Genomic DNA, 65,318 nt, shown 5'->3' on the forward strand with positions numbered 1-65,318 from the left:
CACACAAAGCATGCACGCACTAGTTCGAGCTATATATCCAGTTTATTTTGGCTGTAGCTAATAATTCAAATAAACAAACCCCAATTTTTTGTTTTGCCCGCGAGGAAACAAACCCCAACTATTTCTCATCTAATAACTGTCCAGCTAGTTGCCTCATACCCAACTATAGAAAAAAGTGTTAATCTGTAGGACCGTCTAGGAGAAGATCAGAAGGAATTTTTCATTATCTCACATACCTTTCCACCACGGTTGTTCACCTCACTGGTTCTGTCGATGGAGGCTGCGCACTGGCAGCGACGAGCGGTGCAGAAGTGGCGACGCGGTGATGACGGCGCTCCGATGATGGCATGGTGGCGCTTCCCGCCGCTGCAGCCTCCCTCTCTGATCGGGTTAGGGTTTTGAGGTGGGGAATAGTGGCGGCAGTCGAACCTCGTGACTTGAGCCGTCAGTCCCCACCTCCTTTTTATAGGCTGCGCGACGGGGGCCCACCAGCCTCGTCTTGGGCTGGGCCCCCGATCAGGGCGCGAGGTCAAGGGACCAGTTGGCCGTTGGGCCAACTGGTGGAGATCAATTCCAACATTCTCCCCCTTGATCTCCTCTTATACTTTCACCTTCATATCTTTTACTCCTTTTATATTTCATCACAGATTAATGCATAGAACAGTTTCATCGTCACAGTCGGTTGCCGATAGATTCAACAGCTACAATACATGTCTCTGTTCTGAAATAGATACTTTAACTTTGGGGCCCTTTATTGTCTGGAAAATATAGGCTATACCATAAACCCATGTCGACTGTGTGTTCTCTGTACACACTGGGCGGCAAGCCTTTAATAAGTGGATCCACAAACACATGTCTGTCATTCTTTTACTCAATGCATTTCAACATAATTCCGGACTTTCTCCTTTACAACGTATAACTTTGTGTCAATGTGTTTGGCACCACACTTGACTCGTTGTCATAGGAGCAAACTACTTAAATGGTTATCGCTGTTGTCAACCATTATCAAAACTCCGGGTACAGATTCATTTAACCATTTTGCCTGTCCCTCGGCCTCGTATCATGCTATACCATGTCTTTGCATCACATTGATGTTAATTGTTTTATTTTGGAGATTTTTCCACACAAAAACTCCAAGTGTGAAAATTAGCGACAATTGTGGATTTCGCTATATATTTCACAAACTCTACTTTCATACTCACAACCCTTTGAGAGCACTAGTTATTTCTTTCTTAGCATGAGGCCGATATTCTCAATTTCATTCCAGTGATCTATATCTGGATTGAGCTTTTGTCAAAATAACCCGGATACATGAACTATGTCAGGGTAAATTCTTTTCTTGCGCGCTCATAAAGCTTCTATCAGCTAAAGCTTATGGAACCATTTCCATCTCTCATTGGTTCCTGGAACACTATCGTTTCCAAAACTATTACCCTTGACGATAGGAACAGGCGTAGGTTTACTCATATGCATACTTCATCTCTTTAGAATCTTTTCTAAGTATGCCTTTGTTGTAACCATAATACCCCTTTCTTTTTATCTCAATGAGTTTCAATTCTTAGAATGAAAACCAACCACCGAGATAAAAAATTTGAGGACAAGAATTCTTTATCTAAAATAGCATATTAACACCACCACTAGTGGGTAGGGTGTTATCTTTAAGTTGTGGAAATAAAATTTCCCATTCTTTAACTTTCTTTAAAACTTTATTTAAAAACTATTGTCCTCCTCAATCTCTTTAAACCCAAATTTTTCTTACTATTTCTATGAACTTTAGATACCACCATCTCAAGGTTTTAAATGGGTTTCTTCTTGTGGTATCTCATATATTCTTTTTTTCCATGACAAAACGTCAAGTAGTGTCATGTAAATATTTCTTCTCTTTGTGTGAAATTTTTTGTCACAAGTCTTGTGTTATATCTTTCACCATTCTCTCTAGAGTCACATTTCTCTTTGTAGGTCCATTACAACCTACTATGGTGACTCTTTTAGGAATTATTTTCCTTTCCATGGACTTAGCCGATAGAATTCTCGTGACTTCTTCAAATGAGGTGGAATCAACCTCCATTTCTTTTCTTGGTACATTGTTTTCTATATAGGGCTGTTGTTGCTCTTTGCCAAAAGGCAATAGACTCTATAGGCTCTTGCATAACAAGACCCTTCTTTACATTATTCATCTTCTTTGTAAAGCTAACAACAGGTGTTGTATACAACATCAACAAGTATGAGAAACTTATTGCTCCTGAATCATCAAAGTGGACACGCATTTCTACTTCTCTTCAAGGCTTAGGTCTCTACATACCATGCTCCCCCAGATTTTGCCATCTTTTGTAAATATGGCGTATCAGTAAATCTCTTTATTTGGGTTATCTGTTAAAAAAACTTTATATGTGCTCTGTAAGCACCATCTTAGCCATTTCTTTACATAGGGGTATCAATATAGTGACCGTTGTACTCCCCCTGACTGTCACATTCGTTCTTTAATAGATCATCTCTTGTTTTCAATGCACATTACATGGGAGTATCTGTCTTAACTGTCTCATATTTCTCCCCCTCGAAATGTGGCTTGAACTTTTCTGCCACAATTTCGAAAACTATTTACAACTTTTGTGAATGAGGAAAGTTTAATTACTTACTTCATCCATATGATTACGTCATGCAGAACAAAGTAATTCTTAGTTCGTATGGGAGTACTTTTTATTCATTTCACTTTAAGAACTCAACAGAGTCCTTTATTTCATATGACAATTTTTTTTCCTCGTTTCACTTTAAGACCTTTTGCAAGTTACGCTCGCATATCACTCTTATCTTGAGGTTCGTATGTAACTTTTCATTTTTTTAAAACTCATCGAGTGCTTAATCACTGTGACACAATAGAAGTGCCCAATCAATTCTAGAATAGCAAAGCTACTCCTAACTTTTCTTCTAGTATGAGATAAACCAACACATGAGTCATCACAACTTTCTCCTGCCATACAGGATTGGCACTATGCCAACTTTACCCCGTCATGCGGGTATTATTTCATACTTTTTCCAGACATAAATGTCAGAATTGGCTCATATCAAATTCAGAAATAAATCTGAATATTTCATAACACACATGCTTAATCCGACGTTGGTCAAATTAAACATGTATGACTTATCACAACTTTGAACGAACTCAAAATGAATTCTACTTGATGGAGAGTACATAAGAGACATTTCTCAAAACAATCTCTTATTGCTCTACCTTCTTTTCTTTGGATCAATATCCATAAGCACTTTTCTTTTCAAGACATTCTTTAAAGAGAATACACTTTCTCTTGTGATAACCTTCTTTCTTTATGAGTCGCAAGTACTCAGTTCTTTTTTTTTCTTTTGTCCCTTCAAGAAGGATTACATGCAAATCTTTGTCTGAAAAGACAACAACTAAAACTTTAAGTTCTATTCTATATCACCGTTGGGAAGAAATAGAATAATCTTTTACATTAATTCCATATCACCGTTGGGCAGAAATAGAATTAACGTATGGAAATCTCAATAAACTTTAAAACCATATATATGCTCCTCAAAATTAAATCCTCCCGTTGGTTCGAATTTAATTAAAGGATAATTAACTTTATTGCAGCGGAAACAAGAAAATACATTTCTTTACTTCATCAGTAGTTCTTTATGTATTCTCTCAAAAAAGTCACTTTGATGCAACATCTACAAAAGACTTTAAACTTTAAGCTTTGACTCATAAAATTATAATATTGTTATCATCAACGTTGGTCAGAAAATAACAATACTATAATTAACTTTAAATTTCTCTTCTTTGAGAATTTTCTTTATGATACCTGTTGTAAGGACAAACCAATGCTCAACCTTGAGACTTCAATTGGTGAAATGAAGCCAAAACTTTAACTTCAACTTTAACTTTGAATGTGTCTTTAACCCATAGGCAAAGACTCATTTAAGACTTTTATACTATTCTTCCAATTAAATCTTCTCGTTGGTTCCGATTTAATTGAAAGATAACATCATTGTAGCAGCGGAAAACCTTTTCTTTACAGATACAATACTTTGTACTCTTTAATTGTACTTTGTGCTCATTTTCTCTCTAAACAATTTATCTCGTTGGTTCAAAATAAATAGAGATCAAATTATAACCGAATCCCTTCAAAACTCTATTGAAAATGCTTCTAAAAAATAGAAAGAACAATAATAAAAAAACATCACTGTTTATCGGCCCAGGCACCAAAACGGCCCGGCCCGCTTGGCGCTCGGCGCGTTCACCCCCTCCTGGGCCGAATTCGGCCCACCATCCGCCCGGGCGCTCCTGGCCGTCCGATTTCATCCGACGGCCGCCCGTCGATTTCGCCAAGGCAAAACCCGGCGCCGGTCGCTCGCCCAGTAACCCTAGCTTTCATTCTTCTCTTCCCTTTCTCTCTCTTATTCTTTTCTCTTGGCGGCGGCAAGTGGGCGGCGGTGCCCGGCATGGCCCGCCGAGATGAGAGTCTGCGCCGCCGCAGGCCCTCTGGCCGCGACTCCCGCTCGCCCGATGCGCGCCGCCGCCGCAGGGCCTCTTTTCCCCTTGCCCTTTTCTGTTTGTCGGTCGTAGGCGCCGCCAGAGCGCCGCCGTGTGCGTCAGCTCGGTCCGGCGTCCGCCGGCGTCACGCCGCCGATCCTTACCGGCGCGCCTCCAGATCCATGGTCGGCGACTTGAGCCCCGTTCTTTCTTCTCTCCTACCCCTTTCCGTTCGCGGCGCACAGAGGCAAGGGAACGGTGTCCGCCCGTGGCGGCCAGAGGAAAAAACGTCAGCGCCACCGCGGTGCCTCTCGCCGGCGCGTGCGTTCGCCCGTGGGTGAGCGCACCGCCGTCGAGAGGCCGTGCGATGGTGCTTGAGCCGGAGCCCTTGTGGAGGCGGTGGTCGGCGACATCCAGGTGAGCGCCGCCACCTTTCTTTTCTTTTCTGTGGTTAGGGTTGCGTTAACTTCGATTCGAATCGAATCCATTCTTAGGGTTTGTCGAACCGAATCCTTCTTTTCTTTTCTTTTGATCCGAGTTCGGATCCATCCCAATATCGATCTACTCGCTAGAGATGGCTCTGATACCATTGTTAATCTGTAGGACCGTCTAGGAGAAGATCAGAAGGAATTTTTTCATTATCTCACATACCTTTCCACCACGGTTGTTCACCTCACTGGTTCTGTCGATGGAGGCTGCGCACTGGCAGCGACGAGCGGTGCAGAAGTGGCGACGCGGTGATGACGGCGCTCCGATGATGGCATGGTGGCGCTTCCCGCCGCTGCAGCCTCCCTCTCTGATCGGGTTAGGGTTTTGAGGTGGGGAATAGTGGCGGCAGTCGAACCTCGTGACTTGAGTCGTCAGTCCCCACCTCCTTTTTATAAGCTGCGCGACGGGGGCCCACCAGCCTCGTCTTGGGCTGGGCCCCCGATCAGGGCGCGAGGTCAAGGGACCAGTTGGCCGTTGGGCCAACTGGTGGAGATCAATTCCAACAAAAAGTAGCTAGATCTCTAGTTAGGGTAGTTCCAAACGGGTCCTTAATTAAGAGAAAGAACAATATTAGATATACAGTAGACTGATAAAGAAGTAAGTATATTTTGTTAATTAGCGACAAAAACCGCTAGCTGGACCATTTCTAGAGGAAGAGATTCTAAGGAGGAAGAGAGACTAAGGGCGTCCGCAGTAGTGGGCGATTTGCCCGGCGATTTGGTTTTTTAATCGATGAACAGTGGCGCACAGTGCCGAGCTAGCGACTCTCTCGGCGCTAGCGCGCACGGTTGCCGATGCCGTCCCCTCTCTCAGCACGCTCGCCCATGCCCCCGCCGGTACTGTGCCGAGCTCATTTGAGCCGGCGACCTCGCTAGCACTGGCTAGGACTGTTGCGGGTGCCCTAAAGGCGAGCAATGCAATGGTCCAGCTAGCTAGAGCGTTGTCGTCTTGTCATAGCCGGGAGAGGGTAGCCTTTTCCCCGTATCTTTGCATTGCATTGCCATAGTATATGGATGGAGGAGACTCCTATCCCCACCCCACACGATGCCTGCTGCTTTTGCAAAAGCGAGGGAATTATTGGAATCTTTGGCGCCGCGCCGTCAGTCATCTCTCCGGAACGTGCCCTGCAGTGAATGAATTGCAAGCACAGGATCGATGCGCTAGCTGAGCTAAGACCAGCAGCACGCTCAGCTCGAGGAATCTGTTCCTCGCGATAGGATTCTGGCCGGATTCGTGCGTGCCTCCCCGGCCGGTCGCTAGCTGAATAAACAATTGGCAACTGGCCAAGGAGGGAGGTGCAGGTAGGGCTGGATATCAAGCCAGCTCGGCTCATTAGTGGCTCGGCTCGTTATGGCTCGACTCGTTATACAAACGAATCAGAAAGCTAGCTCGGCTCGGCTCGTTAGTGGCTCGAGCTAGCTTGTTTGGCTCGCGAGACATAGTATAAAAATATTTACATAGAGATGATAACCGTAAATCTGTAAAAAAAAAACACATCACATGCATATTTAAAGCGAAATAAATAAAATAATGTGAATTTTACAATGAAAAATATAAGTATATTATCATCTATGATCATGATCAATCATTATTCGTTGATTGTTTCCACTCATTCATACAATATTTGTTATTTATCTTGGCTCGTTATGGCTCGCGAGCCAGCTCGAGCTGGTTTATTATAAAGCGAGCTGGCTTGTTATAAAACGAGCTGGCTCATTATAAAACGAGTCGAGCTCGAGCCGAGCTACTAATGAGCGAGTCGAGCGAGTTACGAGTTTTTCGTCCAACCTTAGGTGCAGGGATGCAGTCAAAGGATGGCTAAATCTGGAGAGCGCGAGGCCCGGCCTCCTCGAATTTTTCCTTCCTTCTTCCGCCGCGAGAGCGCGACTCGTCTTGTCGTCGTATAGCTCGATCTGTACCATCTCTAGCTAGTAGCTGGCTGATAGATCTGGTTGAGTGGTGGTCATCTCTGGTGGGTAGGGGCTAGCTGCTAGCACCTCTCGTCAAACTAAACTATACCACGAAGAGATGATAGCATGCATCAAACCGAGCAGGATGGACGAGCATGAACTGATCGCCAGGCAACGGTGGACAATATTTGTTGAGTTGGCTAAAGACAAACAAACAAGTTCAGCGCATGTGGTCGTAGAGACGATGCATCTCATGCATGCACCTAGCAAGCCTAGTGAATTCTGTCATGTTATGACTTGATTATTATCCCATTTACACATTCAAAGCTTAACTTTAGAACCTCTATTTTAGCACATCCAAACACCCCCTAAGCATCATTCGAGCCCTCATGTAAACCTAATTTACTCAGCTAGCTTGACTTGTCACGGGTGGTAAAGAGCCTTAAAATTTAGTTTAAACTAGTCTATCAACTCGTGCTCCCGCACGGATTAATTAGAATTAATATAAGAATAAGATCAATAATTATAATTATCTATCTGACACCCCTTTTCATCTATTAAATATTCTAACACATTCATTATTTAATTACATTAGATTTCATTTTGTGCACCTCCATATGTATTCAATATATGTTTAGTTGAACTATTTGTTTGAAAATTGTTATTCTTATCTCTTCCATCGTACATGAATATATGGTGACATATATCGTGGGTAGTATTTTTATATAAATAATAATATAAATAATATATAAATAATGATAGAAATAGTAATTTTAGAATCCTATATTGGTGCACTTTAATATATTATTATAATTATATAATTTAGATTCAGATTTATGAGTAATTTAACTTGTAATAATAATGACATGATTGGATAATTTATATGCAAATTTAGGGAGGTATATGTATTATATTTATAATGACAAAGGTGGGTATTTACACAAAGATTAGGGGGTTACTTTAGATTTTTTTTATAATGTCAGAGGTGGGTAATTTAGATACATATTTAGGGGGTTACTTTAGTCTATTAATGGCAGAGGCGGGTAATTTATTACCAAAGATAACAGATCCGATGGTTATTATAATTAGAGTTGTTGGATTGATAGTCGGATGTTTCTGCTTTTTGTGAGAATTTATAGAATTTCTTTATTTTTTCCAGAGTGTCCACCTAGGATCCTAACTGGCTTCACATGAAGGCTCCAAAGGAGCCTCTAATTAGTAATAGTAAGATAATTTAAGAGCCAAGCTCGCTCTAATTTTATATAATTTTAAGCTAAAAATATATAAGGACCAAGTTGGATTGTGAAGCGACTACTAGGGTCATGGTCCGTTACCACTCCTATTGTGGCTATACATGAGTGCACAAGTGGAATCAGCTAAGTGCGCACGCGGCAATATGATGTTTGCAACAAAATTGGATAGGGGGTTGTGTATTCACAACAAAACAGATTATGCTCGGCCCGGGGGTGGTGGTATGGGATGGTAGGCTAAGAAAACACAGAAATGTGGGTCCAAAAAATTGTCGGAAAACACTAGGTACAAGAAAACTTCAAAGGGGATATTTGGTAATGCGATCCATCTGATTATGATTCTCTATGGGAGCTAATTTCTAAGAGAAGTAATTTTGTAGCTGAAAGTGATTCTCTTTGATTCTCTAGCATAATCTTTTAAAATCAGGATGCAGAATCACTTCATAGAATCAGAAGGAGAAGCTACATTTTCCAGCTCCTAGCCTCTTTATTCATTTCACATAATCAGCAAAAAATCACTTCTCTCTGAAAAATTGTTCGCTCTTAGTTCATTTCGCAGAATTAGCCGAGAATCACTTCTCTCTAAATAATATTTGGCGAAGCTCCTGCTGAATTTAGTAGAGAATCAGCTCGAGAAGCTTTGCCAAACGCATCCCAAATCATAACAATATCGTTAACGACCTCCGTCATATAAAAATGCAACTCTGGCTTCTACAATTTTAAATTTGGTCAAATTTACATAAAATAGAATTAATATTTATATTACAAAATAAGTATAATTGGATTAGTCATATAATATATTTTTATATTAAATATATTTAAAGATATATTAGTATTTATTTATATAAATTTGATTAAATTTAAAATTATTCAACTTCTCGAGAGTTGCATTTTTTATCCGCAATTTTTTTTGATGGGGTGAGTAGACACCGACGACGGCCGCAAACGCTAAAGTCCGTGACGTCACCGAGCCCGGATCCGGTCGGGTCGCACACAGAGCACGGGCGGCATGCAGCGGGCCAAACCACGGGCCATACGGTCCCACCGTCGTTCGGTGCATGCACACGCACGCCTAACCTAGCTCGTGGATGCGCCCGCGCGCGCGTCACGGCTACTCGAACAATTTATATCCGCGGCGGCAGCGCGCTGTCGGTGCGGTTAAGGCCTTCTTTGTTGCATAAATTTTATGGTGTAAAATATTTAGTACTTTTATTTATATTTGATAATTATTATTCGATCATGGGTTAATTATGCTTAAAAATTTGTCTCGTAAATTACAGATAAATTGTGTAATTAGTTATTTTATTTAGTTATATTTAATACTTCATATATGCGTTCAAAAAATTTGATGTGATGGAAAATCTTGTAAAGTTTTAAAATTTTAAAGACAAGCGAAATCTCAAGCATCTATCGCCGCAAAAGCGGGCGCCGGCTGCGGCCTTAGTTGACGAAGCGGCGGGGCATGTCCGTGAACTGGACTCCAACGAGAACAGTGGACGACGACTGGCCGGACGCGCGCGGGCGCAGGCGGCGGCAAGGCCCGCGTACGTACGTCGGCACCAGCCCGCGGGATGACCGCGGGTTCGCCGCCTCGCCGGCCGGGTGACGGCGCAGCGTGGTCATCACCGCGGTTGGGAGCAGTCGGCCGGCCTCGCGGTGATCGACCGCGGATACGTCGTCGGCCGGCGCGGCTTGCGTGCGTGATTTCCACCGCCGCCGGGCAGGTTCGGGAGTTGTTTTAGTGGCACGTTCGGGAGTCGGGGACACGTACGGCGCCGACCTCGCGATTCCTCCGGAGCGACGTGTGCGGCGGGGAAGTCGCGAGCAATCCGTCGCACCAGCACCAGAGACATCTCACAGCGGCTGGCGTGGGCTAACATCTCATACGGCGCAGAAACATTTGAGCTCATGAGGTCATGGACAACTACCAGCCCAAAGCGGCCTGCCTGGAACAGAGGGCAAGGCCCATGAATAAAGACTAGCGATCCAATGAGGCCTTGGGCCGTATCCTATGAGCAAACGACAAATCGACGTTCTACGGCCCACGGGAACGACGACATGGGCCTTTTCCCTCCGCCTCTAGTCGTTCGTTCGTCTTCAGTCTCTGCGTAAACAAGCGGAGCTGGCAGTCGCACGGGCAGGGGGGCAGAAGCTCAGGAACCGCAGCGTATATGCAGTAACAGTGGCCTCTCACTGAGCTTAACTACGTTGTGTTAGAACATGACGATCCAACTAATCGATTGCTGGTGCCCGGTTGCGTGCCGATCAATTTCAGACTTTTCAGAACATCCGCTTGCCGCTGCCCCTCAACGGCCCTTTCCGCTTATCTGGACTTCGCTTTTTTGAGAAGCAAGATTATGTGAGGAGCTAGCTGTCTAGAGAATTAGATGTATGAATTCTGATTATTTTGAGTCGATTCTCTGATGTAAGTGTTAAAATGTCTGAAGTGGCTCTGAAGCTGAGGATCTCATTTTTTACTGAATAAAAGCAGAAATCAATAATTCTAATGTTTTTTTTGTGTATCTTGACCAGAAGCATAGCATCTAAAAAGAAGCGCTCCTGCAACTTGCAACGGAACAAACTCTAGCTTTTTTCAAGTTAATCGATATGCTTACTAGAGTCCTGATGGTTGCATACCTTCAAGCACAACTAAGGAAGCTGTCCCATCTCCAAGAACGGAGGCGGAAGCCTGCCGTGCGGCAGCGGCAGAGCAGATGAGCGAGAGGCCAGAGCCAACCCCATGTGGCACGCTAGGGGTGGGCATTCGGTCTATTCGGGTATTTCGGTTCGGTCTATTCGGGTTTTGCGAATTTCGGGTTTCAAAAAATGAGAACCGAAATTTTAAAGACAAAATTAGGAACCGAACCCGAATATACCGAATATTTCGGTTCGGTCTATTCGGTCCACCGAATTAACCGAATAATAAACACACTCTCATCTTCCATCAAAATATATGTAATGAATAGTTAAATAGAAGTACGAGTAATAGCGATAAGTAACTATGAAAAAATAGCATAATGAAATAGACATACAAATATTAAGATGAGATAACAACTATTAGCTAATAAGTTCAAAAATCACATAAGATATCATGGCATACCAAGAGTTTGAATGAATTTCGGGTTATTCGGTCTATTCGGGTTTTGGAGGCTAGGAACCGAACCCTAACCCGTACCCCGAATTAAACCATAAGTGTGGACCGAACCCGAACCCGAATAGACCGACATTTCGGTCTATTCGGTTTGGTTCGGTTTGGTTTTTTCGGGTTTTAAATGCCCACCCCTATGGCACGCCGGCCGGCCTGCCAGCCTCCTGTTGATGCAAATATGATCAACACAGGAAAGCGCTAGCACGTACAGATCGCAAACGATTCTCACTCGCGAGGTCCTGCGCAGACCGTCAGACCGGTCAGACCAGTTCTTTAGACCGGTCAGACCGCTTGAGGCAGAGACGCCGCAAAAACCTAAAACCACGAGCTCGGGAGGGACTCCGTCGGAGCTCGCAGATCCAGAGTTATCCTAGAGTCGGCAGGCCACCCAAAACACCCTCGAACGCCGTAGAGACGAGCGAAGAACAGCAAGGGGTTGGAAAAACTAGGATTTGGAGATAAAAAGTAAAGAATAAACGTGTTGATTTGATTGGGATTACCTCAATCGGCTGTAACCCTTCATATATATAGGGTGGGGAGGTATGTACCCGTTAGGAGTCGTAACCCTAACAAATCCCGTGTCAAAATACAACTCCTAACTCGGATTGGCTGTTTCGGACCGGTCTGGACCGGTCAGACCGATCAGACCGGGGTGCAGGTCTTTCGGGAGGCATAACTCCCTCATCCAGACTCCGAATTGGACGATTTATATATGCATTTCGATCGTCTCAACGAGATCTATGCAATGATGTAGTCCAATTGGCATTTTGACAATATTACTTAGACCGGTCTGACCAGTTTATTGGACCGGTCTGACCGGTTCGCCCAGATTGTCCAGCAAACTCGGTATTTGCCAATTTTGAATGTCAACATATGCCCACCTGTTTCTTGGTAAAACTTGCGTACCAAGAAACATCTCTCAAAGCCCAAAATTGCACTGAAACAATGAGAAGCACCTGCGCCAATCATGTCTTGTTTTCAAGGGCGATATTGTATATCGGCCACATCAATTGATTCTGCTCAATATCTTTACTTCAGTTCTACTCTATACCATTAATGCATCTTGTGTGAGTGAACCAAACCTGAGTATATATTACCTCGGCTGTCAACTCTTGAAACACTAATTAAAATCATTCTCACACTTGTAAGCTGTTGTAGACGTATAACATGACCGAATTGCTATAAAGTCGATCGGTCGTTGCAACATCTTGATTGGATGATGGCCAAATTATTCTTGAACCCTTCTGATTTGTTTTCACTTCTCTTCCAATATGTCTTGGATTATGTAAATGTCCAACAACAAGCTTTTTAACTACTAACTTCGTCCTCAATAAGTTATGAAACCCCAATATCCGAAGTAGCAGCCCAACCGGTCAGATTAGTGTCAATGGAATTTAGACCGGTTTGTTCATGATGTGCCTTCTTGCATTACTGAACATCGGTCTTTAGCATGAAATTATCTTTTGAACATGATGACCAGGTGCTCATTGTTTTAAAGTATCTCTACCTTTTTCCTCAGTGACAGTTTGCAAACTTTCTAGCTCGAATTGTAAAACTTCTAATTCGGCCTTATTTGCTAATATTAAATTCTTGAACTAGTTCAAGACTTCGAAACATAATCAAAGTCTTGAGAACCCTTTGCAAACTGATCTATTGAATAGAAACTTCATGAGGTAAATTACCATTTGTCGATTTTCTGCCCCCCGAGCACTAAAGTCTCGTTGAGCTCCATGTTGCTGCATTCTTGGCGTATTTTCATGATCCACTAGCTCCTCATCATCTTGTACCGAAGGCGCCAGTAATGTTTCTTCATTGCAAGGAGCCGAAACGGGCATTTCTGATTCGGCTTTCTGCTCAACTACAGGCTGGACCGGTCTGACCGGTTGATCAGAGCAGTCAGACCGATCGGCTGTACCGGTCAGACCGGTCGGTAAGGGCGGTCCGATCGATTCTGCTGGCTAGTCAGCTGATTTGACCCGTCACGCCTTGCTCTGAGGGATGATGGACTTGCATTTGTTAAATTGCCCAGCCTTCACCTTTTCGGCCTCCTGTCCCTTCTTCTCTTGACATCGTAGTCGCTGCAGCTTCCTCTTTTGAGTACGAGTCAACCTAGATGGACACCACCTTGATTGAAAGTACTTCGATGTTGTAGTGTTGCCGCTGCTGGCCTCATGATCATCAACCACGATCGGCCTCTGGACAGAAATATCAACCGATTTATGAAGAACCATCGGTCTTGTACCCGCCTCATTGACAACCACCTTGATATCGCCGATCTGCACAACAGCATCAGTTTTGATCTTCTCTAAATTAGAAGTGGACTGTACCTCTTTTTTATTCTCCTTGACACGGTACACCTGTCTTGGAGAACGAAATTGACCTGGTCCGTGCTGGTACCGGTCTGACCGGTCGGTGGTAACCGATCTGACCGGTGTAGGTTGTCGCCTCTGACCTAATCGGTGATATTCCGATTGGTCATGCACTGGTCGTGCTAACCTGTCAAACACAGGTCTTCTGAAGTTTCCTCCCCTCTGGTAAGATAGTGGATGCGGCATCGGATAGCATTGCATCCAAATCCCTTCGTGCTCCCACGTTGAGCAAGAAGAATCTGATGCCGACGGCACCCATGGCATAGTAGAATACACTTTCTGAGGAGGGAACAAGATGGTGACATCTCCTCTGCGCTTGCTGAATTCTCCTGTAGGATATGTAGGTTTGCCTTGATGCAGAGGTGACCTTGGTTTCTTTTTTAGCGACCGATCTTTTGGAACGGCCTTTGTGTACTTGTTGAAAAAGTGATCAAAGGTGAGCTTCTGTTTCACAACTTCTCCTTGCACCTTTGATTCATTCACGTTCCAAGTACCCACTTCCGAACGCTTGGGCTTGAATATTTTGGGTCGGCCCTGGGGATGACCGATCTGACCCGTTTAACAGGCCGGTCTGACCGGTCGCACCAGAGTGACAGGCCGACTCGAGTTCTGCGAGGAATTAGCTTGCCCCCCAGGTCTTGAAGCCCTCAAAGTAATTTTCAATGACTCATTGCCATCTGAAGTCTTTTCTAGCACCACTTCCTTGGCCAGAATCTTATCATTGACATTCTTCGGCCTTTCTTCACCAATGATCACATTCTTTCCTTTAGCTTCTTCGGCTTGTTCTGGCCGAATGAGTACCATGGCATTGTTCAGATCAATGGTGTAAAGAGGGAACGACACCTCGCCAAATTGCATCTCATGCAAAGCCAATGGTTCTTCATTAATGGCCGATTGTATCTGTCGACGGGAAACATTGCAATCATTGGTTGCGTGAGAAGAAGAATCATGCCACTTGCAATATGCACGCCGCTTTAACTGCTCAAGCGGCGGTATGACATGAGACAATTTGATGTTTCCGTTTCTATGCAATTCATCAAATATGCGATCACAATTAGAAACATCAAAAGTAAAATGAGCTTCTTCTTGCCGATTCTTTTGAATCGGCTTAAGTGATGAACAAGAATATGGTATAGCCTCTGAAGGCCATACAAGCTCAGCAACATAAACTCCCTTTTTCTCATCGTTCGAATTATCGGATTCACAATCAACATGTGTATTGGACTGATGAGATTCACAAATTTCTTTGGCCCATTTAAATTTGCACTCTTGGCCTAAAGCTGCAACTTGAAGTTGATTAATCGAAAAATAAGTATAACCCTCAAGCTTTTCTTTAAAGTGAGAGCATAAACCACCAAGAGCTAAACCAACCAAATCTTTTTCAGAAATTGACAAATTGAAACATCGGTTTTTACATCTTTAAATCTTGTAAAGTAATCATGGATAGACTCATCTCTACCCGTTTAACCGATGTCAAATCTATCAGTTTCGCTTCATTGACTCCACTATAAAAGTGATCATGGAATTTTTGTTCTAATTCGTTCCAAGAGCGGACCGAATTTGTAGGCAATGACAAAAACCAAGAGAAAGCAGTTCCATTCAAAGATAAAGAAAACAAGCAAACTCGCAAAGCTTCGCTAGAACTAGCCTTTCCAAGTTGAACCACATATTGACTAATGGGTTCCCAAATTGTTTTATTATCATCACCGCTAAATTTTATAAAATTAGGAACACACCAGCCAACGGGATAAGAAACCAAATCAAAGTCATCAGGATATGGTTTTTGATGTAAACGAGATCCACCCATACCCACTCCGAGTTTGGCTTTAAACATATTAGCCAGATCTTCTGCAAGATCGGCTTTGTAATTTCTACTTATAGATGCTTGTGCGTTAGAAGTCAGACGATGTGTGACAGGATCAATTTGTGACATCATCTGTACAGAACTAACGGGTGCACGCCTTAACAAATCAGTATGCACATCGTCCGGGATCGGCCAATGATGGACACCCGATCCTCGTGGAAAAATAGACGGCACACTGCATGTTACCGTAGTATATGAGGAATCAAAATTTAACAATTCGATCGTTCGGCTAGAGGCAGCCGAACAATGAATTGATGCAAACAGTGTTGGTGTTGCCAGGCTGGCCACCGTCACACCGGTCTGACCAGTCGGTAGGACCGGTCTGACAGGTTCGGCCATGTTTGGTAGGGCCGAACGTGGTGGCGGTGACTGCCCAGCGAAATAGTTCGGCGGCATACTATTTAACCGTAACACCCCAGTGTTACTGATGCGCTAATCATGAGCTTAGATTCGCTAATTAGGAGTTAATCTTGTCGTTAGCGTAAATCGTGTTCGTGCGGTAAACATCGATTTAGCAGTGTTCGATCGCATTTTTATCCCTGATCCGAGCTCCGAATTAACTTTCGCCCAAAACGAAAGTTGTAGATCTTCTTTTGCTCTACAACTTTTATTTTGGACAAATTTCAAGTTCTTATATCAAATTTCGAGTTTTGGATGGTCAAAGTCGGCTAAAAGTCACTCAATCTCGGTCAACTGGGACTCCCCTGTTTGTGCTCAGTTCACCGCCGGCCATCGACGTTTGCGTCGCCACGCGTCGGACGTCGGCGATCCTCGGCTTCCGCGTGGACACGTTCTTATCCTTTCCTGAGCCCTATCCATTTCGTCCCGTCCCCTTCTTCCTCGAGCGAGCAGAGCACCCGAGCAACCCTAGCTACACGCCGCCGCCGCCGACGTCCACGCCGGCCACCTCTCGCCGCCTCACCTCAATTCGGTGCACCCCGACCTCCCTCGCCTCGCTCCGCACCAGTTCCGCCCCTCCCTGAGCTTGGCCGTGCAGTACCCCACCCAAATCGGCACCCCCACCATCGTCGCCCGGCATTGCTGCTCACGGAGCTCCGCCGCGCTCGTCGAGCTTCCCTCTCCGGCCGTCCTCCGTCCAAATCGAGTCGCCGGTGAGCTTCCTTGCGACCCACTCAAGCTCTCCGAGCTTTTCCCCCTTCGGTTCCGGCCTTGACGCCGCCGGTTTGACGCCGCGCCGCCGCGGGCGCTCCGTGCGCCGCCGCCGCACGCCGCGTGCCGCCTCTGCGCGAGCTTGCTCGCCACCGCCGCACGCCCTAGCTCCGCCTGGGTCCCCTGGCCGCGACGCACACCGCCTCCGCCGCCGGCCGGCCATGGCCGGGCCGGAACACTGCGCCGCCGCAAGCCCCGCCATGCGCCGCCGCGGCCGCCATGCGAGCCCCCTCCCTGCGCCTCCCCGCGGCTACCCCCCTGCTCCGCCCTGCGCTAGCCCCGCCGCGGTGCCCTGGCTGCGGCCGGGCCAGCCCCCACCGCCGACGAGCCGTGGGCGGGCGGCAGCGTCGCCACAGCCGCGCCAGGCCATGCGCGGCCGAAGCAGAGGAGGGGGGCGGGCTGGGCTCCCTGACGTGTGGGGCCCAGTCGTCAGCCCCCTCTTTTAGTTTTTGTTTTTTTTTAATTTTCCTTTGTTTATTTTGGCTGAATGTTTGATAATTGGTAGAAAAATGCATAAAAATGCTAAAAATGCAAACCAAATTTTGTTAGTCTTCTTAAATCAAGATCTTCAGAGGAAAAATACTTGTGCTGGTGAAATGTCATTTTTACCCCTGCTAAAATTATGGTTTGAGTTTAAGCTAGTTTATTTTGTATGGGTTGTTCTTTTTGTCTAAAAATCCTGAAAATTTTATGGTAGCCTACTCTTTGCATGTGTACTCTACTGAAAAAGTTTCAGGTGCATAGCCTGTGTACATGTTTGTGGATCTATTGTTGTTTGATTTCCTTTTCTAGAGTTAAAGTAAATACTTGTATATATCAGTAATTGTTGGTAATTTATTTATGCACTCCTTATCAGTAGTTTTTCATGATAGAAAAGTTGTGCTACTAGATCGTTGCGGTTTGTTAAGTTTTAGTGTTTAGCTAGTTCCTAGATTTAGTCTTTCTTTATTTTCACCGTGGCTAAGCAATGCCTTATTGCTTCTTTTTGTTTGTGGTGCACCTAGCTTTCTTCATGCAAGTTTAGGAGTGTTGTTGAAAGGAAACACTTCAGGCTAAGCTCAGTCGGAAATTAACCTGCCAAGCAGCACCAAGTCGTTTCCTTTATCGCTAGTTTTTCATGGTTGTTCGTTAATTGATTGCCATTCATATCTTCTTTTACTCGCATTACATTGCCTCCTGAGTGCCTTGCACCGTTATAACTCCTGCATGGCATCTTTTCATACGTGTAGACGTCACGAATGAAGCGGTTTACGAGCTGGTTGATGAGCCGGTCCAGGAGCCGCAAGCAGGAGAACAGCAGGAGGACACAGTCGAGCACGCTCCCGAAGAAATCGCTAACCCCACTGACTTGCAAGGCAAGCCCCGGAGCATATCCCTTATTTTCATTACTCCATGTTATATTTAAAGTATTGTGCATTTACGTTCAAGGTATTGATTGGAACCATAGATGCATAATCTTGATAACCCAGTGTCCTTACTAGTGTAGTTATCGCTAGCACCGCTATGCTTAAGTAAACTCGGTAGAAGACGGGTGATTTCCTGTCACCCGCGAGATATAGGGTTGTTACTTCAGCCAGTGTTTTGAGTAATAATGCAATGAGAAGGAAATTGGAGACCGGGCGGAGGTAAAGTTGGACATGATTATTGATTAAGGAAAGTTGAGTCTCCGCCTGCGTCGATTGAGGACCGTTCCGTTGTTGGCTCTTTGACTGAGGATTGAACAGTACTAACCACATGCCGGAAGTAGGAGGTAGTCGAAACCGGTAAGCTAATTACCTTAATTGCGTCGGAATCTGGGTCTCGACCTGCGGTGCTGGGTAGGGTTGACGGATGGTGAAGTAGCCCACGGGTTCACTGGGTGTTCGCACGTGCGGGGCTCATCATCCGGGTGCTTGCGGGCTTGATTCAGACTTCGGGGTAATTATGGGAACAGTTGACGTGTGTGGCCCGACGGGGTTTTCACGTGTCGTGTGAGTTAGGTCCACCTTGCAAGGTTAAATCGGATCGATTCGCCGTGACTCGCGGATATGAGAGCCTTGGTCAATGCGTCGCATCGTAGTAAGAATTAAAAGGACAGAAAGAGAAAAGATGGATTTATGTTGATGTTCTTGAAAAGATAATATGATGAACCATGTGTGCTCTAGAGAACTAGGCAAACCTAGTTTCTAGCTATCAACACAATTGGAGCTAAAATATTGAAAGTAAGGATCCAGTATTAGTAGCTTTTCAGCAAAATAACTCCAGAGCCAAAGAGCTATGCATGTCTAGTTAATGGGATAAGTATACCCATCGACGGGTAAGTCTTGCTGAGTATTAGAGTACTCAGGGTTTGGTTGTAACCCTTCTGAGCAGGTTGTCTTTCGGAAGACTTCGAGGAAATCAGTGCGTCCTGGAGTGGTCAGCCTCTTCCTCCAGGTTGGACGGTCGAGTGGGTTCCGTCTTCTCCGTGAAGTGAAGGCAGGTGAGCCTCACATCAGTGGGCAAGATGTGAAGTTCGTCTTTTGGTCATTGACGTTATTTACCATACGGTATTTTGAAGCTTGTTTCAACTGGTTGTGCTTTCCGCTGCGTTTGAACTCTGTATTCGAAATGTAACCCCAGGCTTGTAAAACTTTATTGTAAATTAATTTGGAGACTTTTGTTTAACTCTGGTTGTAAGTTAAGTTTGAAAACCTTTGTTGCTTGTAATCACCTGTGCTCGTCTTTTGGCGAGAGTTCCTGTGCAATCGATCCTGGTTAAAGCAGGCAGTCTGAGTGTGCTGGTGAAGTGCAGTATCGGAGGATTAAGTTAAATGGTTAATAGTGCACTTGATCGGTATTATTTGGACTGTTCTGTGACAGCTGGCATCAGAGCTAATTGCACTGGGGGGTGATTACTTGAGTGCTTAACTGCAAAAAATTTTTTGGGTTTTTCGAAAAGTTGACGCTAGATGCGCTAAGGAATAGGATAGATAGTTCGTATGCCCTAATTATGTGTTATAAGTTAGGAGGCATCTAAGTATCTATTCATTCCAGCATTTACTTCTCATTAAACCTTACTTTTGTGCACAACTACTATTCTGTAACGACGCACCTACGCTGAGGTAAGCAAGGTAAGCATTCTGGTAGTCCTTAGAATAGCCCACGTGTTTCATACGTGCGCGGGTCCCGTATGATGAGCATACGAGGAGGCGATAAGGCTCAATTCAAATGAGTCTGTCGCTATCTGCCACCTGATATGGAGTGCGGATTTCTTACCGTGTGATTGTGAACACGGCCATCTCGTAAGTCAATATTACGAGATGTAAACCTGTCATGCGGTTGGCCATGACCGTGACCCTTGGGACACGTCTACCCTTGGATGTCCCGTAAGGCGAGTGTACGAGAAGTGAATACGTTGTTATGACGTATGCAGCGCTGCCCATTCAGCGTCGAACGTCTGGGTGCCATCTCTATAGTGGATGGTAATGTATGTGTGAATATGTGGGAAACTGCATATGCGTTACCCGTGTGGCGTAGGACACATGGGTCCGTTCGTGTGTGCTGGCACGAAGGGTCCAGAAATGGATAATTATATCTCTCTTGTTGTTTTGGTTTGTCTGCAGGAACACTAACTTCGTTAAGCGCGTTATGAAATCCTTGATCGTAGGAACGACTAGTATATGTAGGGAGAGTACGTAATTGTGCCACTAGTTGTCTTCGTATACCATATTTGGTACTTGCTTGGGTGAGAAACGATAGAACGTGCATGCATCTGGCATATTTGAGTTGGTTGATCGCTTTGTTGTTTGTGGTTGCGTCTCATCAAAAAAATTATTTTTGATAACTTCGTAGTTAATAGTTGTGCAACCCCGAGTTACCAACCTGCGGTTCAAGTTGAGTTGATGCGGTTTCAACCGAAGCAAGTCGGTTTATTTATTTTCCTTGGTGAACCATATCGCAAAGGAAATGATTCGTGCTGTGTGTTCATATTAGATATGCACATTCTTTATTTGCATGAATTAGTCCTGATAGCGGAATGGCTAACCAAGGGGTGGTTATTTTGCAGATGGGTGATAACCACGCTGCCAACCATGAAAATGAGAATCACGGAGCACAACCACAACCACCTCCCTCCTTGGCTCAGGCTATTGCAGCTCTTATTGCTGACCGCAATGAGCAGACCGAATTGATGAGGCAATTAGTGCAAAACAATGCCGGCAGAGGTCGACAAGCACCACCAACAGAAACTGATTATGTCGGTTTTCTGGCCACCCAACCACCTCTGTTCCACAAGGCAGATGATCCTCTTGAAGCCAATGCATGGATTCGCACCATTGAGGACAAGTTCAGTATCCTCAATTGCACAGAAGTAGACAAGGCCGCCTTTGCAGCGCAACAACTGAGAGGCCCAGCGAAGATATGGTGGGTTAATCACAAGTCTCTACTCCCCGCTGGTGCGCGTCTCACTTGGAATGAGTTTGTGGCAGCATTCAAGGCCCATCATATTCCTACTAGTCTGATGAGAAGGAAGATGGCAGAGTTCCTGGAATTGAAGCAATGAAACAATACTGTTCTTCAATATGCTCAAACCTTCAACCAGTTAGCTCAGTATGGTGGTTTTCATGTGGATAGTGATGAAAAGAGGCAGGATTGCTTCAGGAGGGGACTGAATACCAAGCTGCAGGACAAACTAGCTCTAACAACCTGTGCCAACTTTACCGAGCTAGTTAATAAGGCTGTTACTCAAGAAGATGCTACCTTAGCTCATAAGGCCGACAAAAAGAGGAAGGCACCTGTTGTATCTTCCAGCAGTGCGCCCCAGAGGTACAAGCTAGTACAGACAGGAAGTCAGCGGGCTCCAAGTCATCCACCGCAGCAAGGCCGTTGGGTTGCTAGGCCGCCACAGCAGCAGTCGTGGGTACCACGTCTCCCAGCGCCACAGCAAGGGCAGAGACCTCCTGCTTCGCAGTTTGTACGCCCCAGCAACTATCCTTGTTATAACTGCGGGCTTCCTGGGCATTTTGCACGTGATTGTCCCATGCCACGCAGACAAGTCAATTACCAGCCTCCTACACCAATTTCAACCTCTAGTACCCAAGGTAATAAGAAGAAGACTGTACCTGTAAAGACTGGTCGCGTGAACTACACTGCACTGGAAGATGTTACTGAGGGCACTCAAGTAATGAAGGGTATGTTTTCCATTAACCAGTGCCCTGTTGTTGTGTTATTTGATTCCGGAGCATCTCATACATTTATCAGCGAAGCGTGCGCAGCACGGCTCAACTTACAAGTAACACACATGAAAAGACCATATATTATTCATGCACCGGGTGCACCGTTAAAAGCCGGTCAATATGTTCCGGGTGTATCCCTTGACCTAGGTGGGAAAGTTTTTCAGACCGATCTCATTGTTCTTCCAAACCAAGGAATAGATATCATTCTTGGAATGAATTGGATGGAGGAACATCGTGTTACCCTTGATACTTCATCTCGCTTTGTCCGAATCAATTCTTCCACACATGGCAATTTGGATATTCATCTTTCCCAGCGTGAAATTCCAACCACTATCATATACCATCTTGAGGGGAAGATTCTAGAAGTAATTCCAGTGGTTTGTGAATACCCCGATGTGTTTCCGGAGGACTTGTCAGGCATGCCTCCCGATCGGGATATTGAGTTTGTCATTGAGTTACAGCCCGGCACAGCGCCCATATCTCGAAGACCATACAGAATGACTCCAAGTGAGTTAGCTGAATTGAAAGTTCAGTTGCAAGAGTTATTAGATAAGGGTTTTATCCGACCCAGTACTTCACCATGGGGTTGTCCAGCCTTGTTCGTGAAAAAGAAAGATCATGGGTTACGATTGTGTGTGGACTATCGACCTTTGAATGCGGTCACCATCAAAAACAAATATCCTCTTCCCCGCATTGATATTCTCTTTGATCAATTAGCCGGTGCCAAGTTCTTCTCGAAAATAGATCTTCGATCTGGTTATCATCAAATCAAAATCCGGCCATCAGATATACCAAAAACAGCATTCTCCACTCGTTATGGTCTTTATGAGTATTTGGTCATGTCCTTTGGATTAACCAATGCTCCAGCCTACTTCATGTATCTCATGAATTCGGTGTTCATGCCAGAGCTGGATAAATTCGTCGTGGTATTTATTGATGATATCTTAATCTATTCCAAGACGGAAGAAGAACATGCTCAACATCTTCACATAGTACTCCAGCGTCTCAGGGAACATCAGCTATATGCTAAACTTAGCAAGTGCGAATTTTGGCTAAAGGAAGTTCCATTTCTAGGTCATGTTATCACGACTGAGGGTATCGCTGTTGATCCCAGTAAAGTACAGGATGTGCTAAACTGGAAGGCTCCAACCTCAGTGGCTGAAATCCGAAGTTTCTTAGGGTTAGCGGGTTATTATTGTCGGTTCATACCGGAATTTTCAAGAATTGCTAAACCTATGACCGAACTTCTCAAGAAAGGTACCAAATTCTATTGGAGTGACCAATGTGAGACAGCTTTCCGGAAGTTAAGAACTCTACTTACTTCAGCACCAATCTTAGCTCAACCAGATACTACAAAGCCATTCGATGTCTATTGTGATGCTTCGGGCACTGGAATTGGCTGTGTTCTGATGCAAGAGAATCGGGTGATTGCTTATGCTTCTCGATCACTCAAGCGTCACGAAGAGAACTGTCCCACACATGATCTGGAATTAGCAGCTGTAGTCCATTCTTTGAAGATCTGGCGACATTATCTTCTGGGCACGAAGTGTAATATTTATACAGATCACAAGAGCCTCAAATATCTTTTCACTCAAGCTGATCTGAACATGCGTCAAAGACGATGGCTCGAGTTGATTAAAGATTATGAGCTCGAAGTGCACTACCATCCAGAAAAAGCAAATGTGGTTGCTGATGCGTTAAGTCGCAAGGCTCATTGTCATTGCCTCTCGGCTATACCCTTGAGTGAGTCTCTCTGTTTTGAGATGGAAAAGCTAAACTTGAGCATTGTACCCCATGGCACATTGGCTCATCTAGAACTTACTCCTACTCTTCGTGATTTGATCATCGAAGCACAAAAGAAAGATAAAGGAGTAAAGGAAATTCAAAGAAGATTATCAGAAGGAGATCCGAAAGTAAACTGTTTCCACCAAGATAGTGAGAATGTGTTATGGTTTAACAACCGAATAGTGGTACCTAAGAATTTTGAACTCCGAAAGCAAATTCTTGATGAAGCTCATACTTCCCGACTGTCCATCCATCCTGGTAGCAACAAGATGTACCAGGACCTGAAACAACAATTTTGTTGGACTCGAATGAAAAGAGAGGTAGCTAAATATGTGTCCGAGTGTGACATCTATCGCAGAGTTAAAGCTAGTCATCTCAAGCCAGCGGGAACTCTACAGCCTTTGAGTATTCCTGAATGGAAATGGGAAGATATTAGTATAGATTTCATAGTCGGATTGCCTCGGACCCAAAAAGGTTATGACTCGATTTGGATTGTGGTTGATAGACTAACCAAGTCAACACATTTTATTCCAGTCAGTACTCGTTATTCCACAAAAAGATATGCTGAATTATACGTTGAGCATATCTTGTGCCTGCATGGTATACCCAAGACTATCATCTCTGATCGTGGAAGCCAATTCACTGCTCGTTTTTGGGAACAATTGCATACTTGCTTAGGAACTTGTGTGATTCGCAGCTCTGCTTACCACCCTCAAACAGATGGTCAAACGGAGAGAATCAATCAGATTTTAGAGGATATGCTTCGTGCTTGTGTTTTAGCCTGTCCACAGAAATGGGATCAATGTTTGCCATTAGCTAAATTCTCTTATAACAATAGTTATCAAGAGAGCATCAAAATGGCACCATTTGAAGCATTATACGGTCGTCGATGTCGAACACCTTTGAATCGGTCGGAAGCAGGTGAAAGAACTATTTTCGGACCAGACATGGTTCAAGAAGCCGAAGAACAAGTCCGTCTTATTCAAGAAAATTTGAAAATCGCGCAGTCTCGGCAGAAGAGCTACGCTGACAAAAGGACTGATCCACACATCTTTAAAGTTGGTGACCATGTATACTTAAAAGTATCACCTTGGAAAGGTGTTCAAAGATTTGGAGTAAAAGGAAAATTAGCACCCCGGTACATTGGTCCATACCCAATTGTGGAGAGATGTGGTCCTGTGGCTTATCGGTTGGATCTTCCAGCGAATTTTTCGGCAATTCATAACATCTTTCATGTGTCACAACTGAAGAAGTGTTTGAGAATTCCAACTGAAGCTATTGATAGTGACTCAATTCAACTGGAGTCTGATCTCACTTATCCTGAGCATCCTATCAAGATTATTGATCGCAAGGATCGGATTACTCATCGCACAACTAATCGATTCTACAAAGTTCAATGGAGTAATCACTCCGAAGAAGAAGCTACTTGGGAGAAGGAAGAATTTCTGAGATCCAAGTATCCGGACTTTCTAAGCGCTCATCCAGGTACTACATCATCGAACCTCCTCGTCTTTTATATTCTCTCATGGCTAAATCTCGGGACGAGATTCCTCTAAGGGGGGAAGGCTGTAACACCCCAGTGTTACTGATGCGCTAATCATGAGCTTAGATTCGCTAATTAGGAGTTAATCTTGTCGTTAGCGTAAATCGTGTTCGCGCGGTAAACATCGATTTAGCAGTGTTCGATCGCATTTTTATCCCTGATCTGAGCTCCGAATTAACTTTCGCCCAAAACGAAAGTTGTAGATCTTCTTTTGCTCTACAACTTTTATTTTGGCCAAATTTCAAGTTCTTATATCAAATTTCGAGTTTTGGATGGTCAAAGTTGGCTAAAAGTCACTCAATCTCGGTCAACTGGGACTCCCTTGTTTGTGCTCAGTTCACCGCCGGCCATCGACGTTTGCGTCGCCACGCGTCGAACGTCGGCGATCCTCGGCTTCCGCGTGGACACGTTCTTATCCTTTCCTGAGCCCTATCCATTTCGTCCCGTCCCCTTCTTCCTCGAGCGAGCAGAGCACCCGAGCAACCCTAGCTGCACGCCGCCGCCGCCGACGTCCACGCCGGCCACCTCTCGCCGCCTCACCTCGATTCGGTGCACCCCGACCTCCCTCGCCTCGCTCCGCACCAGTTCCGCCCCTCCCTGAGCTTGGCCGTGCAGTACCCCACCCAAATCGGCACCCCCGCCATCGTCGCCCGGCATTGCTGCTCACGGAGCTCCGCCGCGCTCGTTGAGCTTCCCTCTCCGGCCGTCCTCCGTCCAAATCGAGTCGCCGATGAGCTTCCTTGCGACCCACTCAAGCTCTCCGAGCTTTTCCCCCTTCGGTTCCGGCCTTGACGCCGCCGGTTTGACGCCGCGCCGCCGCGGGCGCTCCGTGCGCCGCCGCCGCACGCCACGTGCCGCCTCTGCGCGAGCTTGCTCGCCACCGCCGCACGCCCTAGCTCCGCCTGGGTCCCCTGGCCGCGACGCACACCGCCTCCGCCGCCGGCCGGCCATGGCCGGGCCGGAACACTGCGCCGCCGCAAGCCCCGCCATGCGCCGCCGCGGCCGCCACGCGAGCCCCCTCCCTGCGCCTCCCCGCGGCTACCCCCCTGCTCCGCCCTGCGCTAGCCCCGCCGCGGTGCCCTGGCTGCGGCCGGGCCAGCCCCCACCGCCGACGAGCCGTGGGCGGGCGGCAGCGTCGCCACAGCCGCGCCAGGCCATGCGCGGCCGAAGCAGAGGAGGGGGGCGGGCTGGGCTCCCTGACGTGTGGGGCCCAGTCGTCAGCCCCCTCTTTTAGTTTTTGTTTTTTTTTAATTTTCCTTTGTTTATTTTGGCTGAATGTTTGATAATTGGTAGAAAAATGCATAAAAATGCTAAAAATGCAAACCAAATTTTGTTAGTCTTCTTAAATCAAGATCTTCAGAGGAAAAATACTTGTGATGGTGAAATGTCATTTTTACCCCTGCTAAAATTATGGTTTGAGTTTAAGCTATTTTATTTTGTATGGGTTGTTCTATTTGTCTAAAAATCCTGAAAATTTTATGGTAGCCTACTCTTTGCATGTGTAGTCTACTGAAAAAGTTTCAGGTGCATAGCCTGTGTACATGTTTGTGGATCTATTGTTGTTTGATTTCCTTTTCTAGAGTTAAAGTAAATACTTTTATATATCAGTAATTGTTGGTAATTTATTTATGCACTCCTTATCAGTAGTAAAGCTAGGGTTTGGAGATAAAAAAGTAAAGGGTAAATGTGTTGATTCGATTGGGATTACCTCAATCTGCCGTGACCCTTCATATATATATGGTGGGGAGGTCTGTACCCGTTAGGAGTCGTAACCCTAACAAATTTCGTGTCAAAATACAACTCCTAACTCGGATTGGCTGTTTCGGACCGGTCTGACCGATCTCTGGGCCGGTCTGACCGCCCTGGACCGGTCAGACCGGGGTGCAGATCTTCCAGGAGGCATAACTCCCTCATCCGGACTCCGAATTGGACGATATATATATGCATTTCGATCATCTCGATGAGATCTATGCAATAGTGCAATCCAATTGGCATTTTGACAATATTAACCAGACCGATCTGACCGGTTTATTGGACCGGTCTGATCGGTTCGCCCAGATTGTCCATCAAACTCGGTATTTGCCAATTTTGGATGTCAACACCTCCTCCCCGGCGTGGAGCACCCACGCCGGTCAGCTGCCTCCGCCCGCGGTCGGCTCGGCAGCAGGGGAGGGTGGGCGGCGGTGTGGAAATAGGGAGGCGAGGGAAGGTGCGCGAGAGGTGGGGGGAGGGCAGGGGCGCCGGAGCGCAAGCAGGAAGCCGCGCATCGGGGGGGGGGGGAGGCAGAGGGCAGCGAGGAAAAAGCCACCGCTTACTAGCAATGCGGGCTCAGGGAGGCGTCTGGGAGAATTGAGTTTCACGTTGTTCCGGTGATTCTGGGGAAAGCCGTGTCCATAAAATCAGATTTTAATCACGACGTTTGGGTGGGATTCTAACATTTTCCCATCGAGAATCCGCTTATAAGCGGAAACAAACAGGGTCAACATCTTCTGTTTCTGAAAGCTGATCAGGACTGGATGATCGAGTTCATGTCTGTGTCTGAACCGTTGAACGTTGATCCGATTGCTCTGTACGGGTGTCGGTACGGTTTCCTTAGTGGTGGCATGCTCATGCCGGATCCTGCACATCTTGTCTTTTCTCCGGCGAAGTGTTGCTCTTTTCCCCGCACGGCCGAACCTAACCGTTCTGAGCTGAAGCTGACGGCATCGATCAGGCGATCAGCAGCAAAGATCGCTGCAGTTTGTGGATGGCGATGTGTTCTCTGTTCTCGATGGCAGTCGACCATCCAGGATCCAGTCTTCGGATTTTCCACGATCACGAAGATACTTGCATCCACACGCAGCTTTCCATGAGTACGAAACATGCGTTCCCATCTGGTCCATACCACATGAGACCCGTGCTTACTTGTACTAAATGGCGTTGCTTTCCCTCGCTAATCTCAGTACTGGAGAGCTTTTGTCTCTGTCTTGGTGTGAAAGGGCTGTGCTTGAGACTTATAGGTCAACTCTGTCCATGAGACTGCTTCGCCGATTTACTTTTACAGGCGCTGCTGCATCAGCTCGCCATCTGAGTTGCAAATGACGGGCCTGCAGTTTAATACTCTGTCAACTGGAGTTGTTTCTTTTTAAGATCTGTCAACTGGAGTTGTCAACAGTGGTGGTAGCACTGTAACCAGGCTGCCCCAGACCGTCCTGCCGACATCGCTAAAGTTACCAGAAATGTCTGTGCCCTGCGTTCAGACATTGTACCATCAAAATTTCCTGGAGGGAACAAGCTGTTTCTACATCAAAAACTACTGTAAATGAAGCTGGCTTTCCTTTCAACAGGAGAGGTGATAAATCTGGGCGCGTTCAGAGATTCGTTGCAGTTATTCTACTAATCTTTTCTTTTGTTATACTACTATTCCCAAAAGTTCCTAGAGTTTTTTTTTCTTTTTCTTGCCAGAATTGTCCATGCTCTGTGTTTTCAGACTTTGTGCCAGCAAACCTTTCCTGATGGTACTAAGCTCTCTCTCCATTAAAACAAGGAAGATGATTTTAATTTTCGGTAAAAAAGGAATGTACTTAGCAACCTGCCTTTGCTTTTATGAGATGGAGGTGACAAACTGCGAGTATCAGAGATTAACAGCAATTACTGTGCTACTCTGTACTGTAATCTGGTGTATATTGTAGGCAGACAGCAGTAAACCATACCAATCAAAATAAACCCTTCCTGGCACTTTTCATCAATTGAACAGTTTGATCCGATTCAGAATTCTACTGCGCCGTGCTGATCATTTCAAAATTACACGTACTTGTAGGTGCCACCGGATAATACATGAAGCTGCTCCATCAGGTTTCTTTTATGCTCCCTCGATTCCTCGGAGTTTTATATCTCTGTAATTAAACAAAGAACGACCCGGCTGCTGCTACCCCTCTGACCGTGGTCAATTCAAAGATCTCCTTGAGCTTTTTTCTTGTTCAGATAAATCTCTTTTGTGCTGCCGGGGACAGCTCAAACCAAAGCCAAATAATATGAGTCCACATGGAAGATCAAGAGAGAATCTGATTCCAAGATTGGAGAGATGAAAAAAAGATCTGTTTAACTAATTGATTGATTGCTCAGCCTGGTGGCAAAATAGCCTCGTACAAGAATGATCATACAGGCTACAGTCTCACCAAACCTGAAAAATGATGGTAATGAATCTTTGATTCAAAAAAAAAAGCAGAACAATCTCAAATCCTATCAACCAATCACCTACTGTATATTCGAACCTACGTATGTATGATCCCCCTTGTTCTGTTCCCTCCCTTATTACAAAAGAAATGAGAAAGAATTGCCCTCTGTTCTCCACCCGACAAATTTACCATGACTAGAACGACTACACTTACACTCCTAAGATGAACAAAAAAAGCTGTGATTGTTGAGCCTTGCGGCGCCTTCTTTGCTGATCCGGCCGAGAAATGAAGCCGCTTGCTTCTCCTCTTCTTCTTCATTTCAACAGGAAGCCGGAGCCGGCGCCGCTGTTGCGGTGGAGGAGGTTGTGGGCGATTTCGTCTCGCGCGGTGACGGCTGCCTGCGAGCGCACAGGGTTCTCGGCGACCATGTCGTCGTCGAAGATCTGGAAGGCGTTCTCGGGGTCGACGGCGTCGCCGGCGCGCTCGCAGATGTTGTGGAGCACGCAGCAGGCGCCTAGCACCACGGGCAGGTCCTGCAGCTTCACCTCCGTGCGCTTCTGGAGGCAGCCCCATCGGGCCTTGAGGCGCTGGAACGCGTCCCTCGCGACGGCGCGCACGCCGTCGACCCGCTCGTTGAACACGTGCTGCGCCCACGTCATGTTCTGGTGCGTGTAGGGGACCAGCAGCCAGTCCATGAGCGGGTAGCCCGCGCCGCCGACCACCCACTGGCCCTGCAGGCGGCCCGCGGCGCCGCGCTGCGCGTAGAGCGCGGAGCGGTCGAGCACGTCGGCGTCGGACATGGAGCCCGGCCAGCCGATGCAGACGTCGGTGAAGGCGCCCGCCGCGTCCACCACGCCCTGCACCGTGATGGAGTAGGACGTCTTCTGGTTGCGCTCCGTGTGGCGGCGGTTGTAGTAGGCGGCGACGTTGGCCTTGGGCGCGATGATGGGGATGTGGGTGGTGTACATGGCGCCGACGACGTTGGCGATCCCCGACGCGGCCTCGAACTGGGCGGCGACGTCCACGGGGGCCTCCGGCCACTGCACGGCCTTGGGCATGAGCACGGCCTTGATGGCGGCGCAGACCTCGAGCACGAGCTTGTGGCAGGTGGAGATGCCCAGGCCGAAGCGCTTGGAGACGAGGCGGAGCGGCTCCCCGGTGGCGAGGCGCCAGATGCAGACGGCGACGCGCTGGCGGACCGGGATGGCGGCGCGGAGCATGGTGTCCTCCTTGGCGACGGCGGCGCCCAGCTCCTCGCAGACGGCCTCGAAGGTGGCCCGCGACATCCGGAACGCGCGGCGGAACTCGTCCTCGGGGCACGCCGGGCTGCTCATCCGGTCCCACCACTCGTGGTCGCGCTCCTTGACCCAGAGCCGGCGGCCGCCGCCCCTGCCCCCGGCCGCGGCGGACGAGTGCTCGTGGTCGCCGTCATTGCTGCCGCCGCTGTTCTCCCGGGAGCTGGTCGGGGACCGCTGCCGCTTGACCCCCGACGCCTCCCCTTCCGGCGCCAGCTGGTACTCCGCGCTCCTCTTCCTCGGGTCCGGCATCGCCACCGGCGCCGGCGCCGGCGCCGGAGCCGGGAACGCCGCCGCCTGGTCCTCGCAGAGGTGGGTGAACCAGGACGTGAGGTCCTCGCCGGCGGGCAGGTCAAAGAAGGAGCCGAACTGCGCCTCGGTGTACGAGGTGCTCATCTAGGACTAGGTGTGCTCGATGGAGGCTGTAACAAGGAATCGCCGGAAGGATCCAAGTCGTGCGGGTTCTGGATGGTGATCGATCGATCGAGCTTCGCTGTGATGTCGAGGTATGGATGAGGAGTGATCTGAAGAACTCTGAGGGGGGGATCTGCTGGAGGTTGGATTGGGGACGGCAGGAGGAGACGCGGGGGAGGAATATATAGGTACCGGGGCGGAGGAGCACGCGGTTTCCCGGAGGAAGGTGAGGGGGAAGGTGGCTGACCGCGCGGGGCAGGCGAGCGCAACCGCGGCCTACGCGGCTGGGGAGGACGGAGAAAGCGAGTAGCGCGAGCCGAGTGGCAGCTCGTGTGCGTGTGCGCCAGCCAGCAGCGAGGCTTCTCGGAGTTAGAGTAGACGCGCGTCCGCCCCCGTCCCTATCCGCGGAGCCAATCCGATTGGTCGGTATCAGCGGGTGAGGAGACGGGGGTGCTGCGCTGGGCCGGTGGGGCCGGGCGCTCGCTACTCGGTTTGCGAGTTTGCGTGGGGGGCAGACGGGTGGGACCGCGGCGCGGCGGGGCGTGGGGCCTGTGGGGCCGAGCGCTCGCCACTCGGCTGGCCTGGCGCCGTCGCTTGGGTCACCCGGCGGTGTACACACGAGCGCTGTGCTCTGCTCTGGGCGGCGACGGCGGCGGCTGTTCCGTACGGGGCGGGGCTATGTCCACGCTTTATTCAATTGCCACGGTGTGGGCGGGCGATTTGACTGCCGTAGTCCGGGATCTATCTATCTATATATCTTATAAGTGCAATAGTTATTAATAGATATTTCTCTCATATGTGATGAAGCCACATCATCATTTTATTTTCACCATTGGATCTGAATGAAACCTCATATCCTAGCCTTCCACAACCCACTAAGAGTTCTTACTTTTTTACTTGCTTTTATTATTGTCATATGACGGAATTAGCAACAAAACGTCAAAAAAATAATGTATATGCTAACACCCCTCATTAATTTTTATCACACCCATTCCTAACATCCAATTATACTATAGTAAGGATCTCGATGGTGGAGAATCCATAACCAATTCAAAATATCTACATTCGTCCAATTAAACATAGGTACCAAAACCATTAAACAAAATATATTCTTTCCAATTATCAACATTTTACAAAACTGTGTTGCCCACACTTATTTTTTTTTAAAAAATCTCTTGCAAAAAATTCACTTATCCAAAGAGAGTCAATGCAAAGTCCAATTTCTTGCTTCACAAAATAATGCAGACATTTCCATTTCAACATTAAAGCGTCCTTATCGTAACAATTATGGTTCCTCTTTTATCAGTTTTAGCAACTTGAACTTCTTATATATACATCAACTTCAGTATTTTAGCATTTCTTATACACAACCATGCCATATATCTCCAATGCTAAAATTAGCTGCAACTTCATAACTCTATCTTTTCAGCCCACTCAACTTCAATAATTTTGCTCTAAAATCCCGCAGCAACGCGCGGGGTATTCAACTAGTTATTTTATTATTTGGCTAACAAACAGAGCTTCCACGTTCGCTCTCAAGATTTAGAAATTCTCACGTTAATCGGAGAAAATAAGAAAAATAAAAATTACTCACCACTATTATTATAATAATAAAAATAGTCTAAAATACTCTGTGTCTAATTAAAAATCAACCACCAATACTATTATAATCTTTAAGTAACGCGCTGCGCCTCATCCCCAAAGAGCTGTCGCTCAAGATCGTGAGCAAGATCGAGGCCGGCGAGCGGTTCGCCGTGTCCGCGGTGGTGCCCCTGTGGCCGGAGGGCGTGCCGGAGAGCGGCTCCGTGCAGGCCATCCTCGACTGGCAGCGCCGCACCATGGAGATGATGTACGTGGACATCACGGTGGCCATCCGCGCCAAGGGACTCCAGGCCGACCCCAGGGACAACCTCACTTCTTCTGCCTCGGCAACCGCGAGGCGCCGGCCCCAGGTGAGTACGCGCCGCTGGAGCAGGCGAGGTGCTTCATGATCTACGTCCACGCCAAGACGATTATCGATAATTTGCTTCGATCGTTCACGGTCGATTTGATTTCAAGACCATCATCGATTGGACAACAAACGAAGTCTCCACGTTCGCTTTCAAAGTCTAGAAATTTCCACATTATCCATTTAAATGATTTATTATGAATTTAAATATTTTATTATGTAATCAAAAGAATTATTATGTAATTATCTGATTTATTATGTATTTAAATAATTTATTGTGCATTTAAATGATGTATTATGCAATTTTTCATTAAAACCTATTGGCACCGGTTGACATTTTCAACCGGCACCAATGTCTTTGGACAAAAAAAAAGGGTGATCTGGAGCGAACCCGGCCCGCGGCAAATAAATATCTTTGGCTTTCCATTGAGCTATGTTGAGATTTCAAGTTTCAAGGCGGCAAAACATAAAAAATACTACTGAAAATAGCCTAAGGCACTAGTTTTCTGATTCCAACCGGTGCCTTAGACCCTTTTCATTTTCCGCCCGTTGAGATTTTTGGCACCGGGTATCACCCGGTGCCTATGGCTTTCCATTGGCACCGGGTGCCGAAAACATGGATGGCACCATCAGATCGGCTTCATGTCTCCTTTGCTAGTCAATCAGAAAATGCTCAACGAAAATTACACGGAAACGTGCCAAAACATGTACGATTCGTTGATTAGGCAAAATTACAAATCCTATATGTAAGCATCTAGGCCCTCTAGGTATGTTTCGGTGATTAACGACAACCATTATTGTGACTAATGAGTTTGTGCGGCTTAATGAATTATTATCGCTCATTGGATCATGTGTTAAAGAGGCCCCTAAATTTCATTATTCAAAAAGGCAATCTCGGTATTCAACTCAAGTATATAATAAGACTAAGAATCTTTCTAGTCCCAAGTGTCGCAAGGTTGAGAAGGACACTTGGGTTAGTATAGGTCGCACTATTAAGAGGGGTTAAGGCCAAGTAACTTGAGCATGGACATGGTCAATCAAAAATGGATGCACACTATGGTCACTCAGGTTCTTAGAAGTTCAAATAAGTGGTTTTCAACTTATATCTCAAGAATATTTGGATTTCATTCAAGACTCAAATCAGAAAAGGTAAAATCAGAAAAAGTCTATACACCGGTTTAACCGCCGACTCCAATTTTCTATACGTCGGTTAAACGCAGTTATCAGAGTCTGGATAAGTACATACACCGGTTAAACCGACGATATTTGAAATTAATGTCGGTGCAGTTGACCAGAACGTTGGTTTTTTTTCCCAGGGATTTCTAGTTATCCTCACCGGTTAAACCGACAATATTTGAAATTAAACGTCGGTGCAGTTGTCCAGAACATTGGTTTTTTCCAGGGATTTCTATAGGTTATACTCACCGGTTAAACCGACGATGGATTTGAGTTAGCGTCAGTGCAGTTGTCCAGAGTGTTGGTTTTTCAGTTGATCAGTGAACAACTACACTCACCGGTTAAACCGATGCTACGTCGGTTAATTTGCCTGAGTTGGAACGGCTAGTTTTCGAATTGGGTAGTTTACATTCATCGGTTAAACCGACGATGACTTTTGGAGCACCGTCGGATTAACCGGCGTTGCGTACTTTTCTGGCAGCTTTTCTCCAACGGCTCTATCCGCGTGAGCTGCCTAAATATACCCCTCCAATGGGTCATTTTGAAGTCTCTTGACACCAGACAACACTCATACACTTATACTATTGTTGAGAGCCACCTTAAGTTTCATATTCCACACATTTGATCATTCAATCATCTAAGAAGCAAGACTAAGGACTTGAGTAGAGAGAAGCTTGTGTGCATTCGTTCTTGGTGATCGGTTCTTACTCAAGTGAAGGCCCTAACTTGTTACTCTTGGTGATTGGCAGCACCTAGGCGATCTTAGTGATTGAGGTGTTTCTTCTGGAGATTGCCAATTATTGTGGGAGCCCGAAGAAGTTTGTATGTGGCTTGAGCTCCACCACGCCGGAATGGTGAACGGAGACTCTTAGTGAGCACCCTCGTCTCGGTGACTTGGGAGGTGACAAGACTCTTAGTGAGTGTCACAATGTGGATTAGGGGTGTATGCCAACACATCGACACCACTGAAAAAAAAATCCGGTCGTCTCTTGCCCACTCTTTACTTTCAAGCACTTACTTTCATGCATTTATTCATGTGATTGACCTTAGAGATCATAACTTAGCTCTACCTTACTTAGTTTCATATCTTGTTGTATTCTTTATAGCTTGTGTAATTTGCTTAGTTAGCCGGTTGGTGAATTGAGCCTTACTAGTATTGCATAGGTTAATGTTGCTTTACTTTGCTTTAAAAATTTTAAAAAGGCCCAATTCACCCCCCTCTTGGTCCATCGATCCTTACACTATATATTCATACCATATAACTTTGGATAAGTCTTGGTCGACTCAATCCTCTGTTATATTACTAAATAAATACTAAGTCGTCTAATGCATGTATGTATATATTCTATCTATATCTACAGTTATCATTGGATTTTACTCATACTTTCCGTAGAGACCGGCAATTTTATAGTCTTTGACTCAACGAGAAATCCAAAGTCCGTAATCCAACATATCATAGACCCCTTGAACAGGTAAGTTCAGTTTGCATAATCAAGTTCTTTTTCTGTTAATAACAATTTCTGAATATCAAACTTAACTTTGACCGCAGGGTTTGGAAAAAATTTGTGAAAAAAAACATAGGACGTGGTCAATGGAGACCCGAACTGAACGTTAAAATGGATTATCCGGTATGTTGATTCGCAAAGATTTATCTAGTTAAGTAATTTCAAATTATTCTAAATTGAGTAATTTATTTGTTTCTCCTTAAGTGTGCGAGACAACAACAAAGAACTGATTGGTGCGGGTCCTACGTATGCGATTGCTTACACATCATGACTCCATGCGGGAAGCCTATTACGGAGGACATTGCTTACACATCATGACTCCATGCGGGAAGCCTACTACGGAGGACATGAGAGTACGTCCAAACCGTTCACTAGTACATTTTCATAATTATACTAACGCACATGATGTTAATATATCAGTCTTTTTTGTTCTAAATGATAGATGTCTCAAATGAGGGATCAATGTTACACTACTGATCGGATCAAGGCCGTGTGCGAGCAGCTCGCCGGATTCATTTTGAACGAGATCCTGGATCCTAGAGGCGAGTTCTACCACGACGGTCACATCCATAGAGGACTTCCATCGACCTCCTGAGGGGCCCAGTAGTTGGACTACAAACATAACTTGTACATTTGTATATATTTCTAAACGTGATGCCTTGATGTTTGTATATTTGTAAATATATTAGTTCATCTAATTAGCTTAATTATATACTTGTATTTCACTTTTAATTAGTTTTAAATATTATCTGAAAACGAACACGTATATAGGACCAATGAACGTATACTACTGTAGAGCTCGAGTGTGTTTAGCAATTATAAAAGAATAAATAGTAATAAATAAAACAAACAAAACTGGAATACGGGAAAAAAAGGTCATTGGCACCGGTTGGAAAGACCAACCGGTGCCAAAGCGATTGCCACTGCGTCAGTGTGGCAACCGCTCCGGTGCCAATGGAAGGTTAAGGCACCAGATTAAATACCCGGGGTCTTAGGAAGATGTCATTGATCTCGATTTGGGGGAACCGGTTGGAAAACCGGTGCCTAATGGTGTTTCCAACCGGTTCCATGGCGTGTTTTCTAGTAGTGTTATTATCTAGAAACATGTGTATTTGAATTAATTTTGATAACAAAAGAAAATGGAAGGTCGAGGCGAGCGCATGTGGGACTTGATTGGTTTACCACGGCAACTTGTCGGAATTCGACCAGAAGGAGGCCTGCTAACGGGCGATCATAAATTAGCAGGCCCCAAACCAAAGTCTGGCCAGACCCAAATTAGGAATCCCATAACATCTCCTTCCGTTGTTTGAACGCGCGACTTCATCTGAACTCGAGAACAGTAGGCAAAATCAGGAATTCGGAAATACCCTTGATGTGCAGCGCATGGCACAAATGGTTTCCAAAACTTGGCGACCTGGCATCATGTCTTATCGGACGGGTGACTCATGACTGGGTGCACCATCATTGGATGGTCGGATTTTTTTTTTAAATTAAAGGCAGGAGCACTGCCATGTCATATAAGAAGAAGGTGCCTCATATTAAAGGAAACAAGACCAAACCATACAATGCTAAGTTTAATAGGAAAAACCGAGCGAAAATTAACACGACGCCACACCACCACACCCTGGGAGAGGAACCTACAAGAGACTACCAAAGCAAGCGCCGTCATTCAACGTTGTTCCACGCCAAAACTGGCGCAGCCCGCTGCAAGCCTGGATAGAAACCACAGCTCCTCCATCATAGCACTGTCCTCCTCATGCCGCACGCACATAGTCGTCGATCTCCCAGCCGCCACCGCGAAGCAAAACCAAATATTGACCCTCGAAGACACCTCAACCGCGTGGGGGCCTTACCACATCCACCGCCTCACAACACAGAAGCAAAACCACCTTAAAGCGACACTCCGCCGCTGGACACTACTTCGCCAAGACTTGCTAAGCCGCCATGGTTTAAAGATTAACCTTGCCACCACCGGAATCACCACCGCACCACAAACGCCGACCCAAAGCTAACAGCAACCATGAGCCCTCAGCACCACCAAACACAGCCACGAACGAGCCACCACCACCCAACGGGCCACCCCCACCCATGGCCGCCTTCCCTCACCATTGGCATCACAACACTGCCGCAAGCCAAACCCGACGCTCGTCCACGAGTGGACAGGGTTTTCACCCAGAGACCACACATGCAACAGGTAGAGCGGCTTCACAATGGCGCCCCCAATGGGAAGAACAACGCCTGAGGGCGCCGTCACCAAGGCTTTCGCCCGGAGCAAACACCAACCTGTTGCACAAACACAGCCCACCCCACGCCAACGAGCGGCGGCAGTGAGCCAGGGGGCGACACTTGCGACAGACAGACCTTCTCCAAAGCCACCACGAAGGCTACGCCGGAGTGGTGGCCCGGCACGCCCCGCCGCACCTCCATGATGCCCCGCGGCGCATTCCAGACCACCCTGGCCCAACCACCATGGCGGAGCTGCAAGCTCCAGCCGAAGACAGGAAGAGGAAAGAGGGGAGCAACACGCCGGCCTCCCCCACCACCACCTCCGCCTTCACTGCCGTCCGCCGCATGGCCGCTGCGCACAAGGCCGCAGGACGTCGAGCCGCCAGCCACCCGCCGCAGCTGCAGCACGACCGGCACGCACCACAGCATAGGGGGCCGCCAGGCACCGCCGCGGCCATGGCCGCCGCACTGCCAGCACGCGCAGATCGAGGCTCGGGGGCACCAGATCCGCCCACCTGGGCGGTGGATCTAGCGAACAGAGCCTCCCGCGCCGACGAATTCCGGCGCCGCCGCCTTGCATCAGATCCCGTCGCCGCCGTTGCTGAGGGAAGGCCGCCGCCGAACTCCTGCCCCCTCCACCACCCCGGCTCCTCGTCCGCAGCCCCGCCGTGCCTCGCCGCGCCGCACCGCGACAACCCCGCCATGGCCGGCCGAGCTCCCTCCCTGCGCGAGCATCAGACGCGCGCACGAGCGTCCGCGCGGCCCATCTCCGGCGGCGGCGAGGTGGCGGAGGGAGGGGTGGGGCGGCGGCGGCGCAGGGGTTGCGCCCACCCGAGTCGTCCGCGCGGGGGACGACGCGGGTGGATAGGAGTTCGCTCGCCCGCCCCGTGCGTCGGATGGTCGGATTGAACTTTCATGTTCACATGACTACCCCTTTGGGAGAGGAAAAACTTGTTTTAATTACTGCTCCATTTGCGTTTGATCTGCCAGTTCCAGCACCGGGAGTATACCACAACTTTCAGCAACACGGCGGCCACTAAAAAAGGTTAAAAATTCCTTGCCGTGTAAACAATAATACTAGTAAGCTAAGGATAAATCCGTTTGCCGATACCACCCGGAATGGCAACCCCAGTCAACAGTCGCCTCTCCGGCCTCCCCATCGCAGAGCGGTGGCGCACGCCAATCCTGAGCCGGGGTGGGATTAGGCCTTAGAGACAAGGCGGTTAGCGTTTAATTATCGGCGCGTCCTTAACGACGGGAGGAAAGGGCCGGCCAGCTGCAAGGTCATCACCGTGTCCGCGGGGCGGTCACGTCGCGCGCGAGCTTTGACGGCCGCGGGGACCAGCGGCCGCGGACGGGCACGGACGGCCGTGACGCCGCGCGCGTGACGTCGCGAGGTGATGCGCCACACGCTTCCGAGGCGTGCACGCGTCGGTCTCTCTCTCCCTCCCCGCGGCCGCCCGGGCCGGCCCGCTCGCGCTGACGTCGCTGTCCTCGGCCCGTGACGCCGTGTCCGTCCGCTCGCTCTGACCCCCCATCCTCCGTTCCCCCGCGACTCCGCGGCCGCAACCTGTCCCTGTCCGCTCGATGCTCATGCTCCGACGCTGGCACGCTGCCTTCCTGCATCTTCTTCACAGTTTGCCAGTCTCTCTAAACTGAGAGCATTCGCAATAATTAGCTATTTAACTAGTTAGATTTGATGTGGTAAGAAAAAAAGTAAAGAGAAAGTAGTCACTCAAGAATGAACCGTGTGTCCAATAGTATAAAATAATTTTTTTTCTTTTTCACTTTTAAATTATCAAACTACGTAGCTAGTATTAAATTATTATCATTACGGACACCCTGAAAGGCAAAGGGTTGGATGATTGATTGGATCTGCCCGCAGCTACTGTTTGTCGTATGGTCGCGGCTATGGCGTTACGCTGCTGCTTCGGAGCGGCGCTTTGCAGCTGGTCTCTTTTAAACGGATGGTGTTAGATCGTCACGGTTCACTAACTGTATGTACGGCATGATGTGCGGATAACCTCAATCACCAATCATGCTAATCCAGGAAAACCAATCATGAATACCTCTCGGCCTTGGATTCACTACTTTATTTGTATGTTACTACCAAGGAAGAGTGTTTTCACTCAAATCACCGTCTGGATTTTTTTTTCTAGTGACTGTCTTTTTAGCAATTTTGAAACGATTCTGAGAAGACTAGTATGACCTCAGCACAAGGATGACTCCTATAAATGGGAAAATTGACGATAAAAAACACACGATTTTTTTTTCCATTCAGCATTCACTACCGACTGGCTTGTCACCGTGACACCATCTAGATCCATCGGGCATCGGCGCCGTTCTTCTCCAGACGCATGGCAGCCAATCGACCAACACCTGCTGCATTCCCTATCAATTCATCGTGCTCCCACGGTGGCCGGTGCAACGACGGCGACACTTCCCGTCTTGTCCTGCTGCCCGCCGACCTCGTACCTGTCTGTACACATACGGATATACCTAACCTGCGGCCTGAATTCACCTGCGCAAGAAGCATGCGTATCGCTAGAGTATCGAGTACTGTTGACTTGAATGTGCTGGGCATCTCATCAGTCATCACCGGTCTCTGCTCCAAGCCGTTTTTTGCGAATTGACGGGTGCCAGCCGCCAGGCCGGTCGCGGCCTGCACTCGCGCGCACGATCCCCGGTTCCCCACGGGCCACCACAGGCATGGCGAGGGTGGCCGGCAGGCGGCAGGTGCCGCTCCTGCGTGCGCGGCCGTATACGGGCCACGCACGTAGCTGCACACGAAGCCCGCGGCCGACGCCACGCCAGTTCGGCCGTCGCGTCACGTGCCCAGGTGGCGGTCCACGCGTGCGCCGCGTACCGGTGTGTTCGGGGTCGGAACTCGAACCGGCTGCTGCTCCGAGAGCGGCCGGGTCTGGGGGCGGGGCGGGCGGCGGGTGCACCGTGCACGTCGTGCTCCGAGCCTCGCCGGCCGCGCGGGTCGTCGGTTGCCGTGGTAGGGAGCCGGATGGAGACCAGTAAGAACACAGCGCCGCGACTGGGGCGAGACGACCCGGCTGGGGAGGATAGGAGTCCCCGGTCGCGGCGGGGCCTCGGCGACGGCGACCGTGACCGCCGTTCCGACGACGGGCCGACCCGGCGCGCAAGCCTCGCCGCCGATGCTCTGGAGTCTGGACGGCGCCCGCCGATTCCTGTCTGGCCTTTTTCTGTCGTCATTCCCTCTCGCTTTTGGAACTTTTTGCTTGCGACTACTGATTAGGGAGACTGGGGGAGAGCAAGCAGCCGTGTCGGCGGCGTGGGAGCGGTGGAAATTCGCAGCACGCTATCCGAGCTGAGCTTTGACCGGTCCGCCGGGGTCGCGCTCCCGCGACATGAGAGCAGAGCGGGCACGCATGGCTGAGGGTAGCGGAGACGGCTCGCAACTCGCGACGCGCGAAAGAGCCGGATGGAGTGTTTGCCCTGGGACGGAGCCGGCGAGCTGGAACGGTCATGGCGGCGGCGGCCGCCGGCCGGCGAGCGGCACCTGCAGGGCTCCTGTCTGCAGAGCGTACGGGGCAGGGGAGCCGTTCTGAACTGCCGCCGGTCGTTTTTTCTTCCTCCAAGTTGGAGGCGGCGTCGGAGGCACGGATCGCACCTGAAGTGTGCGGCACGTCGAAGTTTAGTTTCAGTCACCTTTTCTTGATTTGTCTTGTTCAATATTGGATGCCGGGGTTTAGGCAGCAACGGTTTTTATTTGCGTCGGGATCTTGATTTTGGTGTTATTGTCGGGAAAATGTACCAAGTGCAGTGCAGATCTTTGTCCCGGTGTCACTAACTCGGGCTCTGTTTAGTTTCCAAAAAATTTTGTATAGTACAAATCATATCGAATCTTCAGACATATGTATGAAATATTAAATACAGTTGAAAGAAATAACTAATTATATAGTTTAACTGTAAATGACAAGACGGATTTTTTTAAGTCTAATTAATCCATGATTGGATATTAATTATCAAATATCAACAAAAATACTACAGTACCTAAATTCAAAAAAAATCGCGAACTAAACATGGTCACAAGTAGTGTTCCTCATTTGTCTCCCCTGTCGTGCCTATTTCTTAAGAAATTCAAGCGCAACAGCGCAAGTTACCGGACCTTCACATAATCAAAAAGGAAGTCACGTCAGCTATATGTTATAAGCATAGCCGACAAATGACTCGTACTCACTCCGGTCACGAATAAGCGTCGCTTTGTATATTGATACGGTTATTGAAATATAACCTAAACTACTGTATTTTTTTGTTGCAGTGTATTATAACGTATAACAAGAGTACACTGATAGTCTGATAGGGAACTGAATTTCCATGCTAAATCTACTCGTACTACTTTGAAATATTTAACCTCACACTTTCTAAAGAAATTAATTATCAAAATTTTAGTTGACTTGAAGAAATCAAACCAGACTCTCTCTGTTTTTTATTTGGGTTAGTTGGAAGGATACCATTGCAATTTTTAAGAGTTGGAGATATACCACTACAATTTCTAATATTAGAAATATGCTACTCTCATATATCTTTTAACATTTTAGGCCCACATGCAGATTATGTATTTCTATTGCTTTTCCGTATAGACTGTATTGCCCTTTGCTCATCCCATCTGTATGTCGTGTCAGTTGTAGGGCCGTCCGAGACCCTGCCGCGGAGAGCAGGGCACTGCCGCGCGCAGGCCAAAGTTGCCGCCCGCATGACCAAACTGCATCAGTGCAGTACAAAAAAAATCATGATGACTTCTTGTACAAAGGCACTGTTTAGTTCCTAAAATTTTTCAAAATGTCCTGTCACATTAATTTTTTGGACACATACATGAAATATTAAATAGAATTTAAAAAACAACTAAACAACTAATTGTACAGTTTAACTGTAAATGATAAGATGAATCTTTTGAGCCTAATTAGTCTATGATTGGACACTAATTAACAAATAAAAATGAAATACTACAGTAACTAAATCCAAAAAATTTCGCCCCGTTGCGGGGCGGCAGGAGTTTTTCTGCAAAAATTTTCACTGAGATTTTGCGCTGAGGCCCCTAGAGGACCGGTCGCCCGGCAGCGTAGCGGCCGGCCCCCCAGGCCGCCCCGCGGCGGGGCGGCAGGCCCCGGCCGCCCGGCAGCGGGGCGACCGCCTCCTAGAGGCCACCGGCCGTCGTTTGCTTCACCAAGAATTCAGAAAAAAAATCTCGATTTGTCGTAATACTATTAATATAACATATAATGGTCTAACAGTTCATTGGTACTACAAAACACTACAAGAAACCATTTATTCTATGACGGAACAATTTCGTCATAGATTGTTAAAAATTCGTCATAAAATTATTTTTGTGACGTTTTTAGGTAGCGTCATGTATTGAGCGTCACAGATTAAATCGGGTGATGTTTTCTTTAAAAATGTCACAGATTGAAGCAATCCGTGACGTTTCTTAATTGTCATAGATTAGGTTTGAGCCCGCGCAGCCCAACCCAGGCCCAGTATTTGTGACGAAAATAAACATCACAAACTACGTCATGGATTAAATTATCAGGTGATGTAGTTGCAGACATGCATGGTGACATGGCAACTATTGCCGACATGGATGGTGACGTGACTGATGACGTGTCTGCTGACATGGACATTGACTTTTCATTCATGGCCCATTTATTAATTGGCCCAATTTAGAAGTGGGTCACAGGCTCAAAGTTTCAGCCCTTACATATAAAATAACTCATGTACACAGCCCATATAAACACAACAGATTAAATATTTCATTCATTACATGAAATAAGTTTTGATCCATCTAAGCATATACATACAAGAAAATAAGTTTTCATTCAGCATGAAACCATAGTCTTAACTTTTAATCTAGCACAAGATCTTACAATAATTGCACCATGGCAATTTTCAACCAGTCCACTACGAAACTAGCAGCAACAGCATGCAATCTCAAAGACCACCTTACCCTGTAGCTTAAACATGCTCATATCTGACTTAGAACAAGCCATCTGACCCTACACAGTAGACGCAATCACCATAGGTGCCTTGAACGATCTCCATCCTGAGGGAAAACATAACACAATTCAGTCCAGATCACACTAAACAAGAGATTAATCATGAATATATATAAATGGTCCTCCCAGCACTTGTAGTTTCAGTATAGCAAAATAGTAGTTGAGAACACCTCTGATCCAAAGTTCTAAAAATAGACATAGCAAAGTCATGCAGGAGCATATCTAGAAATATTTCTTAGATTCTATCCATGCTAAACCAGTCCATTCTATCCTATTAGTTTACCCATCATATTATTAGTATAGACCCTGCACATAGGAATACTAGAATCTCAAATTCAGAAACAACTTGGCGTAATCATGTTACAAGTATAGATCCAAAATATATCAATGTTCAAGAACACTATCTGACAGTAATCTCACTCACTGAAGATAAAGCATGTGCATTTGATAGTGGCCATAAAAACATAAGGTCTAAAATAATCTATATAAGTGGAGAAATTATTTACTTCAAAAGCCATCTATAGAAATGCTACAAAAGTGAAAACTGAAAAGTAACATAGGCTCAGTTTGTTCACACAGCATCAGTAGTTTGTTCACACGGCATCAGTGGCATCCAGAATACATAGTAAGAAGAAAACAAAATCACCAATCAGATATACACACTATGAAATCGAAAGTGACATGCATACAGGGATTGAAGGAAAGGTTTTTCTTCATTTCTTTACCACAGCAGCACAAATGAATCCAACTGGGCGACATATCAGACAGGGAAAGAGGGGAAAAAGATCTGCAATTCTGCATAAAGAAGTAAACATTTTACTCTCCGAGTCTAAAAGAAAATGAACCAACATGCAAGAAAAAATAGATCTGAGCACTAGGAACTCGCCTTTTTACCTCTGACCAAGCAAAGACCATAGATCCCAGTCGTGTACTGCACAATTGAGAAGAAATCGTGAGGGATTTTGCATCCAGTAATGGTGCAAGTGAAGTAAAATGGCTTGAATCGAATGGGGAACAAAAAAATCAGGGGGATCCACTTGCCTGTGCGCACCAGGGGAGCAGAGAAACCACCACTGCAAAGAAGAAATACAGGAGATGAAGAGAGTGGAGGGTAGATGACATGAAAGCGATAGCAGAGAGGAGGTGAGACAACAAGAAAGCAAAGAAGGGGCAGTCGGGACTGCGCGTCGATGAAGGTGAGCAGGTGCGCGGCACCAGGCTCGCATGGCCTGGACGGCACCCGGGCGGACGAGCAGGCCCCAGGCTTGCGTGGAAGGGGCGAGCAGGCCCATGCGCTCACAAGCAGGCGGTCGCGTGGCTCGGGGCGTGGGCGACCGTCGCGCGTGCCGGCCTGGCTCGAGTGGCCGAGAGGCCAGCTTCTTGCAGCACCGCCTTGCAGCACGAAGCCGAGGAGGCGGCCGGACCTGGGCCCGCCATGGCTGGATCTTGCTCCAGCCATGCCCCCATGGCTGGGCGCCGGGGAAGGGATGGCGAGGGGGAGGGCGGGTGAGGTGAGGAGATGGCGAGGCTAGGGGGCTTGTCGGCGTGGAGGCGCACTAACAGGAGGATAGGGTGGCGACGGACGGCGGCGGGGCCACAGAGGATCTGAGTGGGCGGTGTTTGTGGAGAGTGAGAGGAGTGGATCTGAGGAGGGACAGGAGGGAGAGAGGAGCGAGCTTGACGGGGGAAAGGGATAAAGGAGGGTGCCGCTCGCCGGAGCTCCAGCTAGCCCGGCCCTCGTCCGGCCGGTGGAGCTCGCCCCGTGCAGATCTGAGGAAGGAAGGGAGAGAGGAGGATTTGGAAGGAAGTGGGGAAGAAGCCGCCGCCACCATAGGGAACAACAGGAGAAGGGAGAGGAGGTAGGGTTTAGGGCCTGTTTGGCTCCAGAACTTTTTCCAAAAGTCCCTATCACATCAAAAGGAATCTTATTATTTTATATTATTAAATAAAATCTGTTTATAAATGTTTTTTGACAGCTGAGTGCTTTTTCGCGAGACGAATCTAATGAGCCTAATTAATCGATGATTGGCTACAGTGATGCTACAGTAACCATTCGCTAATCATAGATTAAGATACATCATTAGATTCGTCTCGCAGTTTAGCCCCAGGGTTCTGCAGTTAGTTTTATAATTAATATTTATTTAATACTTCTAAATACTAAAAAGTCCCTAGGACTTTTTTGAAGTCCCTCAATCTAAACACCCCCTTAGCGTGCTCCGGTGACTCTCTTTTATACCATGAGAGCGTGATTCAAACCGTTGGATCAGAGATGAATGGTCAAGAATTATTGGGCCCGGTGGGCCGCTGAAAAACAGCCCATATTTATCGCAATTAGATGGGCCGAAATCAGACCCGTCTCAATAGACTTCACCGTTTAATATTTTTTATTTTATTTTTTAAATTTAAAGCACCTTGTGAAGTAAATTGTAAAACAATATATCTTGTATACTCTAATATATTTTTTAAAAAGTAATATACTACATCTAAGTTGTTGCGTATGAATCTCAACAGTTACAGAACCGGTTTGCTATTTTTTATAGTTTAAATGAATTTCTATGTGCTTATCAAAAATAATTTCAAATTGAACTATGTCTAGCTCAAATAAGATTCAAAAAATGCAAAAAAATTATATTTCAGATCATATATTCTATTTTATCTCATATACTAAAAATATATGAAAAACTCAATTGTCTTCTAGGGACAATTCAAACTTCTACATCCAAATTAGCACATAATAATTATAATAATATCTAAATTTGGTCTGAAAATTCTACAAATTGGAATGACAACATATTTTTGGTCGTTTAGCTTCCCATAAAAAAATCAAGTAGTTCTAATAGTATGTCACAATACATTGTTCACAAATGGATACTTCTCTCACATAGTTTCATATATCTCAAGTCAAACTTTGAGATTTGAATACCTCATAACATGTTCGAACTTGTATGCACCTCAAATTTAGACACCACCTCATGTTGACCATAACATTGAAAAATATCAAGTTACATTAGCAATTGTTATGCAAAAACATGTTTTTCAATTCTCTATTTAATTGGAATAAAACATGTATTACGAAAACAATCAAGATATAATAATTAACATACAAACAAAAGCCAATAAATAAAAGATCCTGATTTTACAAAAATTCAGAAAAAAGAACCATCAAATTTGGAGTTCATACGAGGAAGAAATACTAATTACAAAATTTAATTTCGGATCAAAAAGAAAAAGATGAATCACACATCAGTTCTTCATTGTAGGGCCACGTCACAACACTAGTATATAAAACAATTATTATCCAACATCACCACAAATAAAGGCCCGGCTCATTGGTAGGCCACCCGAGTCTTATCGCCATGCCCCGGGTTCGAATCCCCGCTGCTCTCTGTGCCTCTTTTTTCTTCAAATTATTAAAACATGAGATACTAGTCTATAAATAGGACAATACCATTCATCTCTGGTATAGAGCAGTTGGTAGGGCTTGCGCTTCTTATCTTGAAGATCAGAGTTCGATGCCCTATTAGCTCACATTTTTTTATTTTTCTAAATTAAAGCACGTATATTAGTATATAAAGGATAATACCAAACTTTTTCACAAATGAAGGTGTAGAACAGTGTTATGGTGCGGCGGCCTGGTCTTGGAGACCATGGTTTGAATGCTCCATTCTCTCTTTTTTCCCCCAATTTTTTATCGTTACTTTTTTTGGTGAGCAGCTCTTTGTTTTTTTTAGAATTTTTTTCTTCCATCACAAGCAAATAAAGGCAACTTATTTTGTGACGATTTTAATTTTCAATCCATGACGGTTATCAAAGGTTCGTCATAGAAACTGGGCCTGAATTGGAGCCCAAATGGGCCATTTGCAAATCTGTGACGATCTCTGAAAACGTTACAAAAATTTCGTCAGAATTCGTCACAGATTAAATGGTTTTCTTGTAGTGAAAGTGTGCTTGCATTGCAAGGTAGCATAAATGAAGTTTGAGTACAAAATATGAAAACCAAGACGACAGGTCCATAATAACAATAGAGAAAAAAGTGGCAACAACTAACCACCCCTACCATGCCGACCTCTCTTACGTTGTGCATGTACGTGATCTGTAGGGTAGCTATGACGGTCTGGTGGCCTCACGTCTCTGCCAGGACGGCGTAACTGAACCAGAGGTGTATGCAAGCTGGGATCATCGCTCTGGGCAAGCGTAGCAAACAACCATGTAAAGTCGTCGAAGGAGGCCTCGTCGTTGTCTTGAGACCACCCTACGGATCACAAAAAAACCTTTTTTAAGCAATGTTAAATAGGTGAATGCAATTCCGTACAAATGATTGTACGTACCCTGTATTGGAGGTGGTGGTGGTGGTGGATAGGAATAAACTCCTTGATATCCTCCTGGTGGCGGCATAGGGTGATATGAAGAAGGCCCCGCTCCGATAAACTGTTGTGATCCTGAGTGTAAATAGTAATGTATGAGCCTTCGACCATAAAACATAAGCAAATAAAATTATGCACCATATAATTACCTAAAGTCCCTGCAGCTGGTGTCATAGAGGTAAATTGGGTTCCTTGAAACGAAGCCCCTTGCGAGGCACCTGACCCTCCATAGGACTGAGAACCGGGATACCCGTACCCTGTGTGGAGTCGTACTTAGATATTGCCTGCCGCTCCGCTGTCGGGCGACCGGTCCTCCAGGGACTTCAGCGCAAATTCTCCGCGAAATTTTTTGCAGAAAAGCCCCTGCCGCCCCGCAGCGGGGCGACCAGGTTCCGGCCGCCCGGCAGCGGGGCAGCCGGGGTATATTCCTGTAAATTTTGAAAATGAAAATATATTTTTGTAAAAAATACAAATAAAAAACCGCCAACCTTTTCTCCTTGATTCTCTCACCGGGCCCTCGTCTATTCTCCTGGAGAATCTTGGGCCTAAAGTCGTTCATGCATGCACCCATTGGTTTTTTATTGGAACTTTTTTATTTATTAGTCGAAGTCTATAGCTCCATATGTTTTTAGAGCAAGTATTATAACAAGATGTAAGCAGACTAAATGCTGAAGTGGAAGAGAGAGGAGAGAAGAGAGAATAAGCAGGTTGTAAACTTACAAATAAATTTGACACAAAAACCAAAAAACTTTGTGAGAAAGATAAATAGGCTATATATTAATGATGAAGGACTAACCACCATCACTTTGTTCGGCTGCTATACTTTGGGCTGCTCTCGGCTAGACGCCTGGACCCATTTCAGCCAACGGCAGCCTTCCAGCAGCCCGCGTCCAGCAGCCGTCCAGCCAGCCGAACGATGTGTGTATAAGTGGGCTGGGAGGTAGACTGAAAGTATCTTTACACCCAACTGCAGCGTGGGTAAATTAGTAACCTTGCTCTTATGCTTGCTTGGACTGCTCTGTACAACCACAACATGTGAATTGGCTGTAGCCTGTAGGTACAGTTTTTACTTCTTTTATTTTCCTTGGGCTCTACTGTCCCTGAGGACTTTGGGCCTAAGTTCGAGCATACTTTTTTTTTTCTAAATGGAAGCCCATACGTCTGAGACAAAGCGGGAGAATAAACTCGGGACGGACCTTCTTTTTACTGTGGGAGCTTATGTCCGGATGTACCACTGCTGCTCGGCCTGGCCGCACCAACAAGGCAACAAGCTAGAGCTTCAAATCATCGCGCGCGCGCGCGCGCTCTCTCTCTCTCTGCGTGTGTGTGGAAGAAGAAAAACAGGTGAAAAATCTTCTGAAATTTCAGACCGGGAGAGAAGGTTCATTGGCCTTGGCACGACGAGAAGACGGTTGTTTGCTTAAACTTAGCGTTACGCCGTAGCAACTCATTACCCCTCTCCACCTCCTCCTGTACGTGTCGGTCGCGCGCACCGCGCCGGCCCCGAGCCCCGAGGGTCCAACAGGCAACAGCTAAGGGCTCGATTGGTTGGTTGCGTGATCTTAGCCTGGCTCGTATCTGTGAGCCAGGCTCGTGTGAGCCAGGTTGAGTACATACAAATTCTCATGTTTGGTTGTGTGTATGTGTCTAGACTGGTTGAGAAGAGAAGGTGTTTGGTTACCTGCATGTGTCATGTTGCATGAAATAAGATTAGAAAAAATAATTGATTTGATAATGTTTAGCTTATGGAATTGTGTTTAATTGATTGGTAATTCACCTTTGTAAAGCTTAATATAGTTTAAAATATATTAATATACATATACTAATCATGTACTAATAACATCATTAGTAGACTAATACCTAGCTCCCGCGAGCCAGGCCGGCCAGAAACGGCCGATTCCGGCGTTTCCAACGAGCCAGGCCCAGCCTCTGCAGCTGCACGCGGGGAGCCAGGCCTTGCCCAATGCCCCCTCTGCAGCTATCCAATCACTCGCTGCATGCATCCGGGGAGCCTGGCCGGAGGTTATGCACCAACCAATCAGCCCCGTCCCGGTTCACCAGCACGACACGATCGCTGCGAATGCGTCCGAGTCTGAACGTGACAGCGCAGCTCCCTCCTCTCCCGACACATCGTGCATCTCCCGCACCGCACGCATGCCGCAGCAAGAGACAGCCTCGCGGCCGATCTGGACCGTCCATCACTCCATCTCCCGGCCACCCCTCGGGGGCCCGCCGCCGCGGCTGCCACGTCGCGCCTGCAAGCCTGCCAGTAGGGGTGGTAATGGGTTATGACCCTAGTGACCTCTTCACAGTTCAATAAGATCTTTAAATTTTTTAGTTCAAAATTATATAAAATTAGAGTCTGGCTTTTAGATTTTCTAGTTCAAAATGTTGAGCCCTTTACCATCCCTACCTGCCAGAGGTGGCAGAAAAAACTACTGGAAATAGGATGGATCGATCAGAATCCGAGAGAGAGACTGGTTGTTACCTCTGACCTCTCAGAGAGGGGGGGGGGGGGATCTGGCACGGCATGGCAGATGGGCATAGAAAACCCCCGGCTCCTCGTGCGTCGTGCCGCCGTGGCCTGCTGGCATCTGAGCCGGGCTGGCACGCACGCACCTGCAGCTTGCGGGCTGCAGGCCGCGGCGCAGAGCAGACGGATCCGCCTCAGAGTCAGCCTGTCGCAGACTCGCAGCACCAGGCTGGCCGCCCCCCGGCATTATTTTTTTTCACGCGGCGCGCGAGGCCCCTGCTCCGCCACGCCCCAACATGCCATGCCGCCCCGGCCTGCGGATCTCGGCGCCACCGCACGAGATAATATTCCTCGTCGCCTTCCTCGCGAGACCAGATCAGCCAGGCTGCTGCTGCGCTCTACTAGTAGATGGCTGCGATTGACAAGGTGGCAAGGCATGCGGTTGGACTAGGGATGGCAATGGGTACCCGAAACCCGAGTACCCGACGGGTTTTACCCGATAAGAAGGCGGGTATGGAATGATTTTTCTACCCGTGGGTATATTATTGGACAAAATCCTATACCCATTGGGTATGGCGGGTACGGGTGTGGGTTTATACTACCCATACCCGCCTACCCGTGGATAAGAAATACCCGCAGGAAAAACAAATGAGCCTAAGTATCTAACTCATTTTAGCCCATATGACCTATGAATTTAGCTCAAATTCAATTAAACCCTCCTAGTATATATATTGTTGAACCCTCTCTAACTCATGTTAACCCATATGAGCCATTAACTTGTTGAAATGAAGCTTGTAATGATTTATTTTTCATGTGAATGTCTAATATTTATATGTAATACTCGGGTATGATTTCGGGTGTGGGTTACCCGACGGGTAAAAATTACCCGACGGGTACGGGTATGGAATCATTTTCTTACCCGTATGCGGGTACGGGTAACCCGACGGGTAAAATTTAATCCTAACAGGTACGGGTATGGGTGGCCACTACCCGACGGGTATATACCCGTTGCCATCCCTAGATTGGACACGGGCGACCGGGCGCCCGATCGATCGATCGGTGCCGCCGCGACGCCGGCATCTGAATCGGATCCGTCCAAGGCGCGCGGGTCGCTGTCCGAGAGAACATGAAAAAGATGGGTGAGCTCCGGTTGGCGGATCGGAGCGCGTGCGCGCGTGCGTGTGCCGACGCCATGGCGGTGGCAGTGTCAGCGTCGTAGCATCCGGATCGAGCAACGCAACACCCGGCGCCCGCGGGACCTGCTTGCTCATCGACATCGGTAGCTGCCACCAGCCAGTACCACATCGATCGGGTGAGTACATTGCTCGCGGCGACCGGCGACGTCGCTGTCGGTTCCTTGTTGCTCCTGTCGTTCGACGAAAAGGCAGCGAGAGCGCATGGAAACTCCCCCGCAAAATACCGATCCGCGCTCGACTTCTTTCGGGTGCGGTGCAGATCCAATAATGGTCCGGGGGCAGAGCCTGAAGCAGCCAGCAGGGGCAATCTAATATTCTAATCTACCACTACCAGTAGCTCGCTGGGTGCCTCGCCTCGATCGGGACCAGTACGTTACGTGACACACCGTACATGCACCTGTCTGATCATGTGACGAGACGGCCGTTCGAGATGGGCTCGGAAGCTGAAAGCGACAGAGCAAAGCTAGCCTGCGGTCACCGAGCAATTCATGCGCTCCGAATCGAGTCAATTCACCCCTGTTTAGATACATAAAGTTTTTTTGGTAAAATACTGTATTACTTTCATTTGTATTTGATAATTATTATTTGATTATAAGTTAACTAGGTTTAAAAAATTCGTCTCGCAAATTACAGACAAACTATATAATTAATTATTTTGTTTAATGATATTTAATACTTCACGCATATTATGTGATGAGAAATCTTGTAAAATTTTGGTATTTTGAAGGCAAACAAGGGCTTAATCAACCAGCGCGTGAGGCCGTGGCAGAAAGCAGCGTCGCTCAACGGCGACCGACACGACAGCACGCCGTCGACCTGTCGCGCCGTACCTGGCCCGTACGGGGCTCGTCGGCGAACGAACTCGATCGCGGCCCGGCCGGTGGTCCTCCTCCTCACTAGTCAGTAGTCACCCCAACCAGCTCCTGCACCACTAGCCCCTTTAATTTGAATCCCCTGCCAGATTTAGCAAGGGGAGTAAACATAATTACCGAAGCGTGCTCGCAGTAATTACCTTCCTTTTTCTGCGATGGGATATTCCGCCATTACTTGGCGCCACTGCTAGTGCTAATCCAGGGTTCCATCATACGGTAATCATAGCCGCAACCACTTCCGCTTCTGGACGTCAGTCCAGTCACGATGATACTCACTCCACCATTCCATCCAGGCATCCACTGACCAGAAAGAAGAAAAAAAAAACGAATCGCCACTATTTACTGCCTGATGGGCTCCCATGTGCAGTGTTGGACACGCGGGCCACCGGCCACGTGGACCTTCGCAGATGAACGCCGAGAAAAAAAAAACTTTTCCCCCATGCTCGAGCTCAACACTGCCCAAGCGTGTTAACTCGTGAACATTTGGCTGTCTACATTTTTTTTTGCATATCCTTTACGGAGAATAATTTTAAAAGTTAAAACAGATCGGGGCCTGCCTATCCATCTGAAAACTCCAAAGCGCGCAGGCGTGCGGCTCCTGAGATCGACCGGCCTTTTTTTTTTTCTCTACGTGGATAACAGCTAAACACCACCGGACATGACAGAAGAGATTGCTCGGTGCAAGCAAAGACAAAAAAAAAGGAAAAACTAAAAAAGAAAAGAGGAGCTCGAGCTGTACCCTTGCGCACCTGTCTCCAGCGTCCGCCGTGGACCGAGCCATTCATTTACTCCACTCTTCTTAACCCCGCCCGCCTCCTCTTGATCCCCCAACGAAAGCCCCCGATTAGTTAACGCGAACTGGCCCTGTATATAAACGCCACCGCGCGCGCGCGCGCAGCGACAAGCAGCGCCCGCATCGGAGAGCACGGCGCGGCCCCGAAACCGAGGGGAAAGGGGGGGAGGGGAGGAAAAATACAGCCGCTGAGGGAGGGGGACAGCTAGGGAGACTGCCAGAGGTGCAGGGGCGGTGGGTGGGCGAGGCGATGGAGAGCGAGATGGCGGACGCGCCGGCGGCGATCCCCGCCCCCGCCGCCGAGCCGCTCGCGGCGGTGGCGGAGGAAGGGGAAGGGGAGGGGGCCGAGGCGGTGGGGTCCACCCTCACCATGGAGCGTGTCGCCGCCGCGAAGAAGTTCATCGAGAACCACTACCGCTCGCAGATGAAGAACATCCAGGAGCGCAAGGAGAGGTACCCGCCCCGCCGATCCCGATCCCCGCCCGGCCCCTCGTCCCGGGCGCCAATTCCAGCTGCTGGCCGCTCGCGGCTGGTCTAGATCTCGCGCGCTGCCAGCTCGATCGAGGGGGGGTTGAGCTGGGGCGGGCGTGGCTCGAGCTCGCGCAGCTGGAACTTGGGCGCCCGAGCAGCTCAATTTGGGTGTAGATTTTCGTGCGGTTGCTTGTGGAATGCAGGGCGGTGGGTACTAGTAGTAGCAGTAGCTTGCTGGCCATGATTTCAGAGTTTCTCGTGTAGCTTGATGTAGGATGTTTTAGTGAAGTATGGTTCAGTACACCCGTCTTTGATTCTGGGATGTATCACCTCTGACTGCATCTCGAGGTCCGGGTTGCATGTTTTAGCTGTGACTGTGGGAGGTAGTTCGCGGATGGGAAGACCTTATTACAGTAGTTGCTTTTGAATGCTTTGTGTCTGCTCGATGCATCAGGCAGAGATAGTTCAAATCTGCTCGGTGCATGTTCTCCTTTTTGTTTCCCTTTTTTTGTTTGATAGTGTGTAAGCAGAGTTCATTGTGTTAGTTTGAAATCACTATCAGGTTTTGTGCTGAACTATGAATGGACTATCTGACGTTCTCATGATCTTTCCATTAATAGACACCGGATGGTGATGTACTTTAAAAATGGATGGACTTGTTCAATTAATTGTGCTAGTCATTTACCTTATTGGGAGTAATCATTCATTAATGTACATCACAACATTTCCAGCTTTGGCTTACCTTTCTCTCTTTACCAAGCTGTAAAATCGATTCCCTTCTTCTTGCTGAAAAGGAAACAATGCATCAGGTGCCAGTTGTATAATGGATGCATACTGAAGTAAAATTCTTTTCTGTGCAATACATCAGATGCTGGTTGGATATAGATTATACGAAACATGCATGCATTTGATTTATGACCTATTATTTCTGGCTCTTAATTAGGTTATTGTTATTGTTTTTGAGCCTCATTCTTTGGTATTACAGTTTATTCTAATCAGATGGCCTTACCCTGGAGACCATGACCTTTATTTGAAGAATGTGCATCTTTTACTCCCATTTTAGTATTTTTCCATTTACAGAATCTAATGCATTGCAGGCGCTTTAAATTGGAGAGGCAGCTCGCTTCTTCTCAAGTTCCCAAGGAGCAGCAAATCAATTTAATAAAAGATCTAGAGAGGAAGGAAACTGAATACATGCGACTAAAGAGGCACAAAATTTGTGTGGATGACTTTGAGCTGCTCACTATCATTGGGAGAGGTGCTTTTGGAGAGGTCGGCAAACTGACTTTCAACATATACTTTTCGACATGAGCACTTTTGCTAAATCCTAATAACATATGCTACTGTTGATGGCGGCGCATCCGTGCATGTAGTTGATGGCGGTGCATCCTAATATCTTACTTTTCGGCAAATTGACTCTCAACATATGCTACTGTTGATGGCGGTGCATCCGTGCATGTAGTTGCTGTAGTTTCCTATGTCCATAATGCTTAAAGTCTAGGGAAAGCAAGACATGCTTTATATATTTCAGATATGGGAAGTGGTTACTATATTCCAACTGCTGCTTTTGCCTTTAATATCTTATTTTCTGACATTTTGGTGCTCTTTATAATGTATACGACAGGTTCGACTTTGCCGAGAGAAGACTTCTGGCAACATTTATGCAATGAAAAAACTCAAGAAGTCTGATATGGTTGTCAGGGGCCAAGTAAGATAGCTTCCATTTTTGGCTATTATGGGTTCTGCTTTGTAGTTTATCCTGGCTCCATTGGTTGGTTTGTGCTTCATCTAATTACCTGGTTGTAAATATTATTTATGTGGAAGTGCTTTGCTTTCTGTGAATTCCTTTTCCAGTCAGTATACTTTTCCCCTATCTTGAACTATCAACTGATATTGAAACAATAATCAGTAAAATAAATAATGCAGTCATTTTAGGTTAGTCATCTACAAAACCCACATCCCATGGTTTCTCATATCAAAAGCATGATTATATTTTAATTGTTTGAACTTCATTTTTTCTGAGATAATTGTAAGATGATGTGTCAGAGAACCAAGAAACAGAAAACACTAAAGCTACAAGCCTTCAAGGGTAAATTTACTGAGCTTGATAGTACCCATTTATATTTTACGGTCCAGAGGATTTTTTGAATTATCCATTTAGTTGATATGTTTTCATTATCATAATACAGTGACTAGGAACTTTATTTGAGACCATAAACACTTGATTTTGTTTGGATAAACCCCGCTAATGTTGCCTGGATGCCTTATTCAGACTCCTGAACTTGTCATTCATCTCGTAAATTTTCACTGTTCAATTCTATTATGTATTTATGTTTGATGAAATCGCCCTGCTGAAGAAAAGTTACTAGCTTGAGATCTAACCATTCAGGACAAGCTGTACGATGAAAGCTCTTTTGTATTAGAATCACTCTGATGTTTTTCAAGAGGCAATTTAAAACTTAGCTATTAAATGCCCTGCTGACTTGTTTGTGATGAAAGTTCTTTTTACCAGAATCACGCTGATGTTTTCAGATGACCATAAAAAATATTTGTGGTCTATTATTGAGTTAATGGATTTCTTTATTATCTCTGTTAGGTTGAACATGTTAGAGCCGAAAGAAACTTGCTGGCTGAAGTGGCTAGTCACTGCATTGTGAAGCTTTACTACTCTTTCCAAGACGCTGAGTACCTTTACCTTATTATGGATTACCTCCCTGGTGGTGATATTATGACCCTTCTCATGAGAGAGGATACCTTGACTGAACATGTGGCGCGATTCTATATCGCAGAAACAATTCTTGCTATTGAATCCATCCATAAGCATAACTACATCCACAGGTTACATATCTTTATTTAAAGGCATCTAGTGTATTGTTGTTCTGCTACTTTTCTGATTTATATTTGGTTTCTTATCATTTGCAGAGATATTAAGCCTGACAACCTGCTTCTAGATAAGAATGGTCACATGAAGTTGTCAGATTTTGGGCTGTGCAAGCCAATTGACTGTTCTAAGCTCTCAACCTTGAATGAAGATGAACCCATGGGTGATGACAGTCTAAGGGAATCAATGGATGTTGACAGTTCTCTGTCTGACACAGCAAATGGTAGAAGATGGAGAAGTCAACATGAACAACTTCAGCACTGGCAGATGAACAGGAGAAAATTGGTATATATATACTGTACTGTTTACAGATTTGGCATTGCAACAATAAAGGGCGTACCCAGTGCCGTAGGCTTCCCGCACTGTGCGGGGTCTGGGGAAGGGTTGTTTTTAAGCCCCAAGCCTTACCCACACAAATGTGCAGAGGCTGGGGCTCGAACCCGGGACCTTCCGGTTTGGCATTGCAACAATCTTTTATAAATTTTCTTTTGCTTGCATAATATCTTTATCCTTACCAGGAAAGAAAATTGATACCATTCATGTACAATGTCCAACCTCAGTATTTCTTAGTTGCTTTTCTTACTTCGAATTTATGTTGATGCCCAGGCATTCTCAACTGTTGGGACACCAGACTATATTGCTCCAGAGGTTCTGCTAAAGAAGGGATATGGAATGGAATGCGACTGGTGTGCTTTATTGGAATAATGTTTTCGTAATCAAATTAACATTGAGACACTTGTATGCGTCTTGAATTTTAATAACTAGTATCTATTGTACTCTGTTTTATTATCAGGTGGTCCTTGGGAGCTATCATGTATGAGATGCTTGTTGGGTATCCACCATTTTATGCCGATGATCCAATAACTACATGCCGAAAGGTTTGTTTTTCATAAGAATATTTGCTACAATTAACCAATAAAGACATAGTTTCTTTGGCTTAGTTTTACCAGTTTAGCTTATTAATAGTTTGGTGAATTTTCTTTGGCTTAGTTTAGCTTAGGCTTATAATCAAAATAATCGTCGCTTATGGATATAAGTCTTATTTTAACCTTGCCCATCAACCTCTTGAATCATTATAAGCTTATGCTGCCTTTTCCTAGAGTGCTGCACTGATATCTGTTTTCCCATCATTCTAGATTGTGCACTGGAGAAACCATTTGAAGTTTCCAGAGGATGCAAGGTTGTCAAATGAAGCAAGAGATCTCATTTGCCGGTTATTATGTGATGTTGACCACAGGATTGGCAGTGCAGGTGCAGATCAAATAAAGGTAGCACCCCTGTCGCAGAAAAGAATACCTTAAAATACAGTTCTTGTCTTATTTACCAGTGTTTCCTTGTTATGTTTACTAAATGTTCTCCTTTGCCATTAGGCGCATCCTTGGTTCCGAGGAGTTGCATGGGATAAACTTTATGAAATGGAAGCAGCATTTAAGCCTCAAGTAAATGATGAATTGGATACACAGAATTTCATGAAATTTGAGGAAGTAAGTTCTTTGCACTCAGTTTCTTACTGCTCCACAATTCTTTAGTCATGAAATTTGAGGAAATAACTTCAGTCGATCGCCAGCTATTATTTTGGTTAATAAGTTTACTCTTGTTCCAGCTCTTGATTCTTCAAACTGTAAACCTTGTTAATCAACAAATAAGTATTGCCTTTGTAATATAGCTTATTGACAGTCTGCTGGTACTGCTAGATTGATTTTCTTGCTCTTTAATCCAACTTCTAGGAACATTAATAATTTTAATGTACGAGATTATTAGGAACATTAATAATTGTAATGTAGAGATTATTTGGGTATCTATGTTTTCTGTATCGAATTTGCACGACTATGGGATGTCTAAGTTTCTGCCTTCTTAGCTTTACACTATTTTAACTTTCTTGTATGTTATTGTTAGCCTATGGATCACATTTCTCCAACTTACTCATTTCTCTGTGGCAGTTGGAAAATCCTCCAGCTAGAACAGGCTCTGGGCCCTCAAGAAAGGTATGCATGTACATTCAGATTGAGGAACTAGTCTGAAATCAGGATAAAAAAATCACCGCAGCTCTAATTTTCGTCATCTATTGCGTTCCAGCTTGCTAGTATATTGCCAAATTGGTTTCCTGGGTTCATTTTACATCTGATTACGATTTTCTCGCACCCACTATTCATGTTAACATGCTGTCATAAGAAAATTAGATGGATTATGTTTTATTCTGAATTATCCATATTCTTATGTACTGTAGAAGAACAAAACACTACTACTATACTATTACTGTTATAAGGCACGGTATTCCTCCATTGCCTAACAAAGGTTAGAGCGTATGCTATTTACTAATAGAACAGCTTCTGCACCACTACCTCAAAGTTAAAACTTAAAACCACCTGCCCATCTTAGTAGACTTTATGTTCATCTACTAATCTTACATATACACATCTATTTTTTCTGTCGCACTCTCAATCTCTTATGTATCTTTTGTGGAACAAATATACAGATGATGCTAAACTCCAAAGATCTGAGCTTTGTGGGGTATACATACAAAAACTTTGATGCCGTTAAAGCAATAAAAATTTCAGGTTTGTCTCCTTATGACACTATTGCCCTATCAAGGAGTTGAGTGTGTGTTTAATTTTCCAAGTAGTCGTTTTTCAGGGAGCTTAATTGTTCCGCACTTCCACTGAATTACCAGTGTTTATGTGTAGGTGTCCATGGCATGTAAATGGACATTATATACTAATTTTACTTCTGAAAGACTGAAACTAAAAATGCATGCAGATCTGCAAAGGAATTCATCTCTAACAAGGCCCTCCATTGGTTCGATATTCGGTAACATACTTTTTTGCCAATGACATGTAACCTTTATTGTGATCTCACCACCGCCTACTCTTGTCTTATTCGGATATTACCAATCTCAGGTCCACCAGGCATGGATTCTCCTATGGAAGCAAACGGAAGGGACACACATATGCACACAATTTCATCTGCTGATCCAATGATTCCCTAACTGCAGTTCTATTTGGCCTATGCAAAGTTCTGCACTAAATCAGCACACGAACGCCTGGATGATGTGGTTCCATCTGGACAACCTGCTTGTTTTTAGCCAGGTTTCTGATTTATTAATCGTGGGCAAGCGTTTTGTAGAAATTCAACAAAGTTTCTAGTTGTAAAATAGTATGTCAAGGACTTTAACAAGGTCCCGAACCATCAAAGGAGGAACAAACTCCAACTTCGGATGTCATACTAGATTCCGAGGATGATCTTGTTACCAAATATAAGAAAGAGAAAATTAGTCATGTAGCATTGAAAGGTTGCTACTTCTGGAAATTACTATTGCTGGAAAATACTGCGGAAAGATGCCGCTACGTAAATACCATTGAAAGTGACAATCCGTTTTGGAAAATACCATCCTGTTAACTTTTTAGTTAAGATGACTTTTTCTTCTCTAACAAAGATAAGAAATTGTCAACTTTACCCTTAACTTCATGGCAGCGGCAACTCAAGCCTACTCCATTCATCTAGGTGCTTCTTCTCCATCGTAGCCATCACAAGTAGCAGGTCACATTGCCACCCGATTTTTCCTGAGGAAGGAACAAATCAGCTCTCCACAGATCAGCTCATCTCCTCTTATACTCCATGAGCTGAGTTGCACATCCCTAGTAGGGCATGTTGTCTCTCCGTCAATTTTCGTAGCACCACCAAATCCATTAGGCAATCCCAACCCATATTCTATCCGTCAATTTTCACTGCACTCTGAATTCATTAGGCAATCCCAAGTTCCCAACCCATAGTGTTTATAGATAGTGTTTATATTGCCATATCAAAGACATCACATTAGAAACTACACTCTACAACAAGTGGTGAAGCTAAATGTACCGCAAATTCTCATTTATGACACTGTTATATACGTATTTGACTCAGTGGAGCCGACTACGGTGGCAAGCTCGGCTGGCTTCACCCCTGAACAGCTCATGATGTCTCGGTGTGGATTCCTATTAAAATTCTCTTTTCTCTGCCTATCATATTTGTTCTCCATTTATTATGAAGATACCACTTTACTACCAATGCACAACTTGTAGTTTCTAGCGCATTGGTTTAGGTGTTACACTGGGTCTTGCATGAAGTTTTTTCCTCTCTCCACTCTCTCATTTATTATGGTGTCACATAAGCTAAAAGTCTTATATAATGATACAATTAATGCTATGAAAACCATCCTACATGGAGGGTTGTTGGGATTAAAGCTGGACAAAAAACTTGTGGCTTGCTAGCTCGCTCGGTTTGGCTTGGCTCACTGAAAAATATTACTAAACCAAGCTAAGATTTTACTTTATCCGTCTCAAATTATTAGTCGTTTTGACTTTTCTAGATATATAGATTTTGCTATGCGCCTAGATATAATATATATTTAGATGCATAGCAAAAATTATGCATCTAGATACATATCAATTTTTTTGTGATGTAAAGGAGTCCAGTGCCTCTTCTGGTATTGAGAAGGACAAGGGGACCATAAGATAGATTGTGAAGAGTCTTTATTTTTGGAACCATTTTCGCAATTTTCATATCCATGCTCAGCTCTTGTAATTGTTTAGTTAGCCGTGTTTCATAGCCACTAGGCTTAGGACTCTCCAAATCCTCAAATATATTTTTTTCCTTTTACAAATTTCTTGTGCTCTGTGGCTAGTGACAGATCTCGATTTAAAAAAAACAGGTGTACATAATCTCTAAAAAATGTTTTTGTACTTAACCATATTTGAAATAAAAATTATTATAGCTAGTTTGACACATATATTATTTTATAAGCTAAAAGTCATTACTTAAACATACATTCTCTTCCTCTTTAGGCAATAGTTTCTCATGATCAGATAGTAAAGATTTGACATGTCATGTCTTGTGTGTGGTAGTCTAGTACATTATTTATAACTTATGTTAGTTGCTACAAGCTAGCACATAAAATATCTATTATTATGATATTTTGCTTCACTGTATTATTTAAAGTGTTGCATGGCATATTTTCTAACACGTAGAATAATACTTCTTAAAATAGAATAAGACTTCTCTATCATTTAGCTTGAACCAGCACCCGTATGCATTAGAGGAAATTAGAACTGGGTCCATTGTAGTGGCGCTCAACCCCTCGATGTACACAAGATCTTTGCAATGGCACATAGAGAATAAAAACTAATGATTAGATAACTGATAAAGAACAAGTTCATATATCAATTAATTCAATTCACATAACCCTACAAGTTAACAACACATTAAATATATTAGTGCACTAAACACAGACATATCTCAAAAAATAAGCAAATCAACATTCGAAAAGAAAATAAGTAATTAATTGCTAATATGCAGCATGGATACAACTACATATATCAGTATCCATATTACTCCAACACAATTGTCCGCACGTGTGACTTATCTGGGGTTGAACAAAGCCTTAGGAGTTGGGCTGTGGCTGGGAGCAAAAACAAGTTCTTTTGCCAATTTGTCATCAATATCAAATTTGTCTTCAAACCATTGATCTTTTGCAAAGTAGCTCAACAAATTCAGCACTGGAATTCGAAATCCAGACCGTTTAGTTGCGGTGTAGACCAGAACTGAAGAACACTAGGTTAACACTGATATTGTTCTGGTCGTTGGATGACCTTTGTCCGTAAAAAACTCTTTCAATCGTCAAATACTGCAAATTGACAAGATAATGATGTCAATCTAAGCATTAATTGCAGGTTGCAGTAGAGAAATTCAACTAAAATGAATAATGAAATTTAACTCTTGGTCTTTTTAATGAAGGACACGTGGGCACTTTTTTATTTTCCTATTTTCTTCATCAATTCTTGTATGGTAGGTTCTAGCCAACTATCATTAGCCTCGTTTCCTATCCTTAGAATCAGGTTCAAAAATTTCTTGTGTTTCTGGGCTTGCCGCAAACTATCCAGTAGATGCTTAAAAGTGGATCTCCAATCTAAATCCATCGCATCCAAGATTTTGAACCTGACCTTAATAGGCAGTCCTTGGTTCCCTTGTATAACTGCAAAGCCCAAAAGTTAGAACAAGGCTTCAAATTTTTGGCAAATTTATAACAAAGTTTAAATTTTTTTGGTGAACTTATAACATGATTTACATAATTTTAGCAAGTTGTTTTTTTATGATGAACGAACTAAAATTGCATGTTTCAGTTTAAACTTCATGCAAGTTACATCCATTAGCAGTACCACACTAATCGACAAATGGCACAGGACTATCAATCGATCAACTGACTAACACCCAACAAACAACCATTGTTATTTTTTTGATAAGGCAACTACTGATTTCTCCCAAAGAAACAACACGATGCCTGACTTCGGCAAAAGAAAAAATTGCACCACAACTGAGCATTAAGCTATCCAAGAGCAGCACTACGCTTGACACTTCTACCAGAGCAACAAGCTAGGCTACGTGACAATTTTGGAATAAATTTATAGAATTTTGTGAATCTAGAATATTTTCTATATAACTTTGGCAAATTTAGAACACAACTTGTAGATTTTTGGCAAATTCAGATCATGATTTAAAGAATTTAGGTGAAATGGGAACATATTTCGGGTGATTTTTTCCATGACAAGCAAAACCGAATTGCAAGGTTTAGTTTAAACTTCACCCAAATTACATGCATTAACAGTACTACACAAATCAGCAAATAGCACAAAGGACAAACATGTTAAAACACTAGTATGCATGACACTCCTACCAAAACAACAAGGTAGGCTACCATCCAGCGATCAATTGACCCCCGCCCCCCCTCTTGGCTTATTCTCCTTCAGCGGTAACTCCACTTCTAAGCGCTCTAGACTATTAGTACAGAGAGCTCAGGCGCCACGAATTAGGAAAATAATCGAGGAAATTAGAGCGTGAGGGGAAGAAAGAAATTACCTCTCCAAAAACTCGACGAACTGCTTACTCAATTTGGAATCAGGGGCACATACGGCTGGCGGGGGGATAGCGCTTCCTTCCACAAATGCCCTAGAGATCTTGCCCCCCATGTGGCATATGTCTCTGGGGACCATGGGTTCGGCGATGTTAGCATTCTACGTGGACGGGATGATCGCCAGTGCTTGTATCCGCGGCTTCTCCTTCTCCCCAACCTCAACAACATCCACATCCATTGCTGTTGGTGGTGTTTATCCTCCTCCCACCATTCTCGGGTGCGGTAGATGAGACTGGGTCGGCAACAGAGACGACGACAGTGGAGGAAGGGTTCGGATTCAAGGGGGGTTTACTCCCTGTGAAACGGGAAGGCCGAGGAATCGGCGAGTTGGCAGGTTTAGGGAAGACAACGCGTGAAGGTGGGCTCGGCAACTTAGGGTCGGGGGGAGCTGTTGCCGAATCGAACCGAATCGGTCCCCTGATGTGCTAAGTTTTTTTTGAGAAAGCTGTCGTGCTTAGCTGGAGGGTGGAGGGGAGGGGTGCAGGCGTCTCCTGTCAAAGTCGGTTTGGGACATATAACGATAATAAGTAAATAATATTTGCAAAAGTCTTTGTCACCGGCAGAACGACACACCCTGCTTGTTTGCTCTCTCTCTATGACTTATCTCGTCGAACCTCGGGTGATTATCTTAACTAGCCTGATTAGCGGGTCACGTGCGCCTGTATCAACAAAATTAACGTACTAGTACATTACCCGTACTCTACTTTATTTTTTCCTCCTCAACTTTACATTCCCCGTACTCTACTTTATTTTTTCCTCCTCAACTTTTTTGTTGGGAACCGAGTTGGCCCTAATACTCACTAAGATGAGGACTTGTAGCTAAGACACACCAACTCTCTCTAGAGTCGGTCAGCTCTTTTAATTTGTAATACTTAGTGTATTATGTCCTTTTGATGGCAGAGCCATCTTTTAACTTCCGGGAGGCAGATCCTACAGATGAAGCTTGCTTCCGGGTGGCAGAGCCAATCTACGATAAAGGTCAGACCTGTTGTGATCCCGGATGGCAGAGCCAACCTTCGATAGATCACTATTTATGCAGTAAGCACTTAGAAACTATGAAACTTAAGACTAGCACTTACAAGACTCTCTTTATTGGAACAACAATATTACAAAGGAGCACTTATACTTAGCCTAGCACTCACCCTCTCACAACTTCCTAGCACCACTCATCTACCATGCTCATGGAATAAATGACATGGCAAGAGAGGAGGCCTCTATTTATAGGGCAAGGGGAATCATGAGAGGGGAATCATGAGCGAGGTTGTGACAAGTCTCCCCTATCCTAGAAATTTCCTAGATATTACAATATTATCTAATTTATTTTATTACCAAATCTAGACTATTTCATGATAAATATCTTACTTTTGCA

General features: G+C 45.8%; 3 protein-coding genes and 1 pseudogene across 5 annotated transcripts; 2 read left to right on the forward strand and 2 right to left on the reverse strand.

Annotated features, from left to right (window-relative positions):
- Positions 1-29,276: 29,276 nt before the first annotated feature.
- On the reverse strand, positions 29,277-31,414 carry LOC120674121 (protein ANTAGONIST OF LIKE HETEROCHROMATIN PROTEIN 1-like). Its single transcript, XM_039955243.1, has one exon. The coding sequence runs from the start codon at positions 31,058-31,060 to the stop codon at positions 29,684-29,686; it is 1,377 nt and encodes a 458-aa protein (XP_039811177.1). The 5' UTR covers positions 31,061-31,414; the 3' UTR covers positions 29,277-29,683.
- Positions 31,415-40,076: 8,662 nt separating this feature from the next.
- On the forward strand, positions 40,077-40,204 carry LOC120677042 (annotated as a pseudogene).
- A 3,487-nt stretch (positions 40,205-43,691) lies between these two features.
- Positions 43,692-45,813, reverse strand: LOC120674181. 3 transcript variants are annotated; one of them, XM_039955320.1, is made up of 4 exons: positions 44,998-45,813; positions 44,851-44,887; positions 44,682-44,751; positions 43,692-44,003 (listed from the first exon to the last, which is right to left on the reverse strand). In XM_039955320.1, the coding sequence occupies exons 1-4, from the start codon at positions 45,413-45,415 to the stop codon at positions 43,974-43,976; spliced, it is 555 nt and encodes a 184-aa protein (XP_039811254.1). In that variant the 5' UTR covers positions 45,416-45,813; the 3' UTR covers positions 43,692-43,973. The 3 variants fall into 3 exon arrangements, with proteins under 3 accessions (XP_039811254.1, XP_039811256.1, XP_039811257.1); XM_039955322.1 differs by having other exon boundaries at positions 44,646-44,751; XM_039955323.1 differs by lacking the exon at positions 44,682-44,751.
- A 7,961-nt stretch (positions 45,814-53,774) lies between these two features.
- LOC120673395 (serine/threonine-protein kinase tricornered-like) lies at positions 53,775-60,329 on the forward strand. The gene is made up of 13 exons (XM_039954211.1): positions 53,775-54,107; positions 55,223-55,397; positions 55,750-55,833; positions 56,722-56,963; positions 57,048-57,291; positions 57,613-57,692; positions 57,800-57,884; positions 58,143-58,274; positions 58,377-58,490; positions 58,947-58,991; positions 59,483-59,564; positions 59,764-59,814; positions 59,904-60,329. The coding sequence occupies exons 1-13, from the start codon at positions 53,905-53,907 to the stop codon at positions 59,990-59,992; spliced, it is 1,626 nt and encodes a 541-aa protein (XP_039810145.1). The 5' UTR covers positions 53,775-53,904; the 3' UTR covers positions 59,993-60,329.
- The last annotated feature ends 4,989 nt before the right edge of the window (positions 60,330-65,318 follow it).

The sequence above is a fragment of the Panicum virgatum genome, chromosome 5N (genome assembly GCF_016808335.1).
Source record: "Panicum virgatum strain AP13 chromosome 5N, P.virgatum_v5, whole genome shotgun sequence".
NCBI classification, from domain to species: Eukaryota; Viridiplantae; Streptophyta; class Magnoliopsida; order Poales; family Poaceae; genus Panicum; species Panicum virgatum.

Coding starts and splice junctions, on each gene's coding strand:
- LOC120674121 (XM_039955243.1), bottom strand. CDS start 31,060: ATGAGCACCTCGTACACCGAGGCGCAGTTCGGCTCCTTCTTTGACCTG.
- LOC120674181 (XM_039955320.1), bottom strand. CDS start 45,415: ATGGCTGGAGCAAGATCCAGCCATGGCGGGCCCAGGTCCGGCCGCCTC. Junction 44,888..44,997: donor TGCTCCCCTGGTGCGCACAG/GCAAGTGGATCC, acceptor TCAATTGTGCAG/TACACGACTGGGATCTATGG. Junction 44,004..44,681: donor GATTCATTTGTGCTGCTGTG/GTAAAGAAATGA, acceptor GTTTTCCCTCAG/GATGGAGATCGTTCAAGGCA.
- LOC120673395 (XM_039954211.1), top strand. CDS start 53,905: ATGGAGAGCGAGATGGCGGACGCGCCGGCGGCGATCCCCGCCCCCGCC. Junction 55,834..56,721: donor ATATGGTTGTCAGGGGCCAA/GTAAGATAGCTT, acceptor TATCTCTGTTAG/GTTGAACATGTTAGAGCCGA. Junction 59,815..59,903: donor CTCCATTGGTTCGATATTCG/GTAACATACTTT, acceptor TACCAATCTCAG/GTCCACCAGGCATGGATTCT.